Here is a 72,089-nt window from a genome sequence, read left to right as displayed (position 1 = left end):
GACCGAATGCTGTTTGGTCGAATGTCGAATAACAAAACTCCAAAGAACTGCTCATGTTTGAAAAAAGGAAAAACGTCTTGTTTTTTTTTTTAATTCTGATTTGTTTTAATTTAAGCTCCGTTTACTGTACAAAAACTAACTAGAACCACAAAACTCTAATAACAATTACATAACTAAGAGCTTATCTTTAAAATAATAATGAATCCAGCGACAATATAAAATAACAGTTTTATACAATATAAAATTTAACAAAAAATCCCATATCTATAATGTAAAAAAACCAGAATTGTGGAAAGCAAAAAAAAAAATGTCCACAGAGCTACCATTTAGAAATCTAGTAGTGTTCAGAAATTGGAAATCTCTTTTCAAGTATTCGGCCAAACGGCATTCGGTCAAACAACCCATTCGGCCAAACGGCATTCAGCCAAATGGTGTTCGGCCAAATGGAATTCGGCCAAACGGCATTCGGCCAAATGTCCAGGTACCCAATCAATAAATCTTAAGTACAGAGGTATAAAATTGAAAACCCACAAACTGCGAAGAGACTTTCACGGCAATAAATCCCATTTATCGATTTAGCATTGATAGGGATGGTAACAATAATTTAAATGTCTGCAATATGTAGCATCCTGTTAACGTTAGATTTTTTGTAAATTTACACCAATCTACGCAATATCGCCTTAATCATAAATACTGTATATAAGCTTGTAAACAATGTTGCTGTTTATGCCAGCATTAGCTCAAAATTAAACGAAGGGAGATGTTACGCGACGATTAAAATTCAGAATTTGTTTCTGTGTAGAAAATTTAGATAAATATTCCACATTTGAAAAAGACCTATCACAGACAAACAGACATAACACTCGCAAATTGCTCATCGAACAAGTATTGAAAGGTAAATTCAAAAGTATCGTAATTGGTACTGCCGCCACCTGTAGCGCGCATAGTCAATTCCCTTGCGTTTGACGTTTACAAACTACCGCCATCTGTTCAGCGTACTGCCCACAACAGATGGCGGTAATATTTTAGCGACGATGTTTTACAGTGAGAAATATTCAATATGTTACGTCTGTTTGTCTGTGAACCTTTCTTCATTGATCGATTCGTTTCATCGACTTTTTCTTTGGCGGCCACGGCATGGCAGCACAAACAAATTTCTCGCTATGCTCGCCGCACAGTTCGACAGATCGACAGTGAGCATGCATAAGGGCGAATACGCGATGATCGATTCTCTTCATCGATTTTTTCTTTGCATTGCTACAGCTAAGCGGAACAATTTTCTAGAATTCGTTCAATGCAGAGTAGTAACAGGTTGTATTAACTATCAAAAGAAACAGCAAACGCACCGAGAAACGTTAAATCTAGCGAGTTATTAACAAAAGAGAAAATCGACGAAGAGAATCGATCATCGCGTATAGACCCTTATGCATGCTCACTGTCGAGATGATGATGTTGGCTTGTGCCTGAAGCAACATACGCTATGGAACATGTATTTCTAGATAAACATTTCAAAGAGTCCTATCTGCATTGACCGTTTCTCTTCATAGACTTTCTCTTTCGTTAATAACTCAACTTCAAAAGCATTCCCTGTTGCGTTCAACATTCTTAGCACAAGATAGTAACTTCTGCTATCAAACTGTGGGACAAAAATAGCACGAAATACGTTTGCGTAGGCGTGGATGTCTAAAGAGCAAGAAGAGTATTCTCTTCAAAGCAGATAGGACCTTTTGTAATGGGAAATTTTACGTAACAGATTTACCAATAATCAAAAACAAAAAAACAAAATTTGCTGTTCAATATTCAATAGAGAGGGGGGGGGGGGGGTTGTCGAGTCAGTGATTTTTACGTAATTTTAGGGGGAGTCTTGTCAAGCGTTGCTTATTGTTACAAATGGGGTGGGAGTTAGTCCAAAATCCGGATTATTTGCGTTACGTAATATGTGTACCGCGCCTTACACAAGCTATCTGCTTTAATCGATTCTCTTCATCGACTTTCTCTTTTGATAACCACGACTATGCAAACACATTTCTTGACATTTTCGCAACTTAGTTTCATACAAGAAATTATTATCCGAAAAAAGGGACCGTTGTTTGCGGATGGAGTTTTAGCCGAATAATACTGAGTCATTATTCTTAAAATCCAGGTATCAAGGAATGCAGATAAATATTGTATTGATTACCCTAAAGGTCTTCTTCTTGACTATTACGTCAAAATTAAATATTCACACCTGTCCTCAATTTAGCGTTCATTGGGTATTTCCACAGATGTTAATTGGAAGCTTTCTAAGCCTCCAGAATGATTGCATTATTATAATTTGCAGAAGTACTCTATGCTCATGGAAATTTTTTTTTGGTTTGATTCCGTCGATCTTGTTTTCCGTACTTATTACCAATGCTACCGACGCCAGAGAGACAGCTCCCACACTTGGACCAACGGTCTTACTTCCCCTCCGAAGGAAGGCGTGATCAGAGATTTTATGCCTCAGAAAATCCCACTGGGATTGAACTCAGGCCTTTTGGGGTGAGAGGCAATCACGCTTACCACTACATGAACGGCGCCGCTAAAAAATCGCCAGTTGGCAAGCTGTAGTTTATTTATCACCGTCTTCGACTAGCCGTTCAGGCTGAACTTGAGATAACTGCTAATCCTACTAAATAAGTTAAAATCAATTTCATCACAGACAACATTGAACAAGTAACGGCGCCGGTGGTGTAGTGGTACGCGTGATTACCTCTCACCCCAGCAGGCCTGGGTTCAATCCCAGTCGGCGCCGCCGGGATGTTCTGAGGCATAACATCTCTGATCACGCCTTCCTTCGGATGGGAAGTAAAGCCGTTGGTCCCCGGTTCATGAGTTGATGGGTCGATAGGTAGGGTCCAGGTGTGGGAGCTGCCTTCCTGGCACGTCGGTAGCATTGGTGCTCAGCACGGAAAACAAGATCGACGGAAAAAAATAAACCAAAGGATCAACATTGAACAAGCGAAGACACGAATCGAAAGGCTTGTTGTAGCCGTAGTTTGTTCTGTAGTATGGGACTGCTATTAGAGCTGAGTTCCGAAACCGTCGGGGAGGAATGTTTAGCGGAATATGTGCGAGAAGTTCCAGGGCAATCGATAGATCCTCCAATGACATCGACGGCAAATAGCCACTGCATATAGCCATACAAACGTCTGACAGATAGTAATATTAAACATAAAATTCCTAACATTACCAGAAATACAGGAAACATTGCCCACCCATCCTCCATTTTACGGACGTTCGTCGCCTCCAGCGGACGCCGCGTTACTGAAAACCTAAAAGTACAGTACCGTCGAAGCCGCAGCCAACATCAGCCAGCCAGCAGCATACGATGTCGACGGGTGAAAAATATGCGTCAGCAAGGCGCATGCTCTTGATTGCCGTGTGCCGAGCGAAAAGCCGATTCATTTATTTTTTCTCGCTTCTTTTTTTTCGCCTCGAACCAAAAGATAGCAAACACCAGCCAGCAGGGGAAACGTGGATGACGGGCGACATTGCATTGCCTTGACGAGGGTATTAAACATGAATTTTGCGTCGTAATTTACGAGTAGGCCTCAGCAGCAACAGAGGAAAAATGAGGATGTGTGTGAATTCATCAAGGCGCTGAAAATGAGAGAAAAAGTGAGATCCGGTTCGAGTGGAAATACACGCCAAACGTGGGCGAAAACGGGCGAAATTTTTTGCTGGTTGGTGGAAGATGATAAAGAGACGTTTCCGGTCTGGTATGGTCCGAGGCCCGAGCTAGCAATGCAACGAGGAAGCAACGATATTGATTTATCGATTCCAGAAGCTTCGATAACCTCTGTTAGTCCTTGGCGAGGATGCGTTGGCTTTTTATTACGCGTACAGAAAGGTACCGTTGTTTGTGGATGGAATTTTAGCCGGTATTCCTTTTTCCCAATTCCTAGCTGCCTGATCTTTGTTAGTATGAATACTGACCGCAAATGGTATCTTTATTATTACAAACCAGGTATCAAGGAATCCAGGAAAAGAATACCGGCTAAAACTTCATCCGCATACAACGGCTCCTCTCGATGAGAGTTGATGAAGAAAAAATGATGGTACCATCTAGCATAATAATTTAATTTAAAGACAACGCTTGCGATTTATTAAAATTTCGGTTTGAGCAATTTTTAAGATAACAAGCAGCTGATGTTGCAGGTAGTTTTGTTATGACTTAGTTTGTTCAACAATCTAGTTTCCTTAGGAGTCTTACTTTAACGACAAAGCATATTCGTTATTTATTTTTATAATCTGATCACGTAAAAGACCTTGGCGTCGTGTTGGATGAAAGGCTTACTTACACTCGCCACTTCTCAGCCACAATCGACAAAGCGAACCGTCAACTAGGATTCATGTTCAAAATCTCAAACGAATTCCGTGATCCTTTGTGTTTTAAAGCTCTTGGTGCGCTCATTGCTTGAGTTTGCGTGTGTTTTCTGGAGTCCCTACCAGGCAGTATGGATTGCACGATTCGAAGCTGTCCAACGTAGATTCGTCAGATACGCATTGCGCTACCCTAGTAGCACGCTTGTCACAAAAAAATTGTAGAAACTTTTATACGACTTATTTCAGTCATAAACAAGTTGCTGTAACTTATTGTGATGACAGTGTGCTACTCGGGTATCTTCCTTGGAGCGACCCGCTTAATCTACCACCGTAAGCTGATCGCTGTCGTTTGCTGGGCTTGGATACTCTTGTTGAGCGGAGAAACGCATCGCAGGCTGTCTTCGTTGCCAAAGTTTTGCTTGCTGAATATGATGTGCCGGAGTTACTGGCTAAGATTAATGTATATGTACCTGTCCGTACACTCCGTCCGAGAGCTTTGCTACACGAGGAAGCGCACAATACCAATTATGCAGCTACACAGATAAAAATTCTGAATTTTAATTGTGATGTAAACATTCAATCATGTAGACTTGTATTTCATTTCACGCAACCGAGCATTTTGCAAACAATGTTGTTTACAAAAATGGGCTTTTGTATACAATATTTGCTACATTGCATGAAATGTGTCAGAACTTTACATGATATATAATGTAAACGTATATGATATCAAGAGCAAATTTTCATTATGACGTAAGTAACATTCGCACCGATCCGAGAAAAATAAAGTTTTGTTTTGATGACCGAAAAGTTATTCCTATTTCCAATTAAACACATATAATCTCATAGTGATAGCAATACTTAACATATTTAGCCGGGTTTTAATCATACAAAGGCAAATCGCTAGCTTTCATGCTAAGAAATACTGGTTTTTGAGTCAAAAGTTATTATACGTCGTTTGGTGGCCCCTATTGTTACTTAAGTCAAAGTGTATTTACCAGGATATTCGGGAGAATTATCAATTACGTCTCCTTACGTGCAGCCCATTCATCATTTTAGGACCGCCGAAATCATCTTAGCAACAAATGGTTCGATTTATTCACTTTAATAATGAGAAAGCGAAACGACGAAAGTACACTTTTCACGGGTTTCTCAGTGCTGTTACTTAAGGCAAACGGCATCTCCATAGAAATCGGTTGACTTAAGTAACATCGAAAACTATTTTGATCGGAAGGTGATTACGTCAAAAAGCAATTCGACTGGTAAATAAATTTAAAAATGGGATGTGATCCTATATTCGGACAGTATATAGTGTAATAGCAGGAGCATCGATTGACACTGATAGCTCGACTTTGTTTACCTTTGTTACATTCGACGTAATGAAAATTTGCTCTTGATATGTGACGCTTCATTTATGTGCATCATATTGAACAGAAATTTACACTACTTTTTGGAACTGTGTAACAGCTCTTTTGTCGCCATGGTTCGTCAATTCAACGTGGTATCCGACCAATTCGATTTTGGCATCACTTCATCCAGATTTCGTAATCACTTAATGTCGGGCAATTTTAATGTATGACTACTTTTAGCTTTTAGTGTTTCATTAGGACTTTAAAGTCAGATTGACTAATAATAAATAAATAAATAAATAAAGAAATAATTCTATTCTTATGCAACGTTTCCTGAACATGTATAAAACACTCTGAATTTATGCCAAATTCCATATTTATTCCATCTCTCGTAATCTTACGAAGATCTCTGAACATCTTTGGACTTTTGGAAAGATACCTATCATCTAAAAATATTATTTAACAACTGGAAAATTTCTTGAAATTTAACGAAGTTCCCAAAACCTCCAAGAAGTTCATAGAGCTTTTTTGAAGTAAGATCTCTGACAAACTCTAACGAAGCTCCCAAACTGAAGCGAGGATCCCTAAAGTTCTTAGAAATTTATTGACTATTTTTAGATCTTCTATAAAATTCTCTGAAATTTTTTAAAATACCTCACACTTATATGAAGTTTTACGCAGCTCCTCAAAATTGCTACGAAATTCGCAAACCATCTACAAAGTTTGTAGCACTTCTACGTTTCTTGTTGATTTCCACGTAGTTTCAAGAAAGACATTTTTTGAATTTTTACGTAATTTCCACAACCATTCCATGTCCACGGGACTCTGAAATTACATAGTGGTTCCCGATCAATAATGAGCTTCCTTAAATAAAATAATGTTTCCTCAGCTTCTACGAAGCTTCTCAAACTTAAATACATTTTCCAATTTTACGCAGTTTTCAGAACTTTTCCAAGTTCCTTGTTCCTCCGATTTTTTTTTCTGAAAGTCTATGAAGTTCCCAGCATTTCTACTAGCTTTCTTCAATTTCTACGATGTTCCCTGAACGTCTTAGAAGTCCTTGAAATTTTATGAAGTCCTCAGAATTTGAAGGAAATACCCTGGGCTCATGGCCAATTTATAGAGCCTGAAGACGTCTTATTATGCCATCGTTTAAATATCGATATCATATAATTTCCCAAAACTGATTCTTCTAGTCCAGAACATAAAAAAAAGTAGTCAACTTAAAGGAATTTAAAAAAAATTGTCGTTTGAAGTCCTTTTTTTTCATTAATCGTGAACTTGACAAGCTTGACAAAATACAGCGAATCAAAAAAAAAAAATCTTGGGGGTCTAGATAATTCTGGAAAGGGGCCTGGCCCCCTACCCCAATGGGCATTAAGTATCATTGTGAGCGTCTTGAATTTTCAAAATAGGGCTTTCGTAAAGAGCTCTTAATTTAAAAAAACGGCGGAAGTTCCAAAGACAAACAAGTTCAGCACTAGCGTGCACAGGAATCTTGTTAAGGAGGGGCATTTTTTATATGGTGCATTCAATCTGGGGATGGGGAGTACGCAAAAGTATGTGGTGGATGGTGCTGTCCACCTCACACTATTTCCCTACTCTTCAATTTAGCTAATTTTATTTATTTTTTGCTCCGATGGTGGTTCATCCTCTTTAACGCAACTGCTCTCAGACAGCCAATGGAAATTTGCAATTTAATCCCATCGACGATGTCGATGATGATCGGTTCGTCAAATGGTTGCGATATTAGGGCTTTAACCGAAATGATACATTTGATGCAATGTTGTTGCCTTGGTGGTTGGATTCAGCTGAAGTCACGTCAGATGGTGGTGATAGCACCGACAAACCGACATGAATGACCAATAAGAATCGCATTCTCCTTTCGCATGCACACTGCTTCGACAAGTACAAGATTCAAACAGTGCGCATAACAGTGAACAAACAGTATATTGCTCTTGATCAATCCAATCTTGATCGGTGGTGTTGAGTACTTGGCACTGATGAAGTCTTCAAGAAGTAGATGAAATACGCGTATCTGTCAAAAGATAAGCAATTATTACGGAATTAAAAGGAAATAAACCAACACACTCAAAGCTCTTCATAAAAGTGTATGGTTGTTTTTGTCCTTGCACTTGGCTTGTACTCCAGCAGTGCTGCCAGCCATTGTGCTGGCACCGTCAAAACATACTGCCATCACCTACTCCCAAGAAATCTGCATCGCTGTCAGGACCTCAGCAATGGTATTGAAGATGGTCGTCGCGTCTGTTTTCAACACCAGTCTCACACCCACGAATGTTTCCGTCGGCCGATCTTTATCAATATATGGGAAATGGATGTAATGTCGGTCTAAATGCCCCTAATTTGGGCCCATAGATAAATTCAGCAATCGACTAAATTTTCAACACTGACCAAAAGTATCCATTAGTATCGTCCCAATGACGCATTCATCTAGATAAAATTAATAAATAGCAAACTTATACCCACTTTTCAATTAGGGAATCCAAAAGCATCTTCAACCTTTGTACAGTTGCGAAAAAGTCCATCCTCAGAATACCTTGAGGTTCTTTCCGAAATTTTTAGAACTCAATGAGCTCTTTTGAAATTCTTCTCAGAAGTCCTCTGGAATTATTTTTAGAGCTCTTCTTGACTTTTACTCAGAACACCTTGGAACTGAAATTCCCTTAGAGTTGCAGAAGTATGTCCTCAGTATTGTCCAGAAATTTTTCCCGGAATGAGCTAGAAATTATCGGTACTACCTTGAAATTTTCCTCAAAATCGCTTTGGAGTTTCAGAAATTTTTCCCGGAATGAGCTTGAGATTATCCTCGGAATCCCTTTGGAATTTCACTCCAAAATTGATTTTCTCGGTATTCTTTACGAAATTATCTTGGAACTATCTGCAGGATACACTACAAATTATCCGCAGAATTTTCTTTAAACTCTACCCAGAAATATTTTAGAACTGTCCTAGGAATTCAATATCCTTGAGGTTCTTCTCGGAATATTTTTTCTCAGAACTCCTTGGAACAGAAATTCCCCTATAGTTTCAGAAGAATTTCCTCTGAATTCTCCAAAAATTGTTCCCAAAATAAGCTTGAAATTATCCTAGGAATTTCCATGAAATTTTTCCAAACATACCTTTGTAATTTCGTTCAAAATTTGATTCTCTCGGTATTCTTTTCGAAATTATCTTGGAACTATCTGCAAGATTCACTAGAAATCATTCGCAGAATTTTCATGGAATCACCCCAAAAATCTTTTCTTTTGGAACAATCCTCAGAATTCAATACCCTTGAGGTTCTTCTCGGAAGTCAAGTTTAAGTTGTCCGTCCATCCACCAAAACGTTGTAGTTTTCTACCAGAAATGTTCAATAAAGTTTTCCCCTCCATTCACGAGAACTGTGCAATTTTTACATCAGGAATTTTCAATTCAGCTTGACCCTCCATGCAGCAGATTGTTGCAAATCTTACACCAGAAATTTTCAATACAAATTTGTCTCCAGAAGATTTTACACCAGAAAATTTCAATTGACCAGAACGATGCAAATTTTCCACCGTTAATGTTAATAAAAATTGCTTCTCCAATCTTCTGATTGGTGCAGATTTCCTTTTTTCATTTTCCACCAGTAATTTTGAATATAGCTTGCTTCTCCTATCATCAGAATGTTGCAGGTTTTCCACCAAATAAAGCTTGCCTCTATTTTCAGATTTTTCATCATAAATTTTCAGTAAAAAAAATGAAATGATTATTAAAGTATGTTTCTCTATTCAGCAGAAGGATGCAAATTTAAGACCATTAATTTTCCGAAAAGCTTGCCCATCCGTTCATTGTTGTGGTGCAGATTTTCCACCAGATATTTTCAATATAGCTTAATTTTAAATAAAGCTTGTTCCTTCATTTACCAGACCAGTGCCAGTTTTCCACCAGAAATTTTCTGTTCATTTCATTTATCAGAGCGATGCAAATTTTGCACCAGTATTTTTCAATCAATCATGCTCCTCCATTCATCAGAACGGTGCACCAAAAATTGTCAGTGAAGTTTGTTTCACCATGCACCTTTGTGGGTCAATTTCATGCTTTACCTTGTCGTGCACGATCATGGTGCAAATTTTCCACCATAAATTTTCAATGAAGCTTACATTCATCAGAACGATGCAAATTATGCACCAGAAAAATGAATAAACCTTGCTTCTACATTCACAAGTTGCGAACTTACCACCAGAAATTTTCAGTTAAATGTTCAGCCCCAGATTTTTAGCGTGATTCAATTAATTCATTATGATCAGTCATTCATTTTTATTAGTCCCTCCATGTTATTCCGTTTTTTGACGTAGGACTACGTCTTTGATTTCTGAGTCGCGCACGGAACCCCTTTGGATAAGGTTGTGTTTGTTCTCTGTTTTGTGCGTGCGTTCGCCTTCATAGTTTTCGGCTGCATTTGCCGGATTAGCGCTGGCACTCTGCCTCCCGGACGGTTATACGTGTGTGAGTGGTAGTTTTCTCGCTTTCCGAGAAGTTTTAGAATCGAGAAAGAAAACATGATTCATGATGTTTGCAAAATAACAAGCATCAGAAGGTGTGGCGCTGCGTGGTTTGATTGTTTCTCCCGGACCAGAAATTTGTGGCATCGCGAGTGAAAATTATAATTTCAGTTTATGTACGCGCTGCAAGGTGCGTGTAAAGCTTGGCACGATTGGTGTTGATGTTGGTACAAGTGTACCAAAAGTGCTTCTGAACGTGTTTCGCAGTTGGATGTGGTGAAATTCGTGGTTGTTTTCAGTGAAAATTCCGTATCACAAATTTGCTCAATGAGTTCCCTTTTTTTTGCCGTTCGACGACATCGGGAATGCGCTCCCGGATATATTGATTTGGTGAGTACGTTCCAGTTGAGGATTGTTCTTGTACATTTCTCGATTGCATTTTCGAGGGGACGTGTCTGCTTTTGTGGGCAGTGCGTTTGATGGTCGGTTTGGTAGTATCCTTTTAAATATAATGTCTCATGTCCAAATAACCTCGATTTTCGGTCTATTGATTCAATACTTTAGTATTATATTTTCAAAACATACAATGATGCATTATGTCATTTCATGGCACATAAAACAAAAAGTGTGTGTATAGGACCCAATAATCTAGGTTATTTATATTTTGTTATACATCTTTATTTTTTATTATATTTTTCATTTTACTACATATTTTATATACATTATATATAACATGATTATATATAAATTCATAATGTAAATTACAATAAATACTGGGACGGGAGGGAGCATCAGGGCATCATTGAAGTTGTAACTGGACAATGGAGTGGAGTGCCAACCGGAGTCTAGGAGGGAATGTGTACTGTCATTTTAGATAGTTACATTCCACTCCAACAGTTGCAATGAATTTGACGCGCTCTTCTTAAACAAACCATCCCGTGGAAAGCTTAACATGTATTGCGAATTTCGTTATTCATTTTGTTGGATCATATTGTTGGAAGGAGATTCTCTTATTCCCGCGGGTTTCGCGTAAGTGCCTCTGCTTACGGGTCCGTCCAACCCTTTTTGGCCCTTCATACAGCAGTTTGTTGAATTCAAAATGATGACGGAATTTGATCTTGCTGTTGAGTGGAGCCGCATGCAGGGCAAGACCCAAGCTAGGATGGTGGCTACTTACATACATACATACATAGGACTACGTCTTTGATTTCTATATGGGGGTACACTTTGTGAAAACCGAAAATGGAACATGTAACAAATTAAGAAAGATTTTGAAGGTTAATAACCCCTGGTGCAATTTTTATAATTTTATCACCAATCGATCAGAAATATGGCTACGCATCGATAACAATGCATATGAATGTTGATTTTCAACAAGAAACTATTGAAAAACTGGTAAATGTCCAGCATTGTCCAAAAGCGTCGAATTAACTAACAAATCCACCAATTACCTACATCCATAAGCTGCTTCCCCAGCACAGTCGTCAGAGAGTAGTAAGTAGACGAAACAAGTCGAAGTGGCATTCGCCTCCGATCCTCGGGCGCGTGCGAATAGGGAGGATGGAATTGCGTAATATTTTGCACACTCGTCGCCATATTCAGAACCAAACGCAAATTCTTCGAGATAACCACCATCCGTCGTCTGGCTCGCCGTTGCGGTGTCTGACGTATCTCCGGTCTGATTTACGAGGTGTGCTGAAGGTGTTCCTGGAAAAATGATATCCGTGATGCTGTCACCCACACTAAACACGCCAAGCGTAAGCGGCCATGGATGTCATCTACGTCTTTGGCAGCAAAACGGCTCTTTTCTGGGGGATGGATTCATCTGCCTGTTTGTCCGTATTCAGAACCAACGATCACACAAAATGCTCATGTAATCAAACTGGAAGCAGGGGTACACATTATTTTGATCAACCTTGATCAACTTTGAATCGCCACGGCCAGATATTTTCGATGGAAGAAGCAACAATCTAGCATCTAATTCGACGAAGACGGCAGGAAACATTTGTGAAGCCGAGTTATTTACGAAAGAGAGTGTCGATGAAGATAATCGATCAATGTAGATAGGACCTATTGAAAAGTGACGCGAGATTTGTTTTCCGTACTGAGCGCCAATGCTACCGACGCCAGGGAGGCATCTCCCACACCTGGACCCTACCAATCGACCCATCAACTCAACCAGGGACCAACGGCTTTACTTCCCGAAGGAAGGCGTGATCAGACTGCTGGGGTGAGAGGTAATCACGCTAACCACCGGCGCCGATATCTTTCAAGGTGATATCACGGCGAATGAGAACGACCCAAATTTGAGTTTAGTTATCTTAGAAATAAGAAACAAAGTGCAGGAACTCAGCAATGAGTATATTTGTCTCATGTTTTCCCAGGTTTTTTTCCAGGATTTTCCAGGGAAAAATTGCCGAATTTGAGAAAAGTAAAGATTGGATTCACTCAGTCTATTGGTACTACTCCGAGACAGAATAAAATTTTCGTCAATTTCTTCATTTTCTGGCATATTTTTTAGGTTTTCCACAGGAAACCATGAGACAAATTTACTCATCGCTGAGTTCCTGCACTTTTGGCGACTATGAGTGAACTAAACTCAAATTTAGGTCGTTCTCATTCGCCGAGTACGCAAAAGGAAAAGAGTCAGTGTCGCTACTTGATAGCAAACTACTCATAATGGGAGGAGTCTTTGTAGCTTTTATACCACTTGGTTGCACATAATTCCGCTTTAACCTGAAAAGATATAAAAGAGCGCTGCTGTATGGCATTAGCTTATTTTTGCTTCTGACGGCGTGGTGAACAGCAATAGCAGCAGTAGGAAGGTGGTGGCTAGTCCACTCCTTCACACCTAACAAACCACAATTGACTGGTCGTGGCAAAGAGGAAAAGGTCTGGTAAAGGAGGCGCCAAGCGTCATCGCAAAGTACTTCGAGATAACCGCCATCGGTCGTCTGACTCGCCGTGGTGGTGTCAAACGTATCTCCGGTCTGATCTACGAGGTGTGCTGAAGGTGTTCCTGGAAAATGAGGTCCGTGATGCTGTAACCTACACTAAAGACGCCAAGCGTAAGTGGCCATGGATGTCCTCTTCAATAAAACGGCCCTTTTTCAGGGCCATCAAGCTTACATCAGTAAAGAGTTGGAATAGAATTTATCTGTGCTTGTTTGTCCATATTCAGAACCACAAGCCGCCAACGATCTCACAAAATGCTCTCCAGAGTTGTAATCTTGTAACCAAACTTGAAGGAGGGGTGCAAGTGATTTTGATTGATTCTCTTAATCAACTTTCTCTTTGAAAAAAATTACTACAAATTTGGTGTGCCTAAAATTCAAGAACGGAAAGAGCTGAGATAATAGATAATTGATCAATTAAAAGAACTTAATGCTCTTCACATTTATTCCGTCCACTAGCGGTCCTACGTCAAGCTTCCGTTCGTGCCCCTAGGCACAGACCCTTCTACTTTTTAACCCTAAATTTGCCCTCTTGTTTTAACCCTCCATGAGCCACCTTGAAAAAAAAATTACACCAGATTTTTTTTGTATGCACCGGTGCAATTTTTTGACCAAAAAGTTTCATTGAAGTTTGTCCCTTCATGCACCTTTGTGGTGCAATTTTCAGGCACCATCTCAAAGGAATTGACGAAATAAAAGGTTTTCATTTACCCGCAAATCAAGTTCAGGTTATTTTACCTTCAAATCAAGTTATTTTATATCATAATTTTGTAAATTTGGAAATAAAAATCTTATTGTTAAAAGGGTGGGCAATTGCCCCACCCTCTGCACGCCAGTGAAGTTCAGTACAAACCTTAAATTAGTTGGTTTCTGTAACAATTTGAAGATCTTGGAGACAGTAGTTAGTTGGTCTAAGCTCTCCTATCCCTGGAAAGCGGCTGCCATCTTAGGTGTAGCATATATACTTCCATGGAAATCCAGAAAATGGAAACGCCTTTCTATTCAACATTAACTTAATGTGATCATTCAATTACGAAGAGTTTGTGTATAGTTCGGATTATGCATGTCCTTCAGTTTTAAATTACAAATAGAACAAGAAATATCATGTTTCTCAAAGTAGTAATTCTGAGGCTCAATACCATAGAGTTTCATACCCGTTAATTGCGTACAAATAATGTAATTTAATTAACTGGCTCGTTGATGCTACACATTATTGATGATAGGCCATTCTTCATCACATACATATTCATACATATCAGCGTATACACTTTAATGGTTTAATTCTCTGCCCGCTGCCTGTTTTGTTTGGCCTTGGCTGATATGCGTATTTCGCATACAATGTACATACTCCATAAATGCCGGTAATGGATTAAAACGCTGTCTTCTCTCTTTATCTTTAACATTATAATGTAATGTAAATATAATGTTAAACAGCCTTCATTCGCAACCATTGCTTGCTGCACCGCATCACCACCTGTGCAAGTATAACTTTATGGATCGATTCATCAACAGCTAGAAAGCACGCTACTTCATCATGTTCCATGGCCTCGTATGATCCCTTCACCAGTGCGAGTGCCGCTTGTTCCTTTATTGCTATTATTATTCTCCACTACTTCCTTCAGCTCGTTTGGCTTGGCTTGGGTAGCTAGCAGCAGCTGCTGATGCTTATTGCCTGCCTGCTTGCCGTGCATGTTGTTGGTGTGTCATACACGCTGCTGCTGCTGCTGCTGGAGGTAGGGCGGAGCTATAGCGCTTACTGCAGCCAATATACGAGTCTGATTCTTGTTGCCTGCCTGGTGGCCGGGCCGGACGAATGCAGATAAAAAGGGATTACAAACGGCTCGACAGAGAGTGGGACTACCAGTTTCTCGAACCGCAGGGAACAGGTTTTTGGCAATAAGTATTCCGTTTTCTTCTCTACCTTCATCTTTTCCAAAAACAGGTTGGTTTCGAAGCTTTTTGGTTTCGTGCGTGGTTTTTTTTTTGTAGGTTGAACAACGATGAGGCATGGTTTGAGTCATTCGGTTTTTTCGAATTTAATCACATGCATTTGATTGCCTTTCCAACACAGCAAAGCCATAATTTATTTAGAACAATGAGTAATTAACATAAAATGTGAAACAACAAGGTCGTAAAGCTAATAATCGCATTATAATTATAAAGTGGTACAGTAAAGTGGATTTAAGTTTCGTTTCAAGTAGTGGAATTGGTTTTTGTGGTCTCTAGTTTGTACTCGTCATTCCCATCTAGACAAAAATTCGCGCCACCATTGCCAGCAGCAATGCCGCGGTCGAAATCACCACACTGGAAGCCCCTCCGCAGACGTCGGTGATGCAGGATGCAAACGTGATGGCATGGGCGATAAAGTTCTGTTCGTATCCACCGGACAGCATAAACGCCCACGGCCCGGTAGCAAAGACGGAAGCGTCCTCCCCACCGTTGACACCCTCGTTCATCGGGACAGCAGCGCTGCAGGTTTGTTCCTTCTTCACCGTCATTCCCTGCAGCACGGTAAGCGGATTGACGCGACCCTCGTTCAGTTGGTAGTACGAATTGTGCGATGGCCCAGTGGCATAGGCGAGGCTGAGGTATGGTTTTGAGTCCCTGTCGCTTGTGCCGGCTGCGTTTAGAATGTCCGTGTCACGTGCCTGCAGGGAAAATGAAAGAAATATGGTTATTGCTTTGTTCTCCACATTGACGTACTGAGGTTTAGTCATGTTTCTAGTATTGTTCGCTTATCATTCTAGCATCACTCCTGTGCCTTGTAGTATTGTATATGTAAGAGAATTAGTAGAGATTTAAAAGTTATATGTATTGAATACAGTATATAGTGTACCAAAACATTGCCCATACAGCAGTAAGGATTTTAATTAAATTTACGTCCTACTAAGCACAACCCGTACTTGCAGTCCCTGTATCATATGCCAGAATATCAGGAATTAAAATCATTTGAGATCTCAAACTGATTGTAATGACGAACTTTATAGTTTATTGCTTAGTACTGTGGTAATTAATTGACAATTTAGTGTGAAATTGTGCTGTGTGCCCGCAGAAGAGTTATTTCTAGATAGAGCTGGCATTAGGGCGCAACAGCTTTTGTACACAGTGACTTCTTTAAATGATTTCTAAAAATTCAAGGCTCGCCAACGCAAATCAACATCACCCCCGGGTAGGAGAAGACTTCCCCTACCCGATAAGAATGTTGCTTTGCATGGGCATGCCTTGAATTCCTAGAAATCATCGAGAGAAGTAATTGTTTACAAAAGCTGAAACGCCCTAATTCCTGCTCTATTTTCTATCTAGATAATTCAATTTACTTTTTACTTTCGCTGGGGCGAGCTATTGGCAATATTGGCATATTTTAGTGAGCTGCGGCATTGTACATTTCTATACAGAGCTGGAAAAAGAGTCCATCTGCTTTGATCAATTCTCTTCATCGACTTTCTCTTTCGTTAATAACTCAGCTGCAACAACATTCCCTGTTGTATCTGACAATTTGGACGATAGATAAAAACCTCCTTTATAGCACGAAAACTGTTTGCATAGCCGTGGTTATCAAAAGAGAAAGTCGATGAAGAGAATCGATCATACCTGATAGGCCCTTTTTCCAGCTCTGTATAGATTTGTTTGATCGTTTTAATTATCCCTCTGCCTCTGAAAATAGTCTTCTCTGACGTTTGTGAATTACACAAGTATTAGTGCAGAACTTTGAGTAAATTCAAAGGTTTTCTTGCATTAATACTTATAGTTTACCTAAAGTTCTGCACTAATACTTGTGCATTTAACAAACGTCAGAGAAGTCTATAGCATCTCCGTTTATGCGAGGTATCTGACACGGTTTTTGAAGCCAACATCTCGCACATTCCAAATGTCAAAATTGCATGTGATGATGTTCTTTGTTTTAATGTTGATTAGAGTCGGTGTATAATGAGTCACGCCAAGAGAAAAACAGTTGAACTCGCATCACGGTTTCCGAAGGATTCCCTTTCTTTTCACTTGGCAACAGAGGACTTCTACATCAACTTTAAATGACTTCTAGCGAGAACCAAAAATAACGGCTGTAGTGAATCATAATATTAGTGATTTTGTCAAATTATCTTATCAAAAAATAGAAGAAATTCTCATTACTGATCAAAACCAAACGTATCCCATGACCATTTAATGCTCGCTGCGTGTTTATGATGATTTCTTCAATTTTATTTTATATTTTATTGCAATACCTTTCGTGGACCTTTCATAGCATCGTAATGTTTATTTACTTTGCACGATAGGCAATTTGACAGTTCAATAGGTAGACTTGGCTTCACTCTTGGCGTGACTCATTATACACCGACTCTAATGTTGATCACTTAAAAAATGTGGTTACTTTGCCGATAATAAAAATTTGTTTGCCAAAATTTCATTTAATTCGTTCGATTCGTTTGATAAGCGCAGTTCACAGCGTGTCGTCGCAACAGAAAGTGTTTCGTATCTACATGTAAGAGTAATTTCCGTGCGTACAAGTACCGGGATGGGAAGCAGCAGGAAGATTTTTTCCGAACATCGATTTCCGAATGATGTAAAACGCGATTTGCTTGGCTGGATTCGATTGTGAAGGCTAACATAAAAGTGAGTGCTGTTAATAAAATTATGTTTAACTCCGTCCGAATATGCTCCAGACACTTTCTTGAGAATGATCTTTACTACGACAATGGCAAAAAATGCTGCATAAAACAGCCATACCAGTAGTATTCGAAAACAGTTCAAGCCTGGCAAGAAACACACGCTTCGAAAGGTATGTTCAGTCTTTTTCAATCCATGATGAGATGCCAAAATATTTTAATTCATTTATTTAAAGCCCGCATGATGATTCCAGATTTGACGAACATAACCAGCATTCATTTACTATTGTTCCTGATGTAGGCAAATTGGTCCTGATGTAGACAAACAGCTCCAAAACGTAGAAGTTCATTTTTGTTCTATTATTTTATGTATTGTGCTAGGTAAAATATCAAAACATGTTATGAATTATGTTAGAATGATGATAATTGCCAACAGAGATGCTATAATATAAACGTTACACTCGATGAAGCTCTTCGCGCTCTTCCGAGAGTCCAAGCGCAGCTTTCTCGTTCACAAAATTGTTGAGAGGTCAGAATAAGCGATTGCGAGATAAATTGGGCAGGCCTGCACGAGCGATCACATCTAAGAATATGATATCAGATGCAACAGACCTGAATCCAATCAAGCGTTATTCGAAGAATTAAGCTCACGTACGAATAGGCAAGTTTGCAGTGACACATTGCGTAGATTCGCCACGACACTGCATTTCTACTCCCCAAAAGCGTATTCATATGTTCGTAGTGTATTCAACAATACACTACCACAATCAGGTGGTATGAAAGCCTAAATGGTGAGCCGGCAGTACCAAAGAAACTTTGGATGCCTTAAAACAGAAAGCTGTCGATATGAAGGCCAAAGGAGCAACGTTGCTTGGCTATTTAATGATGGACGAAATGGCCCGCAGCTAAACTGGAATGAGCATACTAAAAAACTAGAAGGCATAGAAGGCATTCGGTTCGAGGAACAGGACCTCTTGAGCAGGCACCAGCAGCTCATTTTATGGTTACTGGCGTTCAACAATCGTGGAAGATACCAATTGGGTTATTTAAGAGTATCTACATTAAAAATGGAACCCAAACCCAAAATTTCATCAGTTTTGGTTCACTGGAACTATTTTAAATAAGTACGATTACATTTGCAAAAAATCACCTTATAAGCGCCCCTCGGTGTCACTTTGTGTGGGAGCGAGCTGTCAGTTTGTCAGTTTAGTGTCTAACAGTGAAGTTATTATTTTGCTTTAAATCTTGATTTAAAAATCGAGATGTAAGTGTGTGGGTTCGATAAAAATATCGCTGTGCTCAGAAAACGAAGCTCTTTCAGATGATATATAAAAAACGATATATTTTTCAAAATTAAAGAACCCAATTGCTTATTTTCTAATAAACGGTCTTAACGCTGAAGAGAAAAAAAAAACATTATCAATACCTTGTTGATTTGTCTCAATGATTCGGGAGTGAAAATAGTTGCGTTTACTTTCGATGGTACTGCTACGAACCTAGCAGAAGCGAACGCTCTAGGCTGTAACATTCGTGGAAACTTGACTTCTCTTACAACGTCTTTCCAGCATCCTTTGTTAGACACGACACGACACGACGTGCATGTGCTTCTCGAAACCGTACACATGCTAAAACTTGTACGAAATACCCTAAAGGGTGATACGGTCAAAATTTGGTCAATATCAACTTGACGTATTTCTTTCAATTTTGCATTTAAAAAACCTGAACACCCCTCATTTTGAAGGTGTGTGTGTGTAGAATGTTGCTCCTGTTTTGATTTTGGAATTCACTCTTCAGTTGTCAAAATGCCGTCCAAGCAAGAAGAGCAGCGTATCAAAATTTTGCTCGCGCATCGCGAAAATCCGAGCTACTCGCACGCAAAGTTGGCAAAATCGCTAAAAGTTGCCAAATCAACCGTTACAAATGTAATTAAAGTGTTTGGGGAACGTTTGTCGACAGCCAGGAAGTCTGGATCGGGGGGAAATCGAAAACCGGAAGCCGCTGAGACGACAAAGAGAGTTGCCGGTAGTTTCAAGCGAAACCCTAACCTCTCTCTCCGAGATGCCGCAAATAAGCTGGGTGTATCGTCTACAACCGTGCATCGAGCCAAAAAACGAGCCGGACTATCGACTTACAAGAAGGTAGTGACTCCAAATCGCGATGATAAACAAAATACGACGGCCAAAGCGCGATCCCGGAGGCTGTACACGACGATGCTGACGAAGTTTGACTGCGTGGTAATGGACGACGAAACCTACGTCAAAGCCGACTACAAGCAGCTTCCGGGACAGGAGTTTTATACGGCAAAAGGAAGGGGAAAGGTAGCAGATGTTTTCAAGCACATGAAACTGTCAAAGTTCGCAAAGAAATATCTGGTTTGGCAAGCCATCTGTACCTGTGGCTTGAAAAGCAGCATTTTCATAGCTTCCGGGACTGTCAACCAATAAATTTACGTGAAAGAGTGTTTGAATAAACGTCTGCTGCCTTTCCTGAAGAAACACGGTTGTTCCGTACTGTTTTGGCCGGATTTGGCATCTTGCCATTACGGTAAAAAGGCCATGGAGTGGTACGCCGCCAACAACGTGCAGGTGGTTCCCAAGGACAAGAACCCTCCCAACACGCCAGAGCTCCGCCCAATTGAGAAATACTGGGCTATTGTCAAGCGGAACCTAAAGAAGACCAAAAAAACTGCTAAGGGCGAGCAGCAGTTCAAGGCAAACTGGCTTTCTGCGGCGAAGAAGGTGGACAAGGTGGCTGTACAAAATCTGATGGCAGGGGTCAAGCGTAAGACCCGGCAATTCGGATTTGGAAAAGCGGAAGCCTAACTGAATATTTTTCCTGAATTTTATACTAATTGAACTTGAAAAAGAAATTTAATTTGATTTTTTAAATAAACGATTTCACCGATTTACACGCGTTTTCCCTTGACCAAATTTTGACCGTATCACCCTTTACATTCGCAACGCGTTCTAATTTCCAAAAATGGTTTGGTGAAATGGGAATACATAGAGAAGTTGAATCAGTACCAAAACACAATTAACATTAGCAATAGCATTAGCATCGAACAAGTTGCACAATATCGTGAGTGGTATGAATTCAAAAATATTAAGAGCAAGACGGATATCTATTACTGGACAGATAGTAAGTAGGAAATAATCACTATCTCGCAGATAAAGACATATCTCGCTCCAACAGTTAAGGATTGTCCTGGCCACGTCCTTACAACTGGTAGGGATAGGAAAGGTATGTTAGTCCAACAATTAGCAAAACACATTTGGTCTTATATTGGCTCCCAAACTAAGCGACCGTCAAGTTCATTTTGAAAATTCAAAGATGAAGGTGCTTTTGGCCGTTCAAGTTATTAGCAAGCGTCGCTGGGGCACTCAATTGGTTGATTAGTATTTATCCGGAATTTAAGAACTGTACTGCAACTGTGGAGTTTTTGTCCGTTTTTAACGACCTTTTCGACGTGATGAACAGCATGGACAACGATGCTCAATGTTTCAAAAAGCCTATGTCGATGAAGCCTTAAAATTTCAGATGGTTCCAGTATTCTACAATCTCGTTGCAAAACAGACTTTCTTGGATTTTTGGTTGCTTTGTAGCTTCAATAACATCTTCAGGATATACGTTGAAGGAAACGGAGAGCGCGATCAAATTTTTACGTATCGTTTTAGCCAGAACCATTTGGAACATTTCTTCGGAGCTATCCGACCAAAGAATGGTTCGAACAATAATCCCAACTCCATACAATTCAAAGCAAGCTACAAACGCTTGATTGTCCATAACGAAATCAGAAATGCGGCTTACGGCAACTGTCAAAGTTTCGAAAATACAGAAGCCCTAAGCATTTCAAACAAAGTAAGGCAAACTCTAAGCTCTGGAGCACAATTCATCGACATCAGCTCCAATTGGAGTATAATAATTTCATTTTGGATGCCGGCACAAACGCACACTGAAACAAATCGACATGTACCGTTTATTGGATCCATCTTATAACATAGCAATGTCAGGAGATTTATTCATTATATGTGATGATTGATAGATTCCAATGGATTATCACTTAAAAACTATGACTGCGATATGGAATGATTTCTATCGTAATTTCACATACTTAGTACTTGATAATACTTTGCTTCGAACGTGGTTAGCGATAGGTAAGATGTATATGAATATTGTCTGATATATTTCATGGCGAAAAACTGTTGATATGTCATGGGTGGGAACAGGCATCTAGAAACTAATGGAAAATCATATAAGTTTGCACTATGAGCAAATCGAGTAAAATGTACCTGTTTTCATGATGAATATTGCTCACTAAAAGATATATCATATAAGATAATCATGGATATTTTATTGGAGTTGCTTTTAACGATTTTTGACGTGTGTTGATATGTCGCGTGTAAACAGACATGTAGAAACTATTGAACTGTCATTTAACTTTGCAGTATAGGAAAACATGTATATCTCATTGGAATAGCTTCCTTTGATTTTTGAGGTTTGAATATTGTAAAAAGATCTATCCCAATCATTAAATAGTCATATAGATTTGCCTTTTAAGAAATCCAACAGCAAACATTTGTTTTGCTATGTTTTTCTGGGATGAACATCGCTTCCAATAAAATACATCTTACATAATTGTTCTTTATAAATTATTGAAACAATTTTCAACTATGTTATCGTACACTCATTAGAATGATTAGTCGAACTAAATATTGCTAACAACAATGATACTGTAATAAATAATCATTGTTTGTTATTGTTTCATAAGATAAGGGGTTCCGGAAAAGAATGTTTTGAGATTGAAAAAAAAAATGATTCTACTGCAATATTTATTTGCTAAGATTCTAATTGTAAGCCTTCTACACGGCTAATTCAGATTCCAGCACTAGTACTCGAACTTCATGAACCAGTTCCATGAACTCATATAATGTAGTCGTTGTTTTATTGCACACAGGAGCATTAACAATGATTTGAATACACGACACCACTGAAACGGAGCATATATTGGTCAGTGCTATTTTTCTTCACTCTAGCAAAACGAGCATAACGTTGCTCTATATTCCATGTTGGGAGAGCTGTTATTACTTCATGCTAATTGAACGAGCTCAATATTGAAGTCAGCCGTGGCCCAATGGAATCGAGCGCAGACAAGAAAAGCATCACAGCTCAACAGTTCTGGATCGAATCCCAAATCAGCTACAATAAAAAAAAAACACAACTATGAAAGCTCCTACTGCCTGGTGTTTATTTTTCGATTTATTTTTAGAAATCGATTAAATGTATGTGTCAAAAGAATAAGTAAATTTCATGTGATTTTCACATAAACTTTACTTCGATTGATTTATGACACATATATTATATTGTGGTGAAAAGTAAAGCTTATGCTTATGTGTTTCAAATCCATTTCAGTTAATTATTATAATTTGACCGATTTTCATTTATCATATGGCGATCATATAAAAGTTTTCAAATTATCAGCATTGTCAATGTATCAGATATTCATATAGAATTTACCTGACACATTTTCAATCATATCATTTTCAATGGATTATCTTATAGCGCAAAATTATTAGACTTCCACATAACAGGAATATGTCAAATTGGTTCAGTGCAGCAATCAACACACATGCTAAGTCTGTTCAATAATTGCCAACAGAGATGCTACAGGATCTTTAGTCTCAGTCTGTAGAGCAGTAGAATTTGAATTTAAAGTAAGTTTTTTTTTTAATTGAGGTTACTAGTTATAGCTCTAATTGAATCATCTAACTTACAGATGTTCGTCGGTGACCAGCAAAAAATGAATGTGGGGAAATATTATAATAGCATTTTCGCAAATTCACTTCTCCGCACACAAAATAATTATGAGCATTCATTCGAAGAATTTCGGGATCATGAAGCACCTGTGGACGATCATAAAATGGATCTAATAAGGCAAATGATCGTTATCTACTTCGATATTAGGATGAAATTATACAGTAAGACAATAATTCCATTTAAACCAACAAACAGGCAAAAGCTAACTAAGTTGATTTTGTTTTAGGGAAATTAAACAAAACTAAAGGAGGAGGGAAGTTGATGGGAATTTTTACATTATAAGCTTGAACTAATCGCACACAATATATTACTGTTGAACATATCTTATATATTTTGTAAATTTCTTGAAAAGTGAAAATACATTATGGAATTCCTTCTTGAAAATGCGATTTTGTTTTCCATGATATGAATATGCGTTGTGCATGAGTACCCCGAATACAATATAGTTTGTCTATTTCAACGTAGCATTAGCAATACAAAATTAGACGAACTATATGTTGTATTTGGGGTACTCGAGCATTGCGTATATTCGTTATAAGTCAGGTAGTAGCCTTTTCACAGGTGTCCTACACTCATAAAATAAATCACATAACCAGTGGAAAATATGCATGTGAATTTCACATAACTTTCATGTGATCCCATAATTGGAAATTGCACCACTAAATCACATGAACGTTATGTGTCCAATAAAATCTATATGATTTCTCATGTAGAATTTCTAATACTACACACTTAATCTAGCTCGGTAAAATCTCCAACAGCCGATTACCTCGGCAGTAACTTTTGCTGATATATCTGCAAAATATCTGTTTGTTAGCTGATATCTCAGCAAAATTTTATTTGTTAGCTGAGTATCGGCAATTGTTTTACTGAATCTCAGCTAAATAAATTGCAGAAATACTCGGCTGTTGGATTCTCGGCGAAAAAATTTAAGTGTGTATGTGATATTCAGGTAAAAATCATTGTTTTTGTTTTTGGAAAAATATTATGTGCGTTCCTAATAGAAACTAAGTGAAAACTTTTTTCAGTGTAGATTCTAAATGAATACTAACAATCCGACTGAAGAACCGTAAAAAAACTATCCGCATAGGGTTAACTACCCCATTTTCGGCCTATTAAGCACAACCCGCACTTAGTCTGCACGAAGAAATTTGACGTTTGAGCGGTGCCGTGTTTACTAAAAATGAACACATTGATAATGCTCACGTAACATTTAAAAATGGTTCATCAACTTCTGTACACAATGCTTGTTAAGCCCGTTTCGCGCGAACCGAAGTACGCCCACGCAAACCAACAACACCATCGGGGAGGGTAAATTCTTCCCTTCCCGATAAAGCTCTTTGTTTGCGTGGCTGTTCTTTGGTTCGCGTGAATAAAAGTTGATTTGCCCCTTTCTAAAGTTACGCGAGCATTACATCATGTGTTCTTTTTTAGTAAACACAGCACCGCTCAAACGTCAATTTTTTTCGTGAGTTCCTTCCGTGCATTGGTCAATTGGGTAAGCAGAGATGGGAGTGTGTGGTGGTAACGGTTGTGTTAAGTGATTAACCGGTTCCTGTGTGGGTAAGTGTGCTCGTGAATTTCATTAAAAACGCTCTACACGGAACCGAAAAATTACCCAAAATTAAGTTCTTTTCACTCATCTTGCATGTTCCGTTCAATAAGCTAATTTTCAATAAAAAGCTTATAGTAGTTTCCTTTTGACTACGGCAAAAATAATTACTTACTCGTGAGTATACGCCCACGCAAACCAACACCATCATCGGATAGGGGCAACTATGACCTTTCCGAAAGTGGTATTGGTTTGCGTGGGCGTAGTTTGGTTCGCGTGTAGAGGGCCTTAGAAAGTTTGTTGACAAATGCTTTTGTGCCGTTATCAAATGTTATGCCTGATATACTTACTAGTAGCTTATTGAACGGTAGTCATGAGAAAATCGAATCTCTCGTTCCGTTTTTGACAACAACAAAAAGCGAGAGTGGGATGTAGAACTCAAAATTACCCAAAATTAAGTAAAAAGAACTTAAATTTAGGGTAATTTTTTTCTCTGTTTACACTCACGAGAACTCTAAGCAAAGCGTATCACGGACAATAAGGCTGTCTACGAGACAGTTGCGATCAGCTGACTTTTTTGTTTACCAAGAACTTTTGACAGATCACAGTAGAACTGACAGTTCACTCTCACATGAATTTCTGCTTTGTTTATGTTTACATTCAGCACCATTAACACCAGATCACTCACACTCTTGATTTCTAGTTGTCAGTTCCACTGAGAAACGTCTCTTGGATCACCTTATTGTCTTCTTGCCGCAAGATTGCACCAACGTTGCTAGTGTAGCCGTGTAAAATCGATTTGTTTATTATTTTCAACCACGAAATCAGCTGTTAAAGTGTTCGACTTGACAGCGGTTTGTTTTTTATATTCAACCAGTAAAACGCTTGTATTAGTGTAACTGCTCACTAATACTAACGGTGGTAGAGAACTCTATGCAAATGTTCTGTTCAAGTGTGATAATAATGGTCTATCAGATCATACACTCAAAAAATTCCACACGTCATCATCATGTGTCTCACACTTAATTTTGCGCTTATTGTGAAACACATCCATTTCATGTGTGAATCTTATACTATGAATCATGCCTGAACACTATGGATTTGAATTGTGACATACTTGGATGCTATGCGCCTCATTTGGTGATATCAATAGCTTTGCACATCATAGTTCAATATTCTACAATATTCTACTTTATCGACTTCTACTTTACCGACTCTAAAAATGAATCGACAAATATACCGTGGTAATATGACCGGTTTTAATCTGAACACTTTTAATTTGAACCCCGCTTATCTGCACGGCGTGCAAACTAAAAATTGCCTAAACGTCATTTTGCGCATGGAACGGAGTAAAGCGAAATGGAACATTGCAAAACGGAACGCAGAATCAAAACAAAACAGCAAATAAGGCAACCAGAAACACGCTGATAGGGTTACTAGAAGCTCAAATTAAAAATGAACCCCGTTTATATGAATGAGGTGTCGGTCAGATTAGCGGGGGTCCACAGTATAAACAAAACTGCCAGAGGCCAGAGCTTCCACATACCTTTTTAATGGGTTTGATTTGGGATTCGATCATGGACTGTTGGAGTGTGCTGCTGCCGGAGTCGTCGTTCGATCTCACTGTGCCACGGTTGTTCTCATATATGACAGGATAAAGTTACAAGTCTTGTTTTCGATGTTTACCTTTCTGAGCAAGCAATTTACATCGCATTGAAATGCAAAACACTTTAAATCCATCTGTTTTGAACAGTAGTGCAGTACACTTGAATAGATTGTGAAAGATTTTCAACATTTCAAAGTTTGAAACACTATAAATTAACGTGTATAACACATTTAACCAAGGTGAAATACACTTAAAATAAATATGATTTTGGATTTAAAAAAATCAAGTGTTAAAACACTTCGATCATACGTGTGGAATTTTTTGAGTGTAGTTGTGACGCGACCTTGTGACCTGATATCGCGCGTTAAAAGTATAAAGGAAGAGATGGAGGAGGTTTTCAACCTGGGGGGGGGGAGGGACTTGCTGTCAAATCAGCCTACTGATCATTCTGTTTCCAAACGTAAACAAACGCTGTAGGTTTCTTATGGCTTGTTTACGTTCGTATGTGATAGCCACCTCCCCCCTTGATTTCAACGAGATCGCATTGCTGATCAGAGACATCACGTTGAAAAGCGGAATGACAGACGTAAGACAAAATGTAAATGGTCTTGAACAATTTAATAGTGAGAAATTGGATAGTATGAAAAGTTCTTTTTTTTAAGAATTAATGTGTTGTGTTGTTGAATTAGCTGTAAAGAATGATCAGCGCAGTGCATCTAGAACGATTCAGTCGGAATTCGACCAAAATACCAGACGCAAAAACATCAATTCCAAAATAGAGATAACGATGATGATGTTTTTTTTCTTCTAGAAAATGCGAGTTTTGCGGATGTTGTAAAAAGACATAGTCATACTAGAACAAGTAAAACTATAAGTAACAGTAACACACTGTATAATCGAAATACTCGTCCGGTCATCGCGACTAAACCAAAAAAGTACCAATAAGCTTGCGAAGATACTCGAAAGTTTTTTGAAAACACAGTTGGATCCAAAAACACACAAAATCAGTAATTTTAGGAATGATATAGATGGCTCTATTATTGTTGAGTGTGCAGCAGGTGCTAATCTAAATGATGTGTAAAATGGTATCGAAAGCAATCTGGGTGAAAACTATAGTGCTGTTGTTCTCGGTGCCAAGGTTGAAAATAGTGGGCATGAGCGAACAGTATTCCTCCCATGTCTTCATTGACTACTTAAAAGTTCAAAATGCGGACATCGCTATAAGTGCTGTAAAATTTGTAAAAATGTTTGAAAATCCTAGCTTCACTTACAACAAGTTTAGTGTTGTGGTTGAAGTCGATGTCGATACGTATGAATGTTTGTTATGTTGCGAAAACAGTAAAAGTAGGGTTTTATCGGTGCTCGTTAGTTCTCACGATTTATGTGCAGAGATGCTTCAAATGTGGAGAATTTGCGCACAAGATTATGGATTGCAAAAATTGTGAGAGATGCTCTAGGTGCAGCCAACAACACAAAATAAATAATGAACGTAAAATAAACTTGGACGACAACCATGCCGAATTGAGCTTGAATTGTTAGGTTTAAAAAAGCAACTTGCATTTCAATAAATAGTAACCACGCGCCAGGTGGAATGTGAATCAATATGATTTTTTTTTAATATAGTTGAATATTGCGGGGTTGTCAACAAACGTAGCATTACGCAAGTTTGTTGAGAAACAACGTCCATTTTAAGTTTTATTAGCAAAAACTCATATTGTAGAAATTGAAGCATTTGATCGGTATAGTATTCCGGGATAAAATGTTGCTGCTTGTTTATCACTTTCTAGGCACACTGGCGGTGTTGCTATTTATGTCAAAGAACCAGTTCAATTCAACCATCATACCGACGAATTTATTGAAGGCAAATGGTTCTTGGGCATTACAGTTCTGCGTGGCATGAAGATGGGTAATTATGGTGTTTTTATGGGAATTTTGCCGAAACCTCAGCTAACAAACCTAAATTATGCTGAATCTCAGCAAGTTTTTCACTGAGATCCAGCAAAATAAAATACCGAGCTGCTCGGTGGTGCCCATCTCTGCACAAAAATCTAAGTGTGTATGTGTCCATGATACTCAACTTTTAAATGTGTCCGGATTTATGGACTAAATTTAGTACAGGGTAAATGACGCCTTTATTTATTATCCAAGGGATCAATGGAATCATTGAGCGCTCATATCTTGCATAAGGGTACATACAGTTTCCGAGTATCTATTGGTCACAATTGACCACTTTGTCAAGCAGTTTTGGCGTGACTTTCTACCAGCGATTTCACAAAACTGGACCAACTAATTTCTATTTTTTTTTTCCTTTGGTCTATTTTTTTTTTATGAAACGCACAAATGTTGGCTACTTTTCTCGAGGTTCTAGAAGAAAAAATCTCAAAATAATGTTCTATTTCAAAGTTCGAGTGGTAGTAAACGTCATTTTAAGTGCTCGAATGAAGTGGTTAATTGAACACTCCAATACTCTATTTACCCCTGATGATAAAATATAAAGGTTTTGCCGAAGCCGTCATGTACCCTACATCGGTAAATAGTTAAATAAATCCAAATTGCCCAAAACATGTCGACCCTCCTAGAAGCAGCTTGCGTCCAACCAGTAGGCTGCGGCCCATAGGTTAAAAAATGCTCTACCTCAAATCACTCCAGTCATGGATACCGGAAACGATCGAAGTCACAATTAATTACAATGTACCCTGTTAGAAATTGACATAAGGACACTTTAAAAAGCAATAAAAAAAAACGAGGAATCTAAAAACAATTTTAGAAAGAGTCAATTGCATCATTTACGTAAGAGAAACAAATGGAAATGAGAGTTTCTCCTTTGAAAATAAAGATAAGGACGCCTATTTGTATGGGAAATTGGTCACTTCCGAAATATGTTTTAGCATGTCAAAAATCATTGTGTTACCAGACATTAATTCCCACCAGTGTATATTCCCATTAGAATCAACCAACTACTCACCGAATATCCCGGAATAGAGAGCGTACTTCCGACATCGTTCATCGAAATAACCAGCGTGTTTGTTTCCGACACCATCATGTGGGCCATATCGAAAGCATTGGCGTAGTGTTTGACCTGTTCGAATGCCTTATTGGGCTTGTTCTCCTTGTGCGCTTCCTGAATGTTACCATCCTCCACGAATAGCAAGAAACCGTCTTTGTGCTCCTTCTTCTGCAGCATCTCCAGCGAGTAGTGCACCAGTCGGACCAACGGTGGAGTCTCCTTGTTTTGTTCCTCGGTCATGTCGGTGGCATAGGGTAGCCTATCGTAGCTGAACAGTCCCATGAGATAGTCAATGTTGGTCGTATTCAGCGCACCCAGTTCGGTCTGTAAGAAGGCAATCAGAAATATACACATTAGCAAACAAAAACCGGAAGGATGTTCGTAATGCGGAAAAGAACGGCGTAGGATAAAAAGAATACAAAGAAGAAGAAGAAGTAATAACAACATCCTCATTATCTTTCCGCATCAGTCATTTTCATACCCACAAGCGACACGGGGCAGCAGCAGAATAAAGCAGTGTAGGGTTCCAAGCGAATGAACCTTCCTTTCAAGAGGAGGGTTCTCATTTCGAGCAGCCAGCAGCAGCAGCAGCGACGGGAATGCTCTCATCCGTTTTAAAGCTGGCCGTGTTCGTTTTTAAAGCCTATACCTACTCGTGGTAATCGGGGAGAGTTTCAGGACGCTTTGAATTTGAACGGTTTGGCTTGGAAAGGGAGAATCTCCGAGTAGGGGACCGAAATGAAATGAAATGGAAATCAAATTATGAATCATGATTGGAGGGGGAAGCAACGACGGTGTTTTGTGTTTTATGTCGTTCTCGCTTGGTGTAACTCGGATCATGGGTTTATCTATATGAGGCGATCGTATTATTGTTTTTCGTATTATTCTCGCTGATGATATCATATAATATGAGCATTTAAGTGCTAGAATAATTAGAGACGTAATAAAGGAATAACAAAGGAAACGGTTTAGCTGATTTGTTCTGTGGAGTGCACACGCAAAGCAAATTTCTCTTACATTTGTTTATTTGCATATTGAAAAATTCAACTGACATTTTTTGTCTAAATGAATAAAACCTAAACTAAAAAGTTACGGTCAACGGTACGGAAAAGGCCAAGTAGCCGATGACGAATATAAAAGAAGTTATTGAATTGCCGGCTGATTGCTCGAATTGGCTCGTGTTGTGTATAATTTCGGCACCATGGTTCCAAAAACAGAAAGTCGCGTTGACGAAGAGGCCTCTCAGGGACATGCAGAATTAGCTGAGACAAGTGTTGGACAGTCAATGTCACCCGTAAGCAGATTTCCAGCGAACATAGCTTGAGCGACCGTCCGTCTCACCTCTAATGGTTCGATTCCCAGAAGACGGCAACGCTCCTCGTGTTGGGTCTCGCCAGTTGAGGAAACGAAGAGCATATCTCACAAACTTGCGTTGAACGGATTCAATTCTAGTGATCCAGCTAGCATGGAAAAGGCACCAAACAACTAAACTTGGCTGCAATAAGGATCGCACAAGCGAGCAGTAGGGTGACCTGAGGCGTAGCGGGTAATGGAACTCTTCGGATTTTTTTGAAAATAAAGCCCAATTGTCGATTAGCTCTGGAGATGATGTCGTTGTAGTGGATTCTGAAAGTGAGTCTGCAGTCCAAGGTAACGCCGAGATCCTTTATGTGCTCCACACGAGCACGACAGCGTCCGTAGAGAACATAGTCAAACATAATTGTTTCGATTTTTCGGTGATAGGAAATAATGTTACATTTTTCGATGCTTAGACTCATCAAATTTCTTGAGCACCAGTCAGCAAAAATCCAGTGTATGGTTGGATTTATTACATTCTCTGTATTTTTTTGTTGTCATACAACAAATGTAATGGCAGTTCTTGCAATGGACTGTAGCATGTTACTGATTACCTTACTAGAAAGTTACTGAGTAATTAATTACTAGCTTGTTTACAACAATACCTGATTAAATAGATAAACATTTTACCCTATAATAAGTTAAGCCGATTTTATTCAAAATTAGGAAAATTTTACGCATACTTATATACTTTCTGGAACACCCAATATATATTCAATAAGTGATCCTTCAAACCTGTTGACACAGCAAAACTTTTTTCACGCGTGATTGGTTATCAAAAGTTAGCTTCGTGGCAAAAGCAATAACCCGAAATGATTTTGGTTTCATAATTTCTATGATATGGGAGAATTTTTTTAAAATACTTGTTTTTTAAACTAAGTATTTTAATTAAATTTGATTGTCACTCCGGGGAAAACCTTCAAGGGCTTTTTAAATTTTGGCATCGATAGATAATTACGATATACGCGGAGACTTGAAGTATGTCTCCGCGTACATCGTACGGGTTAGGCAAAAGGTGTGTGTTTGACTTTATACTGTCGCATTAATGGCCCTTCGCTCATTTTCAACTTCTATTCAATTTTCATACTGCCGTACTCTAACGGAACTACCCACCTACCCTCCTCTAAAAATCATTCTCTAGCTAATAAATTATAACACTAAAGCTTCATGTTAGCATTTCCAACCAACTCTGAAAATCGCTAACTTCGCGTTTGAAGTAACATGAAAACACTTTGAATCGATAGATAGATTTCAACTTTTTTTCCCCCGTAGCAAAAACCTGTGCATATTAAAAAAAAACACAAGCATTTAAAAAAATTCCCTCCTATACCTCACCGTAAAGGACTTAAGAAACCATAATCATGCCATAATCAATCATGTTGATAGTTCTTATGATCGCCACGAGAACCATGCTGAATTCCTACGTAACCTTTTTATAGCGGTAAGCTCCATCGAAGATAATACACCAATCTCGAATTAGCCTCGATTTTACTAAGAACCATGCCGTATTATCCTAAATTTTTATCTCGGATATAACTTTAATACGCCAATTTCGGAATATTAGAGAAAATATTGGATTTTCTAAAAGAATTCAGCCAAAACAAAATCTTCTCTCACCACTCTCACACACACATATGCACGAGCATTAAATCGACAGTGAGCATGCATAAGGGCGTAAACGCGATGATCGATTTTCTTCGTCGATTTTCTCTTTTGTTAATAACTCGCTAGATTTAACGTTTCTCGGTTCGTTTGCTGTTGCTTTTGATAGCCAATACAACCTGTTACAACTCTGCATTGAAAACATTCTAGAATTTTTTTCGCGATCCTGAGCAAGGCATAGAGAAAATATATGAAAAGAATCGATCATCGCGTTTACGCCCTTATGCATGCTCACTGTCGAAATGTAATTTTTCTATTTATATTTGTGGAATCCGATTCACTGCAGCTGTTCTCCGACTGCAGCTACCAGAAAGTCTGTTCCGGCTTGGTCCCAATCGGAACGTCCCACAGTGGCACGAATATGAATAAAGACGGTCAAAAATATTTTCTACCTTTTTTCGACGTTTTAGAGACTGGGTGTCTTGCGAGAAGTTGCTCAAAATTATATCCCGCATCTTTTAAATTACACACCTGAATAATCTTTAAGCTAGTATTACACATCCAAATTCTAACTTTTTTCAGTTACGAGATAATGGTTCCATGTCTTGGGCAAAGTTGCAGAGCAGTTGATTTTATGAACATTTGCTAAAGACACCAAATTTCTACATCATAACTCTGTAGAGCTATAATAGATTTTCTTTTAAGACTACCTTAACATTGGTTTTTTGAGTTAATGAGTGCTTTTTTCAAATTTGATCAATTTATCATGTTGTAAGAAATTGTTGGCATCATTAAAATATACAACTTTGCTGAATACACCAATGCTTTTCATTGACATCAATGTGATATACAGCCCATCAAGCGTTTTTGTGACATCATATTCAACGGCTCGAAAAGAGGGTGGGCGGGCCTTGGCGGGGTCTAAAACTGGTTGTATTTTGAAGATTACCTTATAAAATAGTACTTCTGAAAATTTCAGCGTTGGGTACTGAGGGGTACCTAGCCAAATCTCGATTCGAAAATTTCAATATTATATACAGCCCATCGGACGGTTTTGTGACGCCATATTGAACGGCCCGAAAAGATGGGAGGCGGCCCCTGCCAGTGTTTAAAACCGATTGAATTTCGAAGATTACATTATAAAATAGTGCTCCTGAAAAGTTCAGCGTTGGGTATTGAGTTATGAATCAATGATTTTAACCTACACATGTTTGAACTTGCAAATTATTTAAATTATTAAGCTTAATCTGGAGATGTATTTAATGGGTTTGATCTAAATGTGTTTGTTCTTCAGTGTACCTACATTGATATGTACATTCATTGCAATATTGATACTCATATGTTGATAGTTGCAAATATTTTAATGCAAGCTAATAATATTGATATATTCCTTGCCCTTTATTACATACAATATGAACTAAAATATTCGCAATACCTATCGGTATAACTTTCAAGAAAATTAGAATAAATGATAAAATTCTGACTACGGTTCTAAAGGGTTCCAACTTTGGACCTACCCACCCCACCCTCTTTTCAGAACATAGAACGAGACTTCACAACAGATGTTTGAAATTTCCACGTGCACATCGCTGAACGCTGCTGCAGATGACTATTTTGCGCTTGACGTTTTGGCGATAGCAAAGAGCGATAGGGTTTATTTAATTATCTAGGTGGGATTTTTTTTCACGAACAACTTGTGTTGAAGTTGTGGTTCAAAATGAACTCATTCAATCGGATGGTCGGATGTCGGATGGAATTGTTCAAAATTTGGGAGGAGAAGATTCACGGAAATCGTCATGTCAAATATTATCGAAGATAGTCAGGTAAGGAGTAATTAAAACATATATTTTTTCAATATCGGCGTACTCAAAATATCAATGTTCAGAATATACAGTTGATGAACAAGCCCATTGATTTTATTTCAAGAAAATGCATTTTTTATATAGTTGTAAATTTTATCATGAGTAAGTAGCACACTCGTAGCAGACATTGGTTTATAACTTGTACTAAATATATATAAACGAGGTTTCGACTACATCAGGGCTCGCCTATCCTATTTTCGAGCCATTGAATATGACGTCACAAAAACGCATGATGGGGTACATATAACATTGACTATTTCGACTCGAGATTTGACTAGATACCCCTGGAAACCCAGCACTTAACTTTTCAGGAGCACTATTTTATAATGTAATCTTCGAAATTCAATCGGTTTTAAACACTGGCAGGGGCCGCCTCCCATCTTTTCGGGCCGTTCAATATGGCGTCACAAAACCGTCCGATGGGCTGTATATAATATTGACATTTTCGAATCGAGATTTGGCTAGGTACCCCTCAGTACCCAACGCTGAAATTTTCAGAAGTACTATTTTATAAGGTAATCTTCAAAATACAACCAGTTTTAGACCCCGCCAATGATGGACAACAGAGTGGACAGGCGGACACTTCAGGCACCCAACAGGCAACGGAATACCGGGCGGAATCCGGACAATGCGTTTCGTGATATAACAAGAAAAACTTTCACACGCGGGACCGTATACGATTAGACACGTCTTTATTCATTCGTTTCGGTTACAGACTGATTGGTATGAGAATGATGTTCTGCTTTCGCTCTGTTCCTCTCCAGTTACCAGAGATGCGGTGCAGTGACGGCGTTGGGATAAACGTCGCCCCCACTGTATAGCTGACACTCCTCCTCGACGTCACGGAGCCGATGCCACCCGGTCATGGGCACTGACCAACCCCATTGCTTCGACGAATCGTTGCTGCTTCATTGCACCTAGCGGTTTGGTTAGAATGTCCGCGACCATCTCCTCCGTCGGACAATATCGGAGAGTGACCACACCTTTATCGACCAAGTCCTTGGTGTAGTGTACACGGGTATCGATGTGCTTGGATCTTCTAGACTTGCGGTCGGTCTCCACGAAAACGATGCAGCTACGATTATCCTCCATAACTGTAGTCGGCTCTGCTTGGTGTTCTCCCATCTCCTCCAACAGTTGCCTCAGCCAAACTAACTCACGGCACGCTTCAGACAGGGCCATATATTCGGCTTCCATGCTGGACAAAGAGACGCTCGTCTGTTTCCGACTCGCCCAGCAGATCGTAGCTTTTCCCAGCTGGAACAGGTAGCCGGAATTTGACTTCCGGTCAGAAGGGTCCCCGCTCCAATCCGCGTCGCAGTATCCGACGAGAACTAGCTGCTCACCATTCGTAGCAGACAGCTTCAACTTGCAGTCAGCCGTTTTCAGCAAGTATCGGACGACGCGCTTCAGTTCGACCCAGTCGGTCTCCGTTGGGCTGCTGATCTGCCTGCTCAAGATGGATACGCTTGCGGCTATATCCGGTCTGCTGTTCACTGCGATATAGAGTAGTGCGCCTACCAGACTGTGGTAGCGCTCGTTCGTATCTAGAGGCCGGCTGTTTACCCGGCTACGGTAGTATCCTGGGTCAAGCGGGATGCTCGAACCTCTCGCGTCTTGTAGGCCGAATCGTTGAGCGAGTGCACGGATGAATACGTTCTGGTCCAGGCTGAAATATCCATCTTGGTCCCGGGTCACTCGAACGCCCAGAAACTGATTAACTTCACCTAACAACGTCAATGAGATCTTCCTCTTCAACTGGTCCTCGATAATCCTAATCTCCTCCTGAACCGTACTCGCCACGATCATGTCGTCAACATATATCAATAGGTAGATGACGTTGCCATTGGACAACTCCTTGACGTAAAGGCATGGATCTGACACCGACTGTGTGAAACCGAGCTCTCTCAACATCGCACTGATTGTCTCATTCCACACACGTGCGGCCTGTTTCAGGCCGTAAAGGCTTCGCTGCAGTCGACACACGAATTTCTCCTTCCCAGGAACGACGAATCCCTTCGGCTGCATCATATACACCTCTTCCTTGAGCGTTCCGTGAAGATAAGCGCTCTTTACGTCGAGGTGATGAACGGACATCTTCCGATGCCCGGCGACCGCCAGGAGAGTCCTCAAAGTTGTCTGAGTTGCCACCGGAGCGAAAACGGCATCATAATCCACTCCGAATTTTTGCGAGAATCCTCTCGCTACTAGTCGAGCCTTGAATCGAGAGATGTTGCCGATGTTGTCATGCTTCTTCCGATACACCCACTTGCAGCTGATTGGAGTACGACCGGCTGGCAGTTCGACAAGCTTCCATGTTTGGTTTTCCATCAGCGACCGGTATTCTTCCGCCATAGCTTCCTTCCATAATCCTTGCTCGGCGCCCGACACTGCTTCTTCGTAGGTCGCTGGCTCCTCCTGCGCCTGCATCGCAACGCAGACGACGTAGTCTTCCAAACGCTTTGGCAAGACACCCCGGGTGCTCCGCTTCTGCCTTTGTTGGGTCGCTTCCGTTTGGTCGGGCTGTGCCTGTTCATCATCCCCGGAGAAGTATTCCTCATCATCATCTTCCGGATCCCTTGGCGATTCTGGATTTAGTGCTTCAACTTGCTTCTGCGATTGGCTGCTCGAGGCCTCCACCTCTACAAGATCCTCTTCGGTTGGAGGCAAACCATCCGACACTGGTTTCTCCTCCTGAAGCTCCACAAAACGAGCATCGCGACTAATGGTGATTCCGTTTGTATCCGTATCGAGGAATCTATAGGCCTTCCTGTCACTGCAGTAACCCACGAACAGTAACTTCTTAGCCTTGCTATCTAACTTCGACCGTTTAACCTCTGGGATGTGAACAAATGCAGGGCAACCGAACACTTTCAGGTGCGACAGTGATGGTTTCCTGCCGAACCACCTTTCATAAGGCGTCGTATCGACAGCGCGGGATGGCAACCTATTCTGCAAGTAGGCAGCAGTGGCCACCGCCTCCCCCCAGTACTTTTTGTCAAGATCTGCATCAAGAAGCATACAGGTGGCCATTTCTTGTAGGGAGCGATTCTTACGCTCCGCCACTCCATTCTGCTGGGGAGAGTAGGCCGCGGTGTACTGCGCTTGAATGCCCTCTAGCTCATAATACCGTTTCAGCTCGTGTCCGGTATACTCACCCCCGCCATCTGATCTAATAACACATGGAGCCCGACCAAACATGTTCTTGACGTGCGCGACAAATCTCTTAATGCAATCAGTTACATCGCTCTTCCGCTTCAGCAGACACACGACAGTGTATCTACTAAAATCATCAATGATTGTCATTAAATAGCGGGCACCCCCGGGCGTGACGTTTACCATCGGTCCACACACATCAGTGTGAATGACGTCGAGAACACGTTGGGTACGATTAACCGCGATTTTGGGAAATGGAATTCTACATGATTTACCTTCTAGGCAAGGTTGACAAACCTGCCGGATCCCGCAATCCTGAACCTTGAAGTTTTCAGATAGCTCCTTCCTCCGGATCTCATCCAACGCCGCTGGATCCCGATGACCTAGCCGACGGTGCCAGGTATGCTGGCAATTCTGCAGGTGCCGAGCCTCCTTGCCCAGCCGAGCTTCCTCTGCAATCTTCAACGCGAACAGACTGCCGCGGGGTTCCGCCACAGCCACCACTTTGCCTCCCGCGGACAAAATTTCACACCGCGAACCACAGAATTCCACTTTCAGTCCATTTTTCACGAGTTTTCTCACCGATATGAGTCCACTGTCCAATGAGGGCACGTATAGGACGTCTTTGAACGGAATATCCACCAAACGGTTGTCTCCATTCACACACTTTACTGTGCCATTTCCGAGTCCACCGGACATCGTCTCTGACCCGTCGGCCAAGAACACTTTCACTCGCACACTCGTGTCCAGTTCATTGAAGAATGACCGATCGTTCGTCATGTGGCTGGAACACCCACTATCAACGATCCAAGGTCCACTGCACTTGGTTCCAGCCACAAAACATATCGCCAACTCACTTTCTTCAGCCTGTTTGGCCCTCGCACCACCGGACTTAGCTTTCGAATCACGCTTCACATCACTACCGCCCGGGCCACCTTTTGGCTGCTGTGGACAATTTCGCTGAAAATGTCCCGATTTACCGCACCGATAGCACACTTTCTCATTTTTCTTCTTGCTGTGCATCTTCATCGCCGATTCACCGGAGCTCCCCGACCGTTCGCATCGACGCTGATGCTCGTCGATCAGTTTTTGCTTAACCAGCTCCATAGTCTGGTCGGCGTCCGGTCTCCCTTCGAGGGCGGTGACCAAACTGCCATAGGACTCCGGTAGGCTACGGTAGATCATGGCGATTTTAAGCGGCATCTCCATCTCCTGGCCGGCGCACGCCAGCTTATCGAACAGCTCTTCAAGTTCATACAGGTGCTTCTCAATATTGTCCCCTTCGTTCATATTTAAACTGCAGATACGACGAAGCAAGGACACACGTGACGTCATCGACGTCTTTTCGTGGAATTCTTTTAACTTGTTCCACGCGCCCACTGCCGAATCAACACCACGCAATAAATTTAGCTGGCTGTCCTCAACGGCTAGGACAATCATCGCCATAGCTTTTTCATCACTGGTTGTCCACTCAGGTGTGACCGGCTCTGGCTTTTCGTCTTTAATAACACTCCAGAGTTCTTCGCGCTTCAAGTACATTTCCATGCGCATCTTCCACACAGGGAAATTTTGATTGTTCAGGCGAGCGAACAGGAATTTATCACCCATTTTCTTCTCCGACCGACACACGCGACGAGAATGAAAAACGTCAGGCCCTTTCCACCTGTTACGCTAGGAAAACAAAAAATCTTCCCGCCTTCGGAACACACCAACGACTACGCCAAAGGAAAAAACGCGCACCACCAGAGTCAGAGTCAGCTCAGCACCAAATTTCACACGTACACTACTACAGTCGTGCGCCCCGCAGCTTGAACAAAATGCTGCCACCGAAAGAACTGTACCGAGCCACCGAAACCACGCCGAAACTTTTCGTGCACTAATGTCTTCCGCAAAGCACTTTTCGTCCCACAAAATACTTTTCCTTTTTCACTATCTCTGGGCCCATAACCTGATGGACAACAGAGTGGACAGGCGGACACTTCAGGCACCCAACAGGCAACGGAATACCGGGCGGAATCCGGACAATGCGTTTCGTGATATAACAAGAAAAACTTTCACACGCGGGACCGTATACGATTAGACACGTCTTTATTCATTCGTTTCGGTTACAGACTGATTGGTATGAGAATGATGTTCTGCTTTCGCTCTGTTCCTCTCCAGTTACCAGAGATGCGGTGCAGTGACGGCGTTGGGATAAACGTCGCCCCCACTGTATAGCTGACAGCCAAGGCCCGCCCACCCTCTTTTCGAGCCGTTGAATATGACGTCACAAAAACGCTTGATGGGCTGTATATCACATTGATGTCAATGAAAAGCATTGGTGTATTCAGCAAAGTTGTATATTTTAATGATGCCAACAATTTCTTACAACATGATAAATTGATCAAATTTGAAAAAAGCACTCATTAACTCAAAAAACCAATGTTAAGGTAGTCTTAAAAGAAAATCTATTATAGCTCTACAGAGTTATGATGTAGAAATTTGGTGTCTTTAGCAAATGTTCATAAAATCAACTGCTCTGCAACTTTGCCCAAGACATGGAACCATTATCTCGTAACTGAAAAAAGTTAGAATTTGGATGTGTAATACTAGTTTAAAGATTATTCAGGTGTGTATTTCAAAAGATGCGAGATATACTTTTGAGCAACTTCTCGCAAGACACCCAGTCTCTAAAACGTCAAAAATGGGTAGAAAATATTTTTGACCGTCTTTATTCATATTCGAGCCACTGTGCGTCCTTCCGCGGGTGCATTATTTTTCATCATCTTTATCATCTTCCTGGACAATCCAATCGGCTGCATTGGGAGGAAGTAGCAAGTGATTGAAAGTGTCGGCAAGAATAAGAAATCCTTCAACGGACTTTTCCGCAACATCCTATGTCCCCTATTTCAGGTTTCATGTTTGGCAAGAAACTTGTTGTCTATTCGTTATGAATTATGCTTCTAATTATGCTGCTCTTCTGGGTGAACTTCTCGTCGGAAGTACTGTGAAGATTTCGGAATTTATCATCAGTAGTTCTCAGAATTTCTCGCCAGTTCTCTGTTCTTCTCGTCGGAGGTTCTCTGTATTTCTCGTTGGAGAATCGGTGAATTTCTTTTCGGAAGTTCTTTGAACTTTTTCTTTTTTTCTTATTCTTCTTCTTCTTCTTCTTCTTCTTCTTCTTCTTCTTCCTCGCATTTCAAGCTTATTGCGTATGGCATATTAGCTTATTGCGTGCTCTCAACTTAGATGCACTTCCACAGTTATTAATTGAGAGCTTTCGATGGCTGTAACATTTTTGCATTAATATAATTGTGTGGCAAGTACAATCATACTCTATATGCCCAGGGAAGTCGAGAAATTTTCCTACCCGAAAAATTCCTAGACTAGACCGGGAATCGAACCCAGCCACCTCCAGCATGGTCTTGCATTGTAGCTGTGCCTTTACCGACTGAGCTAAAGGAGGTCCTAAGGGGTCCCAGGTCTCTGAGCTTCCCGTCGGAAATTTTCTGAAGCTGTCATAGGAAGTTCACAGAACTTATCATCATAACTGCTCTGAACTTCTCTGAAAGAATCTTTGAACTTCTAGCTGGAAATTCTTTGATCTACTCCTCGGAAGTCTCTGAACCTCTCCTTGACAGTTCTCTGAACTTCTCCTCAGAAGTTCTCTGAACTTCTCGTCGGACGTATTATGAACATCTTCTGAACATCTGAACGTCTTGTCGGAAGTTCTCTCAACTTCTCGTCGGTTGCTCTATGAACTTCTTGTTGGAACTTCAGAGAACTTAAATAAGTTCTGTGAACTTCTCGGAACTTCTCATCGAAAAATCTCTGAACTTCTCGTCTGAAGTTCTCTGAGCTTTTCGTCGGAAGATCCCTGTGATTCTGGTCGGAAGGTCTCATTCCATTAAAAGTTCTTTGAACTGTTCGTTGGAAGATCTCTGAACTTCACGCAACAAATTTTCTGAACCTCTCGTTGGGAATTCTTTTATCGTCTTGTCGAAAGTTCTCTGATTTTTTCGTCGAACTTCGGGTAACTTTGATTGTGAACTATAGGGAAGTTCGGTGAACCTTAGGGATTTCTTAAGTACTCTATACTTCAGGAAAGGTTATGTGGACATTTTTTTTGTTAAACTGTGAGTTTCTTTGAACTTCACTTTAAGTTCATAGCATATAGCCTGAAGTTCAGATAATTTCGCCTGAAGTTCAGAGCATTTTACCTACAGTTCAGAGAATTTCGCCTCAACCTCAGAGAACTTCGTTTGAAGTTCAGAAAATTTCGTCTGACTTTCAGAGAACTTCGCTTGAAGTTCAGAGAACTTCTTTTTAAGATCAGAGAGCTTCCCTTAAAGCTATCAGATCATTCATAAATTGCATAGGAACTCTTTAAAGTTCCTTCGGAGTAGTTCTGTGATCTTTAAGGAAGTACTTTGAACTCTAAAAAAAGGTTTAGCGCACTTGAGAGTTGTTTTGTGAACTTCAGAGAAATTCTTCGAACGTCAACAATTTCTGAAAACTTTTCCGACTTTTGCGAACTTCAAGTTTATTCTAGAGATCTTCAAATCTAGACTAACATTTCGAGCGTAACTATTCAAATCGACGTATCTGATTTTGTAAACAATCACTTCAATGGTCGATTTGTGGCAACTGCTAGCTCACTCACAGAAACTAACAAAACCAGCTTGTAAGGAAGAGGTTCCCCTATCTGATGATGGTGTTTTATTTTGCGTAGGTGAGTTAGCAATCAAGACAAATCGTCGATTGAAGTGATTGTTTACAAAACCTGATACGTCGATTTGAATAGTTACGCTTGATTTGAAAAGGGCGTAACTCAAAAATGTAAACAAACCATATTTTGCCAAATATAGAGAGAACAGTTCACAAACTACTCGATAAACACGAAAAAGCAGAAGAAAATATCACTTCAAATCATCAAAAACGTTTCTTCTTACATGGCGTATTTCCAACTTCCAACTTTATGATGCATCTGGTTGTTAGGTCTTGCACCAGAACTACGAATTATAGTGTTTTAATATTCCAAACGTACTGGTTTTGTAGTATCTAGTCACGCCCGATTCATTTAAAATGCAAATCTCTGGCCGTAACAACAAACAAACAAATCCGAGGGCGTATTTCCACGGCGTATCACCAGTGTTGGCAGATAAAAGGATGGAAGATCCGGGGGGTAACAACATGTAAGAAATCATCAGGGCGTATGATGTTTTATTCTCAATTTCACAACAAAGAAAACTTTTTTTTTTAGTTTTTTAGTAATGCATGATGATAGATTACACTATTAACTATATGTCAAGCTTATAAAATCATCCAGAAAATGGAAAGTCGTGAACTAGGATTAATTTTTAAGCCATCAATATTCGGAAGCGATTTTCTCGATATGGTCATTTTGGAGTTATACCCTTTTCAAATGTTAGTCTAGAAATATCATGTCTAAGATTGAGATGACCTGTAAGATTCACCAGGACAGCGAGCCACGTCACATATCACTCCACGCAAAATAGGACAGACATTTAAATCTCTCCACTATGCATGCCTCTCTGAAGTTTACAGGAAACTGGTAAGAGTACTCGAAAGTTTGTACCACTCTGAAATAAGGCGGACTTCATCATAACGCATAGAAATTTTCTTAGGGTAGCAGAGCTTAGTTGAAGTTCGTAGAACTTCTCTCTGAACTTCTATGATGTATGTAGATACAGTTTGAGATGTTTAGTATAATTTAGAGAACCCTACTAAAGCTATTTGAAGTTTGTTGAGCTCATCTAAACCTTCCATAACTTCAATGCAATATGTCAAGTTTTTCTGCTTATTTCAGATTGGTGAATAATGAGAAGCTAGAGAATATGACGTGATTAATGGGAAATGGATTGAACGATTGAACATATAAAGGAAGTAGGTTTTGCCTCGGGTTTTGCTAAATAAATAAATAAATAAATAAATAAATAAATAAATGGGCTTTGTGGTCATGTGGTGTAAGTGCCTCAAAGTGAGGGGAGGGTTTGATTCCCGCTCCAGCCGGTGGAACTTATACACCACCGGTCTACTGGGTTTTGTGTGCTGTCCGTTGTCTAGTATTAAGTGTTCAGTCTATGATCTGGTTCAAGATGATGTCACTGACCTCCGATTACTCTTCAACGAGACCCAGCGATTAGCCGACCAGTCCAAAATACTCACCCTCAAGTCCACGGAAAACACTAACAAGTCCGATATCCAATTATTCCTAATGTTTCTTCGAGAGCGTGGTTTAAAGGCTTGGGCTTAAGTCGTGACTTCATTCGCGTGATGAGTAGACTTATGTCCAACCACTACTCGCTAGATGCTCATCTCAATAGAATAAACCTCGTGGACAGCAACATCTGTCGGTGTGGAAACGGTTACGATGACATCGAACACGCAGTTTGGCAATGTACGGATAATGACGCCGCCAGAGAGCGACTTTTGAATACCCTCGAGGCCCAAGGAAGACAACCCTATGTTCCTATCAGAGACGTGTTATCAACCCGTGATCTCTGCTATATGCAGTCCGTTTATGTTTTTCTTCAAAGGTCTAGTATAAGAATTTAATTCCTATTGTCTTTTGTCTCTCTTTATTAGTTTTTGTTTGTCTTGTCCCCCCGTCTCGATGAGTCTCATCGTCGCCCACTGGTCACCCACCATAGCCGGTCGAACTCCGGACGAAGCTAGAACAGCACTACCGTTCATACTGGCGACAACGCTCTGATGAGACAACGAAACCCTACCCCAAGCTCCTCCCCTGATCCTATCCTTCGAAAATGTAACCTTCTAACCTCGAGTAAGCCGCGAGTAATCGGCCCAACTCCTACTAGACATAGAATTAAGTGAATTTTGTTACACACAGTGAATTATGAATTATCGGCTCCGTAAAGCTAACGCGATTGAGCCTTCCAAATAAACGAACTAGATAAAAAAAAGTCCGATATCACATTTGTGATTCCTTGGATTATGCCACTTTCATGCCACGACCGACTTTGGTTTTTGAAATTGCACTTACAATGTTGCCTTAAAATACATGGTATGTTAGGTTTAACCTTATGGGAACTGACCTCCGATTGATTGACACCTGGAAAAATTTTCAGAAAATACCTTTTAATAAATTTATGGTGGTCCTGAAAAGGATCGTTTTGGGTGATGCGCTTGGCTTTGATCACCTACAGTGGCTCACGAGGAGTTACTGAATCTGATCAGTAGCGGTGCGACTTCTTCCTCCTTTTTCGGTGAATGGACGCTCATGTGGGCTTCAGCTCACTGTTTGCGGGCGGCTTTTCGTTGTGTACTGGAGAACAATGTTCACCGCCACGCGCCGAAAGCACTGCTGCTGCAGCTGATGATGACGTCCGACCGGTCTCCACCACACACGGTGATTGAATAAGTACCGTTCGGCGAGGCCGGATGGAATTCGATTTTAAAATCTGTGTTAGGGAAAGCGCTTTTTGCAGGCAATCGGTGATAATTTGGATCACCATTGCAACAATTGGACATTTGTGTAATTTTCAATAGTGACCTATTGAAAATTAATAATGTGTCAACTTTAGCAGATTTGTAGAAAAATTTCCAATCGATTGGCTTGTTTAGAAATAAAATCCATCCGCTATTGACAGAGTTATAAGTGGTCAAAAACTATTCATAAAGCAGTCAATATCCTAGATCGGACCGGGAATCGATAACCCAGCCACCTCCAGCAGCATTGTAGCTGCGCCTTTACCGACTGAGCTAAGGGAGGCCCTATAAAGGGCACCATTATTCATGAATTCTTGATCGCTAGGAATGCTTGTGAATATTTGAGGTTGATATAAAGGTTAACAAAGAGGTTTATTTATATCGCTGTGAAGCAACTGAAAAGTGTTTTGGGAATTAAGATCTGTAACTGTAACCAATTCGTTTTTGTTTATCAATCTGGTTATACTTAATTTTCTTAAAGATAACTCGTTCAACTCATACTTTTGAAGGAATTAGCGGTATGACCAACAGGTCTAGCCATTCACTTCATGTTTGTTAGCTGAGTCTCAGAAATTGTTTTACTAAATCTCATCAAAATGAACTGCAGAACTTCTCGGCTGCTATGTATATGTGTAAACCTTCATCAACATTTTTCATTTTTTGCACTAAATCAAATTTTGGGGCTTTGAATCAAAATGGAGGGTGGCCTATAAGGAATTAAAGAAAATTGTTTTCGATATGAAGCATCCTTCATAACATACATTATCTATTTATTTATTAATCAATTAGTTAATCTGAGACTACAATGTTACTTATCTTATTATCTCGGTATTCGCAGAGTTTTGCAATATTTTCGCAATTTTTCCTTTGACATATTTAGGTCGATCATTACGCAATGTTTGTTATAGGCAGAAATTATCTGATTTAGCGATTCAAATTTAGCGTAATTAGTACGATCGTGATCTACTGTGAACAATTGTCGGTTACGTAATTGGCGAGAGGGTGCGTAAAAATTTAATGTAGACAGCAAATATGCTGAGTCAATGCGCTGTGAAACATTATTGTTCACACAAGAAAGAAACCATACCATGTTCGCCACGCTCTCTCAGTGTTTGAATATCTTGAATATAAACAACGCGCTTCATACGACGGGAGAGGGAATACTGTCCATCCTAACTAACATATTGGTTAAAGTATTTGGTTTAGATAATTTTCTACTATACTATCGTATACGTATCAGTAATGTAGAACTATTTATCAAACCGTGTTGCGAAGCTAAACTCTTTTAATTGCGAATTTCATCAACTTAAAAAAAAATAACCGCTGCATTTCGAACAACCGAGACGCCATCATTCACATGGAATAATACTCAATATTAAAAAAAAATCAGAATCCAGCAAAAATGCCAACATAGGATTTGCGGCGCAAGCATATTTCCTTTAATGCCGATCAAGCTCAAAGGAAGGCAACACCTCAGTTCACTGCTGCAAACTCGAGAAACAACAGACAAAACCAACACCAACCGTCCCAGCCCGGCTCAAGCTAAGCAATCGGAAGGGAAAGCTGCCTGAGGAGTGGTAGGACGGCGACGTCGGCGAATATGCGAACCGAATGCGAAACGACGACATCGCAGAGGGATGAGGAAAAAAATACACACCGAAGAATGCAATTGACGTGAATGATTTATATCAGCCATTTTACATCGAAGGCTCTGCACGATAAATCAAATTCAAATCGGTCGATTTGTGTGCTTCGCTCCGAGTTTCACGACGATTCGCACTGCGGGGACTGAGTTTGAGTATAGTCTATCTAGTGCGGCAACCTGAAAAGGTTTCTCGCGCGTTACCCGAGGCCCTAGGAGCTAGTACAATGATTACAGGTCGCATCTCGGTGGATGGCGACCGCAGTTCAAGATCAAAGATGACTTGCTAATTTTATTCTAAGTTTGCTATCTCTATCCAAAAACATGGATTATTTTTTAACAGAATTATATGGTTCTGATTGTCAGTAAAAGCAGTAATTTTACATCGAAAGTTTTCTAAAATATTGACCTTCTAAATTAATTCAACTTTCTTAATAAAGAATGCAAAATACTTTCCGCTCAAACCCGAACCGAACCGTAAAACCCAATTGCCCGATCAGAAGATTGCACATAGAATGATATGGTGTGCGTCTTCCTCCCACCCCAGCGCATTGTCGTCGTCGCGTCGTATCCGTCGTGAATTCCTTGATTGATTGATTGAAAGTAATTTTGCCATTGAAACGTTTACCCGTTCAGAGCGCATCAGCTCGGTCGTGCATGCCCCAGTAAGCGTTTCTTTCCTTCTCGGTCGAGCGCATCCACCGACCGGAGACAGTTTCGAACGGTTTTATTTCTATCTGGCACTGAACCCAGTCCCGGTCTGGCTCGAATGCAGTTGTTTTCCTTCCGATGAATGCAATTTCCATTGTATGCAGCTTGAAATGCCACGACAATAATTGCATTGATTTAGTAGCAGTGTGCATTTCGTAGGATAGGTATGCGATAAGCACCGCAATGAAATATGTACATGGCATACAAACTGCCGTAATACGACTCATAATTTACTCACATTAGTGGTAAGGTAGACTGCATTTCCGGTTTTGGACTGTTTCCATTCATCGATGAGGTTTTTGCCGTCGGTACGCAAACCACGGGCACCGCTCGGGTCGGTGTCGGTAGTTGGAATCATGTTCTTGCGTCCGCCTCCAAAGATGACCTGTCGTGAGTGGTTGGAGCTTTGTGTAAGTATTTTCGTTGCTTGCAAACACCGTCGGAGGACAGCGACATCACTTACCTTGAAGTGCTTTCCAACATCACCGTGAATCAGTTGATGAGCAATATCATTAACCTCACTTGGATTGCATCCTGCGGTCGATACGGCGGCATCATTTTCCCAGTCCTTATCGGCAGAATGCGCATAGAGAGCAGGGCTGGAGCCGGCGGTAACGCGGGAAGTTGTTGCAAAACCTGTTTTGATTGAAATTCCAGAATATAGTAAGTTTTTATGTGCATAGTTGAGAGACAAAAATCAATATTAAAGTTAGGGAAGAAAGTTCCACGATAAGGAACAATTCAAGGTAGATTTTTCTAAACGGAAGGTGTAAAACATATCGTTTAAAGGTGTATTTGAAAATGAGGTAGCATGGAGAAAAGGTGTGTTTCACTGCTTTCGTTAGGTGAAGAAGAAAGATTACATTTGTCTTTTTTGGCTTTTACGTCTTGACAGAAACATTGTGCTTGCCCTCAGTGTTCTTTGAGCAATTTAACAGTAAAAAAGCATTCTAAGCCTGTACCAAATCTACATTCATATGTTGAATGGCAAGACACTGTTTACCCAAGGAAAGCGAGTAATTCCATGATAATTCCCACCACCGCCGGCTTTGTATACCGTTCTATTACTGTCTATGCCATAGGAAAGCCCGAGTGTTACTTTAGACAAATTTGATGCATAACATCAATAATTTCAATATAGGGCATTGGCACTAATTGACGGCAACCAAAATTTAAACGACAGTTTCACTAAATTTTCTTAATAAAGCACTTCGCTGAATATATATTAACGATTCTTCAGTCTTTCAGTCATCTGATTTCTTTTTTACCACTGAGAAAATCTTATACGCCGGGTTCTTCTTCACATGATATATACGCACTACAAAATTCGGCTGATTTTGAGTTGTCGATACTAGAAAGTTCGGAAAAGTAGTGTAAATTTCTGTTACTATGATGCACATAAATGGAGCTTCATATAACATTCAAGTTTATGTTGTAGAAGTCATGAAATATTCCATATATTGTATGCAACCCTGCATATTAGTAAGCAACATTTTTTGTAAGGTTCTACTTTACGTGAAAAGGAAGTTTACATACATGGATGTTTACATCACCAGTAAACTTCAGATTTTTTTTCTGAGTAGAACGCCAAATAGCAAAAAACTAATCGTATTTCAGATTTTACCTCTCAGAATTCGCACATTTAATGAAGTTTATAACAGATTTTTTTTCTTTTATTTTCTTTTTTCTTTTATTATTTCAATTTTAATGTGTTGTTGTTGCCGATGTACATATTTTTTGACAAAATAAAGGCATATGCATAAAATAAAACTGGATCTTTGCCTAATGCGAAATCAAGAATACATTTTGTTTAAAACGTACCAGAATTAACACCATTATAAACCACCATTAGCTGTACTGGAAGGATCACGTAGCTTCTACGTTATAATCCAGTGACATTGAAGCTCACTGAAATGAGTGCTTCCACTTGATAATCACGTAACGTTTACGTGAAAAGTGCGATGGAAAAAATCTATGTATGTTTTCACGTAGCATTAACGTGAAGATTATTTTTAGTGTACACGCTATTTCTAAACAACCCAAATTTGAATAGAATCTACTCATATCAATCAAAGGAAGGGCTGCCCAAAATTGAGTAGACAAAGCTTGAACTGATTCTGGTCGATGTAGTCCTTTCGTCATCTTGTCGATCCCAATTATTATTCTTTTGGAAATGTTAAAAGTCTAGAACGCGCAAAAATTGGTCAACTTCAAATTGGTGTATTTCTGTTAAAAATGCATAAGAACCTGAAATGCTGCATTTGGAAGTTGAGTGTATATACAATGGTTGCTATGATGAGTTTTCACCGTTTGCTCTCCAGTTTTCAAAATGACGTCCAAGCAAGAGGAACAGCGTGTCAAAATTTTGCTCGCGCAGCAAGAGAATCCGACGTTCTCACACACCAAGTTGGCACAATTGCTGGATGTGGCCAAATCGACCGTGACAAACGTTTTAAAAGTGTTCGGGAGCGTCTGTTGACCACCAGGAAGCCTGGAAGCACGTGTGGTTTAAAAAGCGGTATTTTCATTACTACGGGAACCTAGAGTCGGTGTATAATGAGTCACGCCAAGAGAAAAACAGTTGTACTCGCATCACGGGTTTCGAAACATTCCCTTTCTTTTCACTTGGCAACAGAGGACTTCTACATCAACTTCAAATGACTTTTAGCGAGAAAAAATAGCGGCTGTAGTAAATCATTATATCAGTTATTTTGTCAAATTATCTTAACAAAAAATAGTATAAATTCTCATTACTGATCATTACCAAACGTATCCCATGACAATTTAATGCTCACTGCGTGTTGATGATCATTTATTCGATTATATTTTTTATTTTATTGCAATACCTTTTGTGGACCTTTCATAGCACCATAATGTTTGTTTGTTTACTTTGCACGATAGGTAGCCGGTTTGACAGTTCAATAGGTAGACTTGGCTTCACTCTTGGCGTGACTCATTATACACCGACTCTACGGGAACCTTCAATCAAGAGATCTACCTCCAGGAGTGCTTGAAGAAGCGGCTGCAATCATCTAAAGCAACATAATAGACTTGTGCTGTTCCGGCCGGAAATGGCGAGCTTCCACTATTGGAACAACGTGGTTGTGGTACCCAAAGACCACAACCCTCCCAACAGCCCAGAACTCCGCCCCATCGAACGGTATTGGGCCTTGGTCAAACGGAATCTCAAAAAAACTAATAAATCCATGGAAAACGAGCAGTAGTTTAAATCTAACTGGCGTTCGGCGAATAAGGTCGATGAGACCACTGTGTAAAATTTTAATGAAAGGGGTTAAGCGGAAGGCACGGCAGTTCGGATAAGGCAAACCAAAAGAATAAACGAACATATTTTCCTTTAAATATTTGAATAAAACTACAAAAAAAATAATAAGATTTTTGTGATATGAATTTTGACTGAAAGAAACGATTTCTTTGTCGACCAATTTTTGCGCGTTCCAGTCTTTAATTCATTAAACTTAGCACATTAAATTGTCCCACAAGAGTAAGTTCTAAAGTAATCTGAATTTACACTGGCATTAAAATATGCCCACTGAACTAAACAGCAAAAAATTAATTTTAATATCACATCAAAGTGGATGCACTTCAATCGTGTTGAAAATATGGTGTAATATTACTTACCAAAAAGGACAAAATAATAATTAACACAGTGCATGAACTGATATTACGCAGCTTTACTGCATTTGTTGACTTTTGTGGCCATAAAAATTACATGAGATTTTCAACACGATTGAAGTGCATCCTCTTGGATGTAATATTAAAATTTATTTTTTGCTGTGTAGCCCCATATTGTACAAAACTATGAGTTTCACTCATTTTTATTTCAGGCGTGAAAATCACTTAGGGGTTACGTGAAACGTACATAAAATCTGTTTATGGGAAAATCACGTAAACTTCATTAAAAAATGTAGCGGCTTCGAATGGAATTTCCCCTCATATATAAGTGGTGTCATGTAGATTGTACTTGGGTCATGTATAATTGACGGCTTTCCAAAAAGAGATATTCTACGTGATGTTTCACGTAACTATAACGTGTCGATTATTTTGAGTGTACCTTACCGACAATGCAATTCAAGCTGATGTATGAAATAATGAGTTAATAGCAAAAAGCAGATACAATATTACATCCATGGATGTATTATTCATAATCATTTTTGCATAATTTGAGAATGCTCAAATTACTCATAAAACACAAAAAGTGCCAATTTACTCTGCGCTTCCTACACCCAACCGGTGGATGTAAGATTCGCTTAAATTATGTGGGATTCATCATCAGAGGATGTAAGTGTCGACCGCATGAACCGAGGATGCAATATACCTAGCTGCGGTCCAATGCAAGAGAATTGGAGACCGAAAAATGTGGAGTGTATTAGTGAGTGAAATGTATTATGTCGAAAAAAAAATGGAAAAAGGTTGCCGACTGGGACTCGAACCACGAACGTTGTGATTATCAGACCTGTGCTTTTTCCACTGCTCTCTCCATGCTTCTGAATATGGATAGCCTAAAAGCAAATAAGAAGCGCTCATTTCATTCGAGGCAAGTGTGTGCGTCGTTCTGCCATGTTATACATAAAAATCAAGGCAAATGCTTGCTTGTGTAGATGAAAGCACAGACAGAACACGAAATAAAAAAGGCAAAAAACCATTACATCGCCTGCAAGGTCAACTTCTAACATTCGCTGCGATGTTCATGAACAGAAGATGATAGGAAATGGAACTATCATTCATTGTAATAAATTTTTGGTTTGCGTGTACAAAATTTACTCATAATTGAAAAAAAAAACTGCATTTTCAGTACTTTTCTGTGCAGAGCACCAATGATACCGACGCCAGGAAAGCAGCTCCCGCACCTAGACCCTACCTATCGGCCCATCAATTCATGATCCTGGGACCAACGGCATTACTTCCCTTCCAAAGGAAGGCGTGATCAGAGATATCAGAACATCCCGGCGGCGCCGACTGGGATTGAACCCAAGCCTGCTAAGGCAGTTATTGTAGTTGGTCGTGCGGTGTTTTGTTTTTCCTCTGTTCGGGACCTTAGACCACTGCGACCAGTAATTTGATCTATTGCAATATATCCCGTGTTCAAAGAAAAGAAGAGGATCTCGAGTAGAAAATCTGTTCTTCCTACTTTCACGAACAGTAGCGACGCCTGGTGGTAGCAGGCAAGCTTTCTGCACGTAAAATATGTATAATGTTTGCTAGTTTTAGACAAATCAACTCCTATGATTTATGTGTCGACTTTTAAACAGAGTTGCCAGAACTTATTTCCGAATATCAGTACAACAAATCGGCAATACCGATAAGCGAAATATTCAGTACTATTGCGTAATACTTTCTACCTTGAAATTCGACAGATGTGGATAAACTCGTTTTTCGATATGGAGATATTCGAAAAATTGACAATTTCTCTTCAAACATTGCTTTTTGCGGTGAAAAAAGAGTCTATGCCCCACGAAAGGATGCTTGACGTAGGACAACGATTAGTTGGTACAATTGTTTTTGCGCTTCATTCTTTCAGTTGTTCAAAAAATCTATAGTGTTATCTATTTAAATTTTTAAAATGTTGATTAATTGTGTGAAATGTGGCGTTAGTAGTTTTATTTAGAAGCTCTCAAAAGGATCGATGGGGTTGAAGCGTTATATCGAGACCGGAACGCTTCGATACTTCACAGTTTATCAGAAAATTGGTATACAGTGACATATGTCATATCACAAGTTTGAGGGGGCGATCCTGGTGTAGTGTGTAGCAACCATACCTCTCACGCCAAAGTCACGAGTTCAAATCTCACCTCCAAACAAGTCACTGAACTAGGTTGCCACAGACAGCAGTATTCCATCAACTCAAGCAGTCAACGTAAAGCAAGTCACTAGAAGTCAAATGGAAAACTAGCACCATGTGGTGGTAGAATTCACCAAATAATTGTTCACTGCTTCTGAACAACCTTACCAAAAAACTAGCTGCTAGTTTAGCTGTCCAGTAATAACAACCAATTTGGAGTTAAATTTTACACTAATGCTGCCTGATAAGGTGCCAACATGACACCTCAAATTTGGAAAAATCGATATGGGATGAAATTGATCAACCCCTTAAATAACTTTCCAGTGCATTTATAGCAAATATGCTTAATAAATTTGGGTTCCCAGATTCCGAATTAGGTGCTAAAATCCTTGTGCGGAGTGTATTCGTGTGTGTATTGTATCACCGAGAGAAGTCATTGTTTATTAAAGCTGTTATGCCCTAATTCCAGCTCTATCTAGATTTGTTCTCTCATTTATTCTTACACCGAGCATGTCTTCGTGGACCGATGTGGTCCTGGGCTATATCACGTTAGTGAATATACCAACAAGTGATCTTGTCATTGAAATCTTCTAAAATTTAATGAGTTGCATAATAGGTTTGGTTTTAGTAAGATTCTAGACACTTCCCCAGAGGCACCCGGAGCATAGGCGGTTGTTGTCAAAGCGATCTTTGACGCTCAGTTTGATTGCATTAGATCTTCTTTTCAAATAATCTAGTAGTTTGATGTGTCGCATGATGGGATAGTTCCGCGCGCTATGTCTGAAGGCACTTTTTTTTGCAACATTCATGTACCTCAGATTTTTCTTCACAGGATGTTGGTATTAATCCTAACAATCAAATCTGTGATGGTTTTAGAATATTTCAGCTTGGGTTTTTTGGGAAAAAGTGTTTTGAAGTTTACAAAGCCGATTATGAAGGCGTATATAAACTATTTACCATTCAAAACTATTATGAATTGGACAAATGGAGTTAAATAAGGTTCGAAAGTTGATTGAATTAATCCAAATGGCATGAAAGAAGTTCTCTTTGACTCCCAAGTAAGATCCATATTGATTATGCCGACTTTGCGCAAACTCTATTAATATTTGTTGGTAGCACAACATCTTGTTTAATTTCTATTCCCTCAGGCATTGATTTTCGGCCTGTTTCGAGTGTTTTTATAGATGTATCGTGTGGAAAATCTGGAAAAAATTAATAAACCTCATAAAGAAAATAGAGTGTTCGCTTGTTGTGCTTCGAAAAAGCAACTCTGTAAAAAAAATCAAGCCACTTTAGTAGCGACGATCGTTGAAAGATTTTTACCGGTGTTCAATAAAGGAGATAGTAGGTATCCGATAGTTTTGTGTCCCGTACTCAGCAGGTGGCAAAGGTGGCATTTTTCACCAAGACATCCTGAGGGGCGGAAAATTTGCTTGGATTTTTAAAAATAAATAGACGAGATTGAAAAAAAGTCTGGCAACCATGACGAATTTGTTTGAAAATCGTTTAACCGATAATTCTGATAATACAGGAATGAAACTAACATGAGGTTAGGTACTCTTGCCCAGTGATTAGGTAGCCCTCACCTTGAATTACTTCAAAATTGCTTGAGCTTCATTGTAGTTCCCATATTTTGTCTAAGAAAACTTTCAGGAAGGTTCAGCGACTTTCTAGGAAATTCTGCAAACTATAATGAACTGTAGTGAATTTTAGAAAAGTTCTGTGTACCGTTAAACGGGGTAGCATTGATAATTTTTTAAAGTATATTCTAAATATTTTTTACAGCAATGAATGTTTTTCAAATTTTATATTTTTAAAACAAGTACTGAGGATCCAAGAGTTAATTTGTTAGTAATATGTTGGACGAAAATTAAAGCATTTGCACTATTTTTTTAGTTTTGTGACCGAACTTCAGTATTTTGATTTGGGGTTACTTTGATAATGCTCGATGAATGTAGAAAAAAAAATGATTGAAACTCAAACAATTTAGTTCTTTAAATATGAAACTTTGAATGAGTATATAATCAGAAAACTTCAAAAGCAATAAGAATAGAACATTGAGTTTGTGATGGCTGTATCGGAAATACATTTCATAAGTGATGGTTTGAGTGCTTTTTCAAAAAGGCGAAAAACACGAAACTGGTTTTTAATATTTTTGTGAATTATGTAACACATACTATATAAAAACTATATATCATAGTTGAAGATGCTAATTTCAAATAACAGACTGTAGTGGTAATTTTTATACGATAGATGGAGTAGATGAAAGCATAGAGTTGATAGTTCCGTTAGAGTACGGCATTGTGAAGATTGTATATAGATATTAGACAAGCGAGCGACTTCACGTAGAAGTAATACTAAAAACATATAGTCAAAGTACATAACTCTGGATGGGAGCACACCATCAATTACTGTCAATGGTCGAAAGGTACAGTAGCAGCACCTACCCCACCCGTGTCCCCTCGAGATCGTCAAGTCGACGATGACAGGAGCACATATCGTGGTAGGGGTAAACAATAGTTGCAATTTCCAAACCTACGACTGGATGCCTTCCTTCAAATAACAACTGAAGTGCGGTAAAAAATCGGTAGAACTGTTTCAAACACACAGTTGGTACATGAGCGGGTCGGTTTTCATCTCTTTTTGCCAGTGGTGGCGGGGGGGGGGGACACCCCTCACCATCCCTCTCCAAAGGGGGAGTTTGGTAAAGAGAGATGAAAAAACCGATTTGTACCTTCTTTAAAAAGTTGTCCTAGCTCGCTTGTCTAATATCTAAAGGGTGATACGGTCAAAATTTGGTCAATATCAACTTGACGTATTTCTTTCAATTTTGCATTTAAAAAACCTGAACACCCCTCATTTTGAAGGTGTGTGTGTGTAGAATGTTGCTCCTATTTTGATTTTGGAATTCACTCTTCAGTTGTCAAAATGCCGTCCAAGCAAGAAGAGCAGCGTATCAAAATTTTGCTCGCGCATCGCGAAAATCCGAGCTACTCGCACGCAAAGTTGGCAAAATCGCTAAAAGTTGCCAAATCAACCGTTACAAATGTAATTAAAGTGTTTGGGGAACGTTTGTCGACAGCCAGGAAGTCTGGATCGGGGGGAAATCGAAAACCGGAAGCCGCTGAGACGACAAAGAGAGTTGCCGGTAGTTTCAAGCGAAACCCTAACCTCTCTCTCCGAGATGCCGCAAATAAGCTGGGTGTATCGTCTACAACCGTGCATCGAGCCAAAAAACGAGCCGGACTATCGACTTACAAGAAGGTAGTGACTCCAAATCGCGATGATAAACAAAATACGACGGCCAAAGCGCGATCCCGGAGGCTGTACACGACGATGCTGACGAAGTTTGACTGCGTGGTAATGGACGACGAAACCTACGTCAAAGCCGACTACAAGCAGCTTCCGGGACAGGAGTTTTATACGGCAAAAGGAAGGCGAAAGGTAGCAGATGTTTTCAAGCACATGAAACTGTCAAAGTTCGCAAAGAAATATCTGGTTTGGCAAGCCATCTGTACCTGTGGCTTGAAAAGCAGCATTTTCATAGCTTCCGGGACTGTCAACCAAGAAATTTACGTGAAAGAGTGTTTGAATAAACGTCTGCTGCCTTTCCTGAAGAAACACGGTTGTTCCGTACTGTTTTGGCCGGATTTGGCATCTTGCCATTACGGTAAAAAGGCCATGGAGTGGTACGCCGCCAACAACGTGCAGGTGGTTCCCAAGGACAAGAACCCTCCCAACACGCCAGAGCTCCGCCCAATTGAGAAATACTGGGCTATTGTCAAGCGGAACCTAAAGAAGACCAAAAAAAAAAACTGCTAAGGGCGAGCAGCAGTTCAAGGCACACTGGCTTTCTGCGGCGAAGAAGGTGGACAAGGTGGCTGTACAAAATCTGATGGCAGGGGTCAAGCGTAAGGCCCGGCAATTCGGATTTGGAAAAGCGGAAGCCTAACTGAATATTTTTCCTGAATTTTATACTAATTGAACTTGAAAAAGAAATTTAATTTCATTTTTTAAATAAACGATTTCACCGATTTACACGCGTTTTCCCTTGACCAAATTTTGACCCTATCACCCTTTATATACAATCTTCACAATGCCGTACTCTAACGGAACTATCAACTCTATGCTTTCATCTACTCCATCTATCGTATAAAAATTACCACTACAGTCTGTTATTTGAAATTAGCATCTTCAACTATGTAAATCGTTGACTTCACGTAGAAGTAATACTAAAAACATATAGTCAAAGTATATACCATATCAACGGAAAACCCTAAGCTACAATATGGAATAAATGTTTATTATTTGGAAAAAGCACAGCGAGTAAATTTATTCTTTATATTATACTATAAAAGTTACCCGCATTATCAAAGATACCCCGTTTCACGGTACCTTAAATAAGTTCATTCGAAGAAACAGAGAAGTCCTACAAACTTCAGGAAAATTATTCAAACTTTAAAGATGTGCTTCGATCTTCAGAGAAGCACTGTAAAGTTCAGGAAAATTCTGCCAACTTCAGGAAAATTCTGCCAACTTCAGGGATTTTTTTGAGCTTCAGGGGGGGTTCAATGTCCTCCTGATAAGTTCTACAAATTTCAAGAGAGTTGTGTGAACTATAGCAACATTATATGAATTTTAATGATACTCTGCAAAAAGATCTTTAAACGTTAGGAAATTTTGGCAAACTTTAGGATGGTCTGTGAACTGCAGGGAAAATTTAATAACTTTATAAAAGTACTGTGAACTTTAAGAAATACCCGAGAATTTCAGAAAAAAAAGACAAACTCAGGGACGTTCAAAGACCATCAAGAAAGTTTGAATCGAAGTTCGAAGTTCAACGAAATCAAGAAAAAACTTATAAACAGTAGTTTAAATTTGAATGTGACTTCTATAAGCTATCTCATCGTCGTTGGAGGAAAAACTCCCACTTCATGTCTCAGAAAACAGTATACTAGAGATAATTTCTTGTGATAACTCTTTTTTTACGCTTCCCTTATAACATGTGATCGAGGGCATGAGCAGGGTGGAAGGGCGTAAAAATAAGAGTTCGCCGTCTTAAAAAATATCGTGAGTACAGCTCACGCATGTTACATTACCGTTTACCGCTATAAAAAAGGGAGCAGTTAATGAAAATTGAGGTTCACAAATATCCAGAAGAAATATGTTAACATGAAGTTCTAACCAAACTTGACAGTCAAAGTTGTGCGGGTGTGTAGGTATTTGTATAAAAAACACAGAAAACAGAAAATACATTTATAAAAAAAAAACCGGAATCTTCAGGATATTTTCTAATTGGAAGACGAAAGTAAGGATTACTTTGTTACTGTAACGAATAGGGAATCTTACTGTTCCATTGAAACTTAGTATTTTGGCTACTTTAATCCCCTTTTGAATCATTTTCAGCTGAATTTGTGCGATCCGTAACAGTTTTGTATCGTCAATAGTCCGTATACGCCTTTGTAAACGGCTATTCATCAACGGCAGCCATCATCATTTTCTCATCCGATGATAGTGACAAACTCGCGAGTGATCTTTCATTGAAAATGACATTAACCAGCCCAAGGTACGTACTCATTGACACATGACCCATACTCACATGCATCCCCGTTCACATGAATAGCATTTGAAATTCCCAAATTCCCAACTGTACAACATAACTCACCAACAACTCGTCCGGCATCGAGGGCCCATTTGGCAATAGATTCCAACTGTTTCACCTTGTCACTTGTAGCGACACAATCCCCTCGGTTCACGGTGGGATGAACGGCAACCGTTCCGAGATTACTCTTCACTCCGGTCAAAAATGCTGTGCTGGCACAGGCACTATCCGGCACCCGGCTATCGACGCAATAAGTCTGGAACGATAAAAAAAAAGTAGCAATGAACATAACATCAGTTTCAACATGCCATTTCTGACAGCATCCATAAGTTGACGGTATTTTTTGCCCTGTTTTGCTACCCTTGATCCCATCTCCCACATCCGGCACAGCCCCAATAATTCATTTCAACCTTTCACCGAAAATGTGTTCCCAATCAATAAAAACTGACAAATCATAAAACATTTTCCACCCATCCCATTATCCCATCGCATCGTCCATGACGGTTCGAAAACGGTTCTGTGTTCGGTTTTTTTTTGCTCTCCCTTTTCGACCGACCCACCTTCCCGGTATCGCTCTGCTCTGGCATGGGTAAAATGTTTGCCCTTAGCAGAATACTCGAAATCCCCAATTTAATTCAATCGATCAACTCGGCCCGGTTGGGCAGTGTTGCCAAACAATGGACAAATTTGGTAAAGAGCTGTTAGGAGATTCCACGCAAGCTGGCACCACTCGCTCCCAATCTCCCATGCCATCCACATTCTGTTCCGCTCAGATTTTCACTATGCGCTGTTCAACCCAACCCGTCTCGAATTCGTGATGTACTTTTTTCCCTCCACGTGGCATCGCACGTTATCCACTTTTCTGGATGAGTTGGAAAATCACTTCACCGTGATCCACACCAACCGAATCAGAGTGATGAGGCAACAAACGGCCACTACTGGAGGAGCACACCGGACCCAGAAGGGAAACAATTTGTGTCAATAACCGCATAAAACCAGGCTCCGTGCTCCCTCCACCCGTCGTTATGTTGCCTTCGAGAAACACGGATGACTAAGGCTAACGGCGTGAAAATGGACATCCCAAGGAGGGAGAGCAAATCAAAACCATGTAGCAATAACTTTCAGGACAAAAGACTCATCATTGCTTACCCTGGCATTACCACTCCATTTCAGTTTCTCGAACGCGAATGCGGCATTTTCGCCTCCGTTGGTGGTTCTGGCTGCGGTGATGGTGGCTTGCGACATTCCGGATCCAACGAAGACGATTATGTTTTTGGCAATGTTCTAAAAGGAACAAAAATAAAATTATTTCACCACAACACGACACATACAACACAGCTGAAACTTGGTAATTTTGTGAATATTATTTTGAGTTTTGTTTTGCTGTAACGAAGGTTTTGCTGATAGTCCGTGATCACTGAGCCATACATTAATTCGGTCATATAAATTTTATCAACAACATATATTACCAAAATCATATATGGGACAGTAAAGCAGGCGTATTTCCAATCCTTGTGATTAGTGAGATTCATTATTGTACTTATATTTACTCTAATCATATTACTGATCATTGGAAAAAAAATCATATAGTATAAAAAGGGATTTTCAGCATTAGACATAGACACGTTATGCATAATAAGCTTAAATAGCTAATAAATAAATAAGTTAAATTATATTTTGTTAGTGTTCTTATTTAGATTCGAATATTTATTCTAAAGCTAATCGTCATTCAATTAATTAAAATAAGTAAGATAATCGTTTTGAAACGGACTGAAGCCGATCTTAAATGAAACGAACTGTTGTTTACATCTTCTATGCAAACCAGTTGCCTACGCGTATAGAGGTTAACCAAAATGTATTGCTTACTGATGTAGCTATCTCCGAAGGGTTTCACCAACAATCAATTCGAAACTAACGATTTTAAATTGGATCTCTACTTGACTAGCCTATTGGTCCCAAGCAAATCGATTAACGCACCCCATTCTTGTCGAAATTCTAGTTCTATACTATGTTTTGATTCACTATAGAGATTGCTGACGTTTATCGTACGCACACTACGTCACGTATACGCCAAAATTTTAATCGGGAAAAAAAAACTTCATAGCGGAAAATTTTCCCGATGAAAACAAATCACTGACACAATCATACTTTAGCAATCTCAATCATACTTTAACAATCTCTAATACTCGTCTATCAACGCTTGTGAAAATGAAATGGTTAAAGGCGCATAAAAGCAACCTCAATGAAAATAAACTTATATTTGAGTTCATTTATTATTACTCAATAGTTGAGTAAATTTTAACTAACGCCGCTTTTCTGATTCACTCAACGGCGGACCTCAAATGATAGAACCCAACGTTGAGTTTTTTTAAACTTAATTTTGAGTATTTTTACATACACGGTAAATGCAAGTTTGACAGATAAAATGAGTAGTTCGTGGATTTTCCTATGTTTCGAGGGGTACATCGATTAGCTTGGGACCGAAGAGAGTACCAGAGCTGCGCCAAAAAGTTGAGCACGTTTCTTCGGGACCTTCTGGTCTTAGAGTTACCTCTATGGTTTCACTATTCGTGTTTTTGTTTCTCGTCTAGAGAAAACCAAATGATCAAACTCTGGATTTAGTTAACAGTAGAAAGAACAAGATGGGCCGACTGCGATCGACTGAAGAGGGAAGGAGATACTTTCATTTGATATCTCACGACCATGACTAACGAAGTCCATTGGACTTCCATTTCCGGGAATCATGCTTTGGCTCTTTTTTGAGGAGAATCAGCAATCGCCTCTTTTAAGTTGATCATAACTGTGGTAGACGAAGGGCGCGATTGTATTAATTTATTACGCGTTGTGTTTTGGTTACACACTTAGAAATTATTACTTTTACACGAGACGTAATTCAGCTTTGACGTAAATCATGGAACGTAAACAAACATGGCATGTAAAATTAAGTGTCCTGAAACTGAAACATATGCAACTCGACGAAAAGTGCGTTTGATTGAATTGATTTCTCGTCTTATGTCAAAAGGGCCGCTTGCATGTGTCGGTCTCAGGGCACTTAAATTTACATGTCTTTTTCGTAGTGTGTAGTCTTAAAAAAACGTGAAGTGTCCTTAAGATTTAATTAATCAATTCTATTTTCCCCGTGTAGGCTCTAGCAAAGTAATTAGTTTTAAGGCGATTCGCTGTGAGATCTTGCTACCACTTCGAAAATTTAAGTGCACACATTTCAGCTTCCACGACACGTAGGTACTACAATGAAACTGTTAATCCACGGTGCGGTGCGGTGCAGCATACATCCAGTAGCAATTTCAGGTGAAATGGGGCGTAATTTAAAATTCGAGGTGAAAGTGCATGTACAGCCTATTTGTGGACTATACAAGGAATCCCCTAATAGGGCGGTAATTGTTGTGCTGGAATACTCGCTTGATTACGTGGATTACGTGAACGTACAACAATAGTGTTGTTTCGATCAGCCACGCACCGCCCGTTTTCGTCTCTGGTCGCCAACCCTTGCCACACAGCGGCGCCGGTGGTGTAGTGGTAAGCGTGATTACCTCTCACCCCAGCAGGCCTGGCTGATATCTCTGCAAAATATCTGTTTGATAGCTGATATCTCAGCAAAATGTTACTTGTTAGCGGAGTCTCGGCAATTGTTTGACTGAATCTCAGCAAAAGAAAATTCTGCAATTTATCGGCTGTTGGAATCTCGGCAACAAAGTTTAAGTGTGTAACATCTCTGATCACGCCTTCTTTCGGAAGGGAAGTAAAGCCGTTGGTCCCCGGTTCATGAGTGGATGGGTCGATAGGTAGGGTCCAGGTGTGGGAGCTGCCTCCCTATCGTTAGGACGTCAATTCAGCTTATCGTTTACCAAAACGAACCCTGCTGCAAACCCTTCCCTCTTATCCAACATCCCAGTGATTTTTCGGCTTCCATCAAAGCGAGTACCAGCGCTGGTATTGCCTAGTTTGAGATCACTATGTTTTACACATTGAAGATGATTGCTAGTCCCAAGCATCGTCTATTGGTTCTCTGTGTGATTACAGCTGATCCGGCAATAACAGAGTAGCAACCGTCGGCGGTCAATCATGCTCATGCTCATGCTCATGCTTATAGCGGTATGCTCCATAAAGTTCTCTACCACCGTTAGTATTAGCATAGAGGTAACTCTAAGACCACTGGGTCCCGAAGAAAATCATTATTATTTTTGGCTCACTCAGTACCAGAACAACGGTCCCAAGCAGTCCCAAGCTATTTCACTCACCCCTGCATGTACTGCATGAATCCACACACCCCTGATGTTATCTGTCAAACTTTCATAGCGAATCAAAACAAACATAGTGTAGTAATAGAATTTCAACTAGAATAGGGTACGTTAATAGTTTGCTTGGGACCAATAGGCTACTAAAGTGGTGAGCCAATTTAAAATCGTTAGTTTCGTATTGATTGTTGGTATTAGTGAGCAGTTTCACTAATACAAGCATTGTACTGGTTGAAAATAAAAAAAAAAACAAACCGCTGTCAAGTCGAACACGTTGACAGCTGATTTCGTGATTGAAAATAATAAACAAATCGATTTTACACGGCTATACTAGCAACGTTGTATTGGTGAAATCTTGCGGCAAGAATTCAATTGAGGATAAGACGACAATCTCGTATTATCCTCGATTTTGTTAAGCACCATGCCGTATCATCATAGAGGTAACTCTAAGACCAGAAGGTCCCGAAGAAACGTGCTCAACTCTTTGGCTCAGCTCTGGTACTATCTCCGGTCCCAAGCTAATCGATGCACCCCTCGAAACATAGGAAAACCCACGAACCCCTCATTTTATCTGTCAAACTTTCATAGCGAATCAAAAGAAATATAGTGTAGTACTAGAATTTCGACTAGAATGGGGTACGTTAATCGATTTGCTTGGGACCAATAGGTTAGTCAAGTAGTGAGCCAATTTTAAATCATTAGTTTCCAACCGGTGGTATCATTGCAGAACGGAAAGAACTTGGCCGGCGTCGGTGGTGTAGTGGTAAGCGTGACTGCTTTCTCACCCCAATGGGTCTGGGTTCAATCCCAGCCGAGGTCAATGGGATTTTTCTGAGGCATAAAAATCTCTGGTCACGTCTTCCTTCGGAAGGTAAGTAAAGCCGTTGATCCCGGCCCATGTGATAGCAATCGATGTCCGTCGGTGATTGGCACTAGATTGCGAAACAGAGACCGACGTTAAATAAAGGAAACAAGAAGAAGAAGGGAAGAACAAGATTACTGTGACTGGATACGCACAGCCCAAGGAGGTCATATAAGGGGTAATCTGGTATCACCGTTATCTATCGGAGGTTGGATTCGATGATGAGAATTTACTGGTGGACTCCAGTGAGGTATTGCGAGCATCCTGCACCAGATACTTTCGAGCTGTTGGAGGCAATCAAGAAGAACGAAGATGATAGCCACCAGCAAACCGATGAACGTGGGAAGAAGAATGCAACTGTCCGCCATGCAGAGATCATTCAATCCCGGATCAGAGATGCCTGTGCAACAACTGGAAGACAATTAGCAAAGCTTGGACAGCGAGGTACAGCAATTCGACCAATGAAAAGTTTCTGTTGCTGGTGGCGAGTAGTGACTACGACGTGACCTGAACGTTGTCTGAAATACAAAACCGAACGAGTCAAGAACAACATCCTTCGGGTTTGCAACCTGCTCTATCCCGTTACCACGACTAATTGTAGCATGGATGACACATTCGTTTCGATTTTGGAGAACTTGGTGACCTCTCCTGCTTGGTGCGAGAAGTTTAACAATTTTAACCCACTAATCAGAAGAGTCGCGTCACTGATTTGCCGGAGATTCTTTCCATCAGCTGTGGCCTGGACACGGATCAGGAGTATATGAAGAAGCAAATGAGACGCCCAAACCGGGGTCATCCTCGTCAGAGTGTGAACCAAGCAATAGAAAGGTGTGCGGCTATGGAATGAACTTTTCCCGTGTGAATTGCCACTTTTCGCATGTCATGAAATCCTCCTCTGCGGTCATCTTGAGCGCTCCCACGCCAAGTTCTTGGAAATTCTCGAAGTTCTTGGAAATTCTCGGAAGTTCTTGAAAATTCTCGGAAGTTCTTCAAAATTCATTGCTGAAGTTCTTAGAACTTCTAGGAAGTTTTTGGAAACTCTTGGAACTTTCTGAAAAATTCTCGGAACGTCTCAGATGCTCTTGGAACTTAAAAGATATTCTCGGATCTCCTAAGAACTTCTTGGAACTTTTTGGAGTTTCTCAGAAGTTCTCGGATATTTTCGGAAGTTCTCAGCACTTCTCAAAAAATCTCATAATTCCCCAGAAGTCTTAAGATTAAGAACCTAGCTGAAGTTCTCGGTTCAGCAATTTTTCAGAATATCACCGAACTTCTCAAAAAATTTCGAAATTTCTCAGTTCCAATAGCTGTTCGAATGTTTTAGAATTTACAAGAACTTCCGAAGATTTCTAAGAACTCGCGAGGAGTTCTGAAAACTTCCTAGGAGTTGCGAAAACTTCTGAGATTTTCTGAGAACTTCCGATAACGTGTGCGACATTCTGTGAGTGTCCATAAACTTTCGATAACATCTGAAAAATTTCGAGAAGTTCTGAGAATTTCTGGACTTTGGAAGCTCTATGAAGCTCAAGGAAATTCTCAGAATTTTTCAGCATATCAGGGAAGTTCTCAAAATTTCTCATAACATTCCGGGAGATCTCAGAGCTGCTCGCAAATACTCCGCAGTTCATAGAACTTCTCGGAAGCTCTTGGAAAATTACTCTCTGAACATCTTGGAAGTTCTCAGAACATAGCTGAAGTTATCAGAAACGAAAGTTCTTAGAAATTCTTGGAAATTCTAGGAACTTCTTTGAATTTTTCGGAAATTCTCAAAAATTCACAGAATTTAGAAGATCTTGGAAGTTTTTTGAAATCGTTGGAACATTTCGAAAGATTTCTAAAACTTCTGAGAACATTGCTGAGCTTCTCAGAACTTTTTGGATTTTCAAAAACTTTCCAGAAGATCTTAGACATTCTCGGAAGTTCTTGAAAGTCTTTGTACGTTCTCGGACATTTTCGAAAGTATTTCAGAGAACTTCCGAGATGTTCAGGGAACTTCTGAGAGTTTCTATAAACATCCGAGATACTCTAAGCACTTCAGATGTTCGAAAGATTCCAGACCTTCTCAGAACATCGATGAAGTTCTCAGAACGTCGTGAAGGATCTTGTCACAAATTCTTTGAACTTCTCGAAAGTTCTCGGAAACCCTTAGAATATTTCGGAATTTCTCAGAAGTTCTAAAATGTCTTGTAACATCTAAAAAGTTCTCCGAACATCATTGAATTGAGACTTTAAGATAATTTCCAAGAGCTTCCGAGAAAACCTGAGTCCTTCAGTGATGTTCTAAGAACTTCTAAGATGTTACGAGAACTTCTGAGAATGTCCAAAAATTGCCGAGATGTTCTGATAGGTTTTGAGAATTTTTGAGAAATTCTGAGAATTTCCAGAATTTTTAAATCTGAATAAACTCGCGTATTATCCTCGATCGATGGGCTTCCGGCAATGGCTTCCACATCCACTGTATTCGCCCGATTTGGCTCTCTCAGACTATTATATCTTCCCAAACCTCAAAAGATGGCTCATCAATAAAAAATTCAGCTCACGTGAGGAAATCATTGACGCCGCGGAGGAGTATTTTACAGACCTTCCGGAAAATTACTTTTCGGATGGGATCATGAAGTTGGAAAACCGCTGGAACAAGGTATCGAGCTATAAGGGGACTATATTGAATAAAATAATAAAAAAAATTTCAAAAATGTTACCCTGACACTGACATGCAGGTTTAAAAACCTGTTTAAAATACTGAATTGCCAAAGAAGGAACAATGTAAAAACTCTTAGATATATATCATAACAATTAAGGCTGGTAAGTTGCTGTAGTAGCTGGAACACCTAGGTTAAAATGAAATGTAATTTATTTTGAATTTGGAACAAATAAAGAGTTTAAAAAAAAATAATAAAAAAATCATACCCAAGGAAGTTACTTTTAACCCCACCTAGTAGAGCTCCAGACATGGACACGCAAACCGGCACACCAAGAGAGCCACCAACCGGCTGAACCATCTGGAAGCGCGTTAACCCCACTTCAAAAATAAAAATCGTAAGACATAATATCATTTTAATCCATCCAACCGTATGGAACCAAAAAAAAAAAAACCTGCCAGTAAATCAAGTTTTTCGATAAATTTGCTGACTTTTTCAGTAAATACTGAAAATCACAGCAAAAATGTAAACAATCATTCTTTACTGACTTCAAACAGTAATTTTTGACAAAGAGATTCTCTGATTTACGGAGTTTCATGTTGATTGTTTTCATTAAAGTTTTTGAAAAAATATATCTTCTGTGAAACTTTCAAGTAGGACACTAAAAAATAAACCAAAATTACACATACTTACACAGAGAGTTTAGATTACCGAGATCTGCAAATTTCAGCTGAAAAACTCAGCTGTTTGTAAACCCAGGTCATCTTAAATATAAGTATAAGTGTGTGTGTGTGATTTATTTTAGTTTAGTTGAAAGTATCTCAGAAAGTAGAATTTTTCAGAAACTTTTAATGAGAAATTTAAAAAAAATATATGAAGGGCGTGGGTTTTGATTATTGAAGTTTAATTTTTTTTTGGTTTTTTACCCAAAATTATTTGATTTTTTTACTGCATATATTTCTTTTGAAAAGGATTCCTTTTTTATGAAACTTTGTCTCGGATGTCATTTTGACTGGAAGTGACGTGTTCGACGTTTTTGTTGGATTCAAAATGACCGAATTTTTGTTCAAATGTGAATAATTGACCATAACAAACAATTATGCAAAGTTTCATGCAATTCGGTGAAGGTCGCATTCGTCATTTGGCGTGGAACTACTTTCAGTAAAGTTCTCTAATTAACAATGGAAAATTTGCATTCGGAAAATCTTAACATCTTATCTTATTCCAAAACGTGCGGATTTCATTTCATTTCTCATCGCGCATGGTCATGGCGACTCGAAAATCTGGCCACGTTGCCCACAAACTTCTTAAAATACTAAGTCATCGTTACTAAACAAAATCGAAAATAAAAAAATATTATCAGCGTTGATGCATAATGTTACGTAAAACTACCACAACTTTTCCCTTCTTGTTTCTATGCATAAAGCATTCTTGGAAGTTTCATTGTTCACGCATAGGGTAATTTACTTCGGCTTAATTGCTCACTTGTTGGCCTATCTAGCATAAAACATTAAATAAATCTATGATTTCGGCGGTAACGATTCAATTATACGTTTGATCCGTACGATCTACAACATAAATTCTTTAAGAGTGCAAAGTACACTCTATTTATGTAACTAACTAAGCCTTGAACAAGCTGTCATCCATATAAACCGTTCACTTGCTTATCGTTCTATTTGTAACCTTATCATCCAATAGCGCCTTCCAACGATCACTTATCTCTAACACCGGTCGTAGCAGGTTCCAATTTGATTGCCTAAATCATATCGCAGTTCCGTTATCACTCTTACTTTAATGTCGTTGGCTTATCTTATTTCTACCGTATCTTCGTCGCACTTTCTTCAAAATTACCAAGTTTCACTGTCTTCTTAATGAAGGTTCCAAACAATTACAATTTTCTGCATAGTGTAATCCTTTTTCTCGAACAGCAGATCGTGCGCCTGTTGGTTCCAGTAGTTCGGATCGTGTTCCTCGTGAGCTTGAACTACCAATGCACTTAGTCCGCACAGGGCCAGAACGGCCAACATTGGCACATTAAACCGTAATCCGTTCATAATTACCACACGGCAGAAACGAAATCGAGCAAATTTAACCACCAACCGTATCCAAGCAATGACTGATTGGACGGTGCGGTAGGTTCATCGAATTTATAGACGATTGATAAAGAAGCAACTGACTGCGTGCTGATATAAGAAGATATGGTTGCTGATAGAGGAATTGGAATTGGTAGCGAAAGTATGTAGCGGTGGTGCAGCTTGTCCTTGACTGCATCAATGCATTTCGAGTTACACCCACATGATTCCAAATGTCTGCAGTAATGGGCCAGATGATTTAATATAGGGAGTCCAAGGTCTTTTTTCGAACAACGCAACCGAGATGCGAATCAGAGATAAGAGGAAAAAGTGATGCTGTGAACAGATGAAAGGGGTTCGACAATAATGACCCACAAACCGGTCCCATCTTTGTTTATTTCAAATTAAGCTTCTCGGGTATGAAACCTTGCTTAAGGAGTCATCATTTCAAAATTAGAAGGAAATCATTGAAAAATCTACTGTTTTTAAGATTTGCAAATGCATCCAATTAAACAAATGCCAAAAGCCATGACACGAACCTCTTTTTCCCCAGATTATAGCGGAATAGCTTCGTTTGCTCACAATACACTCTCAAGACGGCCGAAGCTCGCCTGATGGGTGCCGTGTGCAAAGGTCTATTTCTTATCTGCACACGGCACCAATAATTTAAACCGCTTTGTCCAAGTCTGAAGTACAGCAGCGCTATAATCAACCGCTCTGGTCACTACCGCTGGAACCATTATTTAGCTCACATCAGGCCCGCAAATTTGTTTGTAGCTAGGTACGTGAACGATCTGATTAACGTCAACGAATTTGGTTGCTATAGGTGGATGAAACCATAGCCGATGCACCGGGGAATCTTGATTCTTGACGAATATGAACACCAGCCGTCTTATGGTGGGTAGAAGTATGAGATACGTTGCAGATAACAAGTGATAACCACTGTTGTTTGCGTTGGTTGGTGGGATGACTCAGCAGATCTTTTGTGGAGGATTATTGAACAGTTAATTATGGTAGTAGGTTCAGTTTCCGGTCGAGTACCATTTTCTATCTCGTTGAATTTCTGAGCTTTACTTCTCGTTGATTCCTTTTCTTGCATGTGTAATAATGTGTAGCATTGTCTTAACATTCTTTGGACGGTATATTTTAAACACGATTGGAATATTGTATCGTATCATTTCGTTTTATCATTACAGAATATTGAACATATAGTAATTATTCAGGTTATTATGATAATGAATAAGCATTCAAAGTATACTACAGCTTATGACTTCTTATTGATCGCTTTGATTTATTGCCTAAATTTTGTGAGTCCGGCCATCTAAATAACTGATTCAATAGCAAGCATATTCTTATTATGAACTATTCACTTTGTAAAATGGCCATTTAAAGTCATAAAATAAGCGGGCAAATAAATTAAGCTATTTGTTTTTTTTTTATCATACCATTGCGTAATTTGAACCAATAATACGTAGATCCAGCCAACTATTAAGACAATTGATTCAATTTGAATTTACAGTGTAGACATTAAAACTTCAAAATCTGCCATGAATGAGCATGAGCATGATTGACCGCCCACGGTTGCTACTCTGTTATTGCCAGACTTACTAGCAATGGGCGATCTTGGATCGAATCACAAAAGATCGATAATTTTGGTTCGATTAATCGATTTTTTGAATCGATCTTAAACACGACAAAAATCGACTGGATCGATCCTTTTCGTTCGATTTTTGTTTCGATCCAACAACAACAAAATCAGTGCATTTGCATTTGCAATTTAATATTGACCTGTACCTGGAGTCTTCAGCTCACGCTCGGGTAGTTAAAATTGTGTCTGAGCAGATCTACAGTACCGAAAGAGTATACGGAGGCCTGGGGATATTCATGACGAAATGGTAAAGAAAGTTATTCATCTACATTCACTTCATTTTCACCGTAGTGTATATCCCCATGCTCGAGACTATTTATCAAGAATGGTAACAAGTGTTTCGTCAGAAAGGCCAACCGGTGAACACTCGTGTTTATTTCAGTTACCGTGTGGACATAATTTGTGATGAGCCCCGGTCCCTTTCAAATTGTATCAATATTTATGTACGTTCCATCTATTTGAAATGACGTTTCACATTCATCTAGTGATGGCCGATTTTCATTCGAATTATCGATTAATCGATTAACGAACCGAAAAGTAAAATATTTGTAATCGGTTATATCATGCCGATATAAGCATTAACTTCTCCAGAGGATCATCACCGATCGTTTCAAACATGTGCTGCACTCTCATTGGTGGAAAAATGGCAGTACAGCGAACAAAAAAATCGATTAGTTGTTAACCGAGTAATTAAAAAATGGGACACCTCTGATTTTTTTTTTTTTTTTTTTGTTAATTACTTTATTTGTACAGGCTCATTCGAATAAACTTTACAGAGCCAAGTTATCATTTTCTTTATACATTATAAATGTCTTAAATCTAAAATTAAAGGATTGGAACCGATTACTCGCGGTCTTCTCGAGGTTAGTGGATGACAATTGTTTGGATCGGGAGAGGGAAAAGGAGATTTGGAATATGATTTATGATTCAAAAATTTCACTATTTTTAAAACAAATACTTAATCCTATCGACGTTATATCAACTCTGTAATTATACAATTATTACAGAAACAAATCTACAAAAAAAATACACACACACATACAAAACACAAACTAAACACAAGGTTAATCAAACTTACAATCTATGGTTAATATTCTTCAAGAAAACATATATGAGTTGCATAAACTCCAGATCGCGTCTAGCCAAAATATCCCGAACTGGAACATTAGGTTGTCTACCTCGAGCCCGAAGGGAATCGTACAACTCGGATCTGACTCCACGGTGCTCAGCACATGACCAAATAATGTGATCTGCGTCCTGGTAACCTTGTCCACATCCACAGAGATTACTGTCCCCCAGCCCAACACGGAACAAGTGAGCGCTTAGTGAATAGTGATTGGACATGAGGCGAGACATCACACGAATGAAGTCTCGACCCACCTCCAAACCTTTGAACCAAGGACACTTCGACACCTTAGGGATAATTGAATACAACCATCGTCCCAAACTCCCTTCACTCCATTTATTTTGCCAGCTGGCGAGTGACTGTTGACGATAAATGAAGAAAAATTCGTCGTAGGCGATTTGTCGATCGTAAATATCGCCTTCCATAGCGCCCACCTTTGCAAGCGAGTCCGCCTTCTCATTGCCCGCAATCGAGCAATGAGATGGGACCCATGCAAAGGTGATGACAAAAGATCTTAAAGATAAAGCACTTAGAAGCTCTCGTATTTTCATGAGAAAATACGAGGAGTGCTTTACCGGCCTCATGGAGCGAA

The 72,089-nt window shown here is 39.7% G+C and overlaps 1 protein-coding gene across 1 annotated transcript; it reads right to left on the bottom strand.

Annotated features, from left to right (window-relative positions):
- Nucleotides 1–15,200: 15,200 nt before the first annotated feature.
- LOC135704356 (membrane-bound alkaline phosphatase-like) lies at nt 15,201–68,755 on the bottom strand. Its single transcript, XM_065225817.1, has 7 exons — nt 68,544–68,755; nt 60,044–60,178; nt 58,958–59,150; nt 47,956–48,128; nt 47,731–47,877; nt 29,670–30,035; nt 15,201–15,779 (listed from the first exon to the last, which is right to left on the bottom strand). The coding sequence occupies exons 1-7, from the start codon at nt 68,703–68,705 to the stop codon at nt 15,378–15,380; spliced, it is 1,578 nt and encodes a 525-aa protein (XP_065081889.1). The 5' UTR covers nt 68,706–68,755; the 3' UTR covers nt 15,201–15,377.
- Nucleotides 68,756–72,089: the final 3,334 nt, after the last annotated feature.

The sequence above is a fragment of the Ochlerotatus camptorhynchus genome, unplaced genomic scaffold, assembly GCF_037179485.1.
Source record: "Ochlerotatus camptorhynchus isolate MF236.1 unplaced genomic scaffold, CSIRO-AGI_Acam_v1.1 ptg000002l, whole genome shotgun sequence".
Lineage (NCBI taxonomy): Eukaryota > Metazoa > Arthropoda > Insecta > Diptera > Culicidae > Ochlerotatus > Ochlerotatus camptorhynchus.
This window is presented reverse-complemented; position numbering and strand designations above follow the sequence as displayed.

Excerpts from the sequence above, each read along its gene's own strand:
- LOC135704356 (XM_065225817.1), bottom strand. The coding sequence starts at position 68,705 with ATGAACGGATTACGGTTTAATGTGCCAATGTTGGCCGTTCTGGCCCTG. Across the intron at positions 59,151-60,043 it reads AATGGAGTGGTAATGCCAGG|ACTTATTGCGTCGATAGCCG; the intron begins GTAAGCAATGAT and ends TTATCGTTCCAG. Across the intron at positions 30,036-47,730 it reads CAGTCTACCTTACCACTAAT|ACCGAACTGGGTGCGCTGAA; the intron begins GTGAGTAAATTA and ends GCCTTCTTACAG.